The sequence below is a fragment of the Indicator indicator genome, chromosome 36 (assembly GCF_027791375.1).
Source record: "Indicator indicator isolate 239-I01 chromosome 36, UM_Iind_1.1, whole genome shotgun sequence".
Taxonomy (NCBI): domain Eukaryota; kingdom Metazoa; phylum Chordata; class Aves; order Piciformes; family Indicatoridae; genus Indicator; species Indicator indicator.
In genome coordinates this window covers 1,587,845-1,656,738 of record NC_072045.1, presented here as the reverse complement: position 1 = coordinate 1,656,738, position 68,894 = coordinate 1,587,845, and the positions used below count along the sequence as shown (strand labels likewise).

The 68,894-nt window shown below is 57.6% G+C and overlaps 3 protein-coding genes across 3 annotated transcripts; 1 reads left to right on the top strand and 2 right to left on the bottom strand.

The window, feature by feature from the left end:
• Window positions 1-12,843: 12,843 nt before the first annotated feature.
• On the top strand, window positions 12,844-51,027 carry NFIC (nuclear factor I C). The gene is made up of 11 exons (XM_054396205.1): window positions 12,844-12,931; window positions 29,906-30,437; window positions 40,952-41,023; window positions 41,546-41,620; window positions 41,770-41,893; window positions 42,071-42,195; window positions 44,994-45,122; window positions 45,239-45,423; window positions 47,240-47,399; window positions 48,875-48,960; window positions 50,925-51,027. The coding sequence occupies exons 1-11, from the start codon at window positions 12,902-12,904 to the stop codon at window positions 50,940-50,942; spliced, it is 1,536 nt and encodes a 511-aa protein (XP_054252180.1). The 5' UTR covers window positions 12,844-12,901; the 3' UTR covers window positions 50,943-51,027.
• A 12,047-nt stretch (window positions 51,028-63,074) lies between these two features.
• Window positions 63,075-65,602, bottom strand: DOHH (deoxyhypusine hydroxylase). The gene is made up of 4 exons (XM_054396280.1): window positions 65,329-65,602; window positions 64,917-64,993; window positions 64,457-64,694; window positions 63,075-63,542 (listed from the first exon to the last, which is right to left on the bottom strand). Exons 1-4 carry the CDS (start codon window positions 65,600-65,602, stop codon window positions 63,226-63,228), a joined length of 906 nt encoding a protein of 301 aa, XP_054252255.1. The 3' UTR covers window positions 63,075-63,225.
• Window positions 65,603-67,417: 1,815 nt separating this feature from the next.
• Window positions 67,418-68,632, bottom strand: LOC128978236 (uncharacterized). The gene has a single exon (XM_054396046.1). The coding sequence runs from the start codon at window positions 68,630-68,632 to the stop codon at window positions 67,418-67,420; it is 1,215 nt and encodes a 404-aa protein (XP_054252021.1).
• Window positions 68,633-68,894: the final 262 nt, after the last annotated feature.

Here is a 68,894-nt window from a genome sequence, read left to right as displayed (position 1 = left end):
CTGATGATGAGGCGGCACCTTCACACCTGCAGGGCCAGGGACAATGAGCCCCCAGGCTGCCTACTGGCAGCTCCCAGGAAGCTCAGCCACGCCGTGACTGCCTGCAGCACTCTCCCAACATCACTGAAGCCGTCACCAGTGTAAAAATAGCATCTCAGCAGAGTACAGCCATGCTCCCTAAAAGCCATGTGGTTCGAATTAGAGGATTAATTGGAAATGCTTATTTTGATTTGCAAAGTGATTGGATTTTTCCAGGGCAGTTTGAAAGGAAAAAAGTCTGAATTTAATTATCACTATTCCAAAAAGCACCATGGGACAGAGTGTTTGAGGCCATCTCGTGTTTGTTTCACTCTCCTCTCCAAAATGCAGGCAGGCCATGGGGGACTGGCAGGGATGCATCAGGGATGCATCAGGGGTGCCTTACTGTCCCTTGCACTCGTTGTCAAGCCAGTCCCCAGCTCCCAGCAGAGGACAAGACACTGGGGTTGTGCAGCGCGCCAGCCACAGCTGGCATCAAGGCAGTGAGCCCCAGGGGCACCTGCCTGCAACATGCAGCACCCTGCCTACTGGTGCAGCTCAGGCAGAACAAGAGCCCAGGGGGAACGGTGTCAGTGCAGGCCAGGCCCGGTTCTGGAAGGGTTTTCTTTCAACAAGTTGCTTTGCTTTTACCAAAAAGGATTTTGAGCAATGGCCTTTTTCTCTTTTTTTTTTTCTTTTTTTCTTTTTTTTTTTTTTCCTCAGGGAAAACATAAGTTCCAATTACATTTTTCTGGGTTTCCATTGAAAAATAAAAAGCAAATGCTCTTGCTCTTGTTCTTTGCACACTGGCAAAATGTGGAAAAATGTCTAGGAACATTTTTGTCCAAATGAAAACAGTTTCAGCTCTTTTTTGAGAACTCTTTTTTTCCTGAAAAGAAACCACAGTTGCCATCCCAGTTATTCTAGTCAGACTGGTTTCAAGACAGACTTCTCAGTTCAGAGCTGTAACTGGGTTTATGGTGCCACAGGGCAGGCAGCCTGGGCCTCCCCAGCAGCCCCAAGCCAGTGCTGCCATGGCACTTTCCACCATCTGTAGAAAGATGGGGCAGGAGCAGGGTGAGATCTGCCTGCAGCCAGTATGGCCCTGCACTGGTGCATTGGCAGGCCTGGGGTGCACCAGGCTGGAGACACCTGGCCCCATGGCCAGAGATGTTCCATACAAAAGGCCGGGGCTAGAGAGTACTCCCCAGGACTTTGGGAATGTGACCTGAGCCCCACATTTATGGGCCAATTTGGGATGCTGTTGGATGTGGGAGCAGCACAGGCTGAGGACTCCTTGTCAGCTTTTTTTCATGTTGACAGGATTTTGGGATGAGAAATTGCTGCCCCTGCTCTATGTTTTGCACTCAGTTTGATTTCCCTCTGCATTTGTGCCCTGCACACAGGAAGTGGCAGCCAAGGGCCAAGGGTCTGGTACACTGGGGACTCTTCTGCAAGCACAGCAGGAGCTGAGCCCACATAGAGGGTTGGAATTTCAGAATGCAGCTTCACATGGTGCCTGGCCACAGCAAAGCACCTGCAGAAGCCTACCCTTGGCTAAAGAAACCCTGAATTCAAGGTGCCTCCATCTCTCCACCTTTTATTTAGAGGCTCTTTCTGCTTCCATGCTTCTCAGTCAGGTCTGGACCTCGGAGCCAGGGCAGGATGGACGGGACACACAGATGCAGAATGGCCCCGTGGTGAGGAGGCTATGCCTGTGGGAGCTGTTGGCTCTGCAAGCACCAAAGTCCTACCACGCTATAGGAAGGGGAATACAAAACTGAATGTTAAATGTAATCACTGGGATGAGATTTGGCTCCACTTCTCCACCCATGACACTGCTTTCTCCCTCCAGTCTGCCCTGTGCACATAGCCAGGGTGCCCAGGCAGTGTGGTATGCCAGCACTGGCATTTTGGTGAGCAGCTTCAAGTCTTGTCTTGGTTCCATGCTGCAGTTTGTCAGGGGCTAGGCACCTTCCCCATTGCCCTGCTGATGCTTGACCTCAGTGATGTCCCTGTAATTGTTCTTGCCCATGCAGCCTCCCATGGACGATGTACTGAGCTGGGAGTGGGGTGCAGGACCCTACGTCTCTGCTGTGGCAACAGCACTCACCCCAAAAGGCATAAAAACATTGGTTTAAAAAGATTCAGGATCCAGTAGGAAAATCCTCCTCTGCAGGTTTGATCCACTCCTACTACCATCAATGGCTAAAAGCCAGCAACAGAGCTATGCCTCAGTTTCCCCACTCATTGAACACAGGGGGAAGTGGTTATTCTTATGCAGCTCCACAAGAATGGGACAGCAGGGACAGATTCCACCTTTGATCTCAGCTCAGGAAGGGCTCACAGAACCCCTTCATAACCCCAAAACAGCTGGAGGCTTGGTCCCTACCCCAAGGCAGTACTTGGGAAGCAGCAGCCAAGAGGCTTGGGCCCCACTCCTGCAGAAGGGAGCTGGGAACTACCAGAGAGGGAGAAGAAACTGCCCCAGCACTGGCAGGTGGCAGGAGGATGTCTGCTGCAGTCACATGGAGTATGCCACATATTGACACACTGGAGCAAGCCAGCTTTGGTGACAAACATGGTGCCACTTTGGTAAACATGGCCCCTCTGAAGAGATGCATCTGTGACCGCTACAGGAAGAGATCCAATTAAAACAAAATGGGGGGGAGGGGAAGGGGGAAGGGGAAAAAAAAGGAAAGGAGGAGCAAAAACAATGCCAAAAACCTTAGCCAAGCAATTGCATTTAAAAAAAAAAAATCCCCCTCACTTTGCTGCAAAGAGGCTTGGGAGAAATGCTGGGAGTCAAATGCCCCTTTTCCGTGTTTCCTCTGAAAAAAAAAAAAGAAGCAACAACCATCAGCCTGAAGCAAGGATACAAAGTCCACTTGTCACCCACCAGTTGCACCCTCCCTGCCTGCGGCGGCAGCTGGGTGCTCGCATGCGGCTGCTGCCGCACAATGGTGCCTGTTGTTGCTGGAGCTGGGAGCTGGCTGCATTTCAAGGCCAGGCAGAGCATGTGCAGGCATCACTGCTATTAACTCTCCAGGCCCTTCCCCGAGCCCCTAGTCCACGAAATGGATGGAGTCAGCCACAGAACCTCCCTTCCCTGGTGCAATGTGGTTGGGGAAACTGAGGCATGGGTGCCTTTGCAAGCTTTTAAGGGGATGGAGTCTTCCTTCTGCAGCCTGTGAACATGTCACCCCCAGTCCTTCTTCCTGCAATAATGTTGGGTTTACAAGCCAAGCCAGGCCAGGACTGTGAAATGTTGTGCCCACATGTGTCCTTCCCAGGTCTACCTGAAGTCCCCACCTGCACGGAGGTGATTGGCGCCCAGCACCACGCACTAATGCCATGTGGCCAAACAGCACCCACCAGCTGCTGGGATGCTGCTGAAGCATGGTGGGACTTCCTCTGATGATTCCATGCCTGCAAGGACTGCCACAGCAGCCAACCCAGGCAGTCAGCACCCATGTGTCCATTGGGTGCCACCACATGCCTTGGAGAGCCTCTGGCAGGTAGTACAACATCCCTCAGCACCTGCTCCATGTGCCTGTGCTGGCTGGCTCCTAGGATGCCAGCCGGCCTCAGGTTGGGACACTGGTGAAGCTGCTGGGTGTCCTCTGCCACCGCCCCAGTCCCCTTCTCACCACCCTGGGATTCTGCAGAGGGGATGATCTCAGCATAGTACCACAGCCAGCTAGGGCAGTGGTCTCCTGTCTGCCAGCACCGCTTGATGCCCTGTGCCAAACACTTTGGGCAACATGCCCCCCACTGAGCCCCAAGGCTGGCAAGCATGGGTGCTGCCACCCTCGCGCCTGGCGAGCACAGCCCGAGTGCCAGCAACTCACAACTGCAACCACAAAAGCCATTTTTTCCTCCCTGCTCAGCCAAGCTGCGCAGTCACACTAATAAAAAAATTAAAAAAAAAAAAAGGACACGGAAAATTCTATAATATCCCTTTCCAGCTTCTTGGATTTGGCTTTTGCTAATTTGAAGCAGACCCTGGAGGGGGGCAGGGAGAGTCAAATCAAACCAGAATCATGCACCAAAAAAAACCCAAGCCAGCAACCCCAACACTTGAATGCAGCAGGAGGTGGGAGGGGAAAGTAGTTTAATGTGTACTTAAAAACAAACGAGCAGTGGTATCATTTTTAATTAGGAAGCTATTTTCAAAGCCCTTATTACTTACAGTACGCTCAGAATCCAAGTAATTTTCCTCTCTCGTAAAATCGTGGCAAAGGAAGGGGGGAAGCAAACCCTTTGTGCGGCCGGAGAGCTTTGCGAGGCAAATACTCAACCAATTTGTCTGCAGTAATTGGTTTAGCTATAGATGAAGGCTGGCAACTGATCCTGTGAGTTACTACACTTTTCCTGGAGCAGGGTCTCTACCTGCTTTGACTTTTGTGTGCCTCTGGTTTACGTCGCCTTCTGGAAAACTAATACAATTCTCTGGAATGCTCTCCAAACTCTCTTCTTACAAATTCCAGCCCAGTTTTCTCCTCTAGCAAACCAAAAGCTTCCTACTGCAGCTAATGCCTTACCCAAAGGGCTGCCAGAGGTGCCAGGACCTGCTCTGGGCCCCTACTGTAGAATCGTGGACATAAGGGCTGTGCCAGCACAGTGAACCTCCATACCTGTCCCTGAAATCAGAACTGGGTGAATGTGATTTTCCTTCACTACTGCCATTTGGCCACTGGTATTGCTTGCAGACCCAATCCCCAGCACCACCTGCACAGAGAGAGTGGGATCTCAGGGCTGTGGCACAGCCTCACTGCTGTGGCAAGCAGCAAGGTGGAAGTGCCGGAGCAGAAGGCAGGAGCAGGTAGCTCGCTCACTACCTCCCCACACTTCTATTTGCTTTGGCAACTGATTTAAATTCCCCCATGATTCCCTGCTTCAGGCTCCAAAATGCCACCACCAGCCACTTTTTTCCTCCCCATGCCTTGGCAGCTCTCAGGGACTAAAACTCAGTGGGCAGGGATGCCAGCTGTGTACCAGGACATGGAGCTTCAACATGCTTATGTCACACACTGCCAGCCACTTTCACTTTCTGCTCCCCAATGCCAGTCTGAGGCTTCTCTGCTTCTCCACCCTTCGCCCCAGAAAAGGCGTATTTGGGGTGATTTTTGTCTTCCCCGCCCACCCTTGAGTGTTGTCCCTGTTGCCACCAGGGTGTTTTGGAGGCCCTGATGGGTGCAGCACAGCAGCAGCCAGCCATGCTGTGCTGCTGCAGAGCCACAACGAGGAAGCCATAAGGGTCATGGCACGCAGCTGCTCCCATTCCCAAAGCTGAGCCTTCTGCTGCTGCTGGGGTCAAGGGGTGCCTGTGGCAGTTTTGCAGCTCTGCCAAGGGGTGCATGGATGATGGCAGCAGCCCCTGTCTGCCAGGTTCATCTGCAGTGAGGGTTAAAGATGTAAATCTAGATGCACTCACTCCAAGCAAAGAAAGAGGGCTGCATTGCTCCCAACTCCTCACTCCAGAAATTTCCCTAAATGCCACAGCACTAACATATCAGGCCTAGGAGAGTGGCTGCACTTTGTTTATTTCCTTTTTGTGAAAATAATAATAATAATAATAATAATAATAATAATAATAATAATAATAATAATAATAATAATCAGGTGAGGAAACATTTCCTGGTTGCATTTGGGGTTTGGGGTTTGTTTTTTGAGGTTTGGTTGTTGGGGTGGTTTTTTTTGTTGTTTGTTTGGTTTGTTTTTTTTTTTTCCCTAATGAGCGAAATTTGGCATTTGCAGAGTTTCCAGCACCTCCATCCACACCTCTGCAAAAATCCCAACAGGGCTCTGCCCACCTAAGCCCCTGGATCGGGTTGGGCAGCAGCCCCATGGCTGGACTTGAAGCTGTTTGGCAGCAGCAAAGCTGGCATACACAGGGCAAAGGCAGGAAAAACTCTTTCTTTCGATGTAAGGAAACAAATTTTAGGGGCAATTCAGGGAATACTGGCCCCAGTGAGGTGGAGCTTCCCAGTTCAGAGCAGCATCGAAGCAGGCGAAAGGGTCGCAAAGCGTTGCAGAGGAGGTATCGCACCAGCCACAGCTTTTCGGGGGCTATTTTCCAACAAATCCAAGAGGAAGAGGTGATGCTTGAGCTGATGGAAAAAATACAGAGGAGGGAAAGATTTGGAGATTTACATTTTTTTTTATATTTAATCTGTCGACAAGAAAAAAAAAAAAAAAGAAAGAAAAAAAGCCAGAGCAAAAATCCTAAATCCCCTTGAAATTCTTGCAGAATAATTAACTGAAATCTGCTAGCAATTTTTAAACTGAAATCCCCCCCTTTGTCAGCAACAATTTCACCAGTTAAAAACTTGCTTTATATATAAAAAGAAAAAAAATATTTCACTGCATGTTTTGGCTTTGAATTGAGCTGGGCCAGACCTCTGCCTGTTTAGGACCCAGGCCAAGAGCCATATGCAGGAATAAAGTAAATAAACTCTGGTCAAAACCAGAACATTCTCCTTAAAAGTTACTTTAAAAGCAAAAGAAAAGCAGCAACAAAACCATCTGAACATGGGTTGGTTATTTCCCTTCTTTCCCTCTTTCCAGTGAGGGATGCGGCTTGGCAGTGCTGGCAACACCCAGCACTGAAGGCAGCAGAATGGGACCTTTGAAAACACCCTGCAAAAAATGCTAGAAATGAAGGCAAGAAAAAGACTGAAGCTGAGGGATACTTCCCCTGGCAATGGCAGAGGTTTACCCCGCCCTGTGCTGCTCCACAGGTTATCTGCACCCCACCTTGGCTGAGCCAAACAGTTGGCATTGAGGCATTTTAGCAGCCCAAAGCAACTACAAAATGCCCTTTAGAAATAAAATCCAGTTTTGAGGAGGGGACAAACACAGCTGTCTTAGCCACTGGGACCTCAGGTGGTGGCCATCTGGCACTTGCTGGGCAGGGGTTCTCGCCCGTGAGCACCTAGTAGGGTAAGGGGCGTGAGGCAGTGGGGAACAGCCTGAGCCTGCTGGCACGGGATTTCACTGGCTTCTTGCAGCAGTGAACTTCAGGGGAGAGGGAAGCAAATTTCCACTTGTTCCCAGCACTGATTTTATGGATGGGTGGTCAGAAGCCTGCAAATGGGCTGGGATATAAACCTAAGGAATGAAACGAAGGGCCTGATCCAGTTGTTCCATCTCCGTGCCAAAATAGAAGTAACACAGCTTCAACCCTTGTGAAAATCCACTAGGAGAAACAAAACTGGACCCCAAATCCTCCTGCTTCTTTGTGGTTTTTTTTTTTTCTCTTTACTTTGTTGTTGTTTTAGTAAGGCAGCAAGGATGGGTTTGGATTTCCATCCCCCTCCTCAGAATGTTGTTTACAGGCAGCCTGGGAACAAAATCAAACAAATGAGGGAAAAAAAAAAAAAAAGAGAATTATTGTAATTTTAGTGTTTTTCTGCCTGGGGTTTACAGTAGGAATTGAGACTGAGGCTGGGGTGGCTGCGGGGTCTATCAGTGGCTTCCCAGCCCTGCACCCCACAGCCTGCACCCCTGGGCAGTGAATCCCCCACCGGGAGCAGGGTTGCCAGGACCAGAGCTGTGGTGAGCTGAGACCTTTCCACTCTGCCCCAGCCCCATAGCAACAGGGTACAGGTGCCACTTGTACTGAGATCACTGCCACCCTGGGCCATTGCTATTGTAGTTCACACAGGATCAGTTCTTGGACTCCTCACAGAGATCAGACAAATAGTATAAATTCAGAGAGACGCCTATGTGTGCTTGTAGGCCACTGCCAAACCGTGGTGGTGCCTCAGAGATGAGGCCAGCAGCCCTTCAACCTTGGCTTTGAATCATCCAGAAAACATTTTAACAGCATTACAAAAACAAGGCAGGCAGAGCCCCCTTGCCCACATTCCCACATCCCAGGCCCTCACAGAAGTGGAAATAAAACCCCAGGTGAACTTCTTTTCCCTCTGTCATCAATCCATCAGCCCCCTTTTTTCTCCTTGCCCACCAAGCACTGGCCTCAGCAGCTTGGCACTGCCAACCTGGCAGAGCTGGGCAATCTCCCACAGCACTGAAACTGAAACCAAACATCCACGGCCTCCCCAAAACACAAGGGGAGTCAGGGAAGCCAAGGAATCACCACAGCAAAATAAAAGTGCTGGCGAGAGGGAGGGGAGCTGCCAAGCAGGCACCGATAGCAGCCCCTATGAGCAGTTAAAAATTGGCAAATTCTTCTCTTGGCTTATTTTTGTGCTGCCTCTCATCTGGCATCAGGCAGAAAATGAAAACTCTGTCGTGTGTGCAAAGTTAGCACTGAGTTTGCATTCCTCAAGGCTTCTGGAGCTGGGGTGAGGCAAGAGAATGCTCATTTCAGCCAGGAGCCTTCTTCACAGCCTTCAAACACGGAAGTGGCCTTTACAGGGGGGAGGCAGACAGTGATTTAAAAACAAAACAAAACGGTAAGAAGAATTAGGGGGGTGGTGTTGTTTAATAGAAAGCTGGAACAAAAGTAGCTGGCATTTCCATCATGCCGATGGCCATACTTCAGCGTCTTCACAAACAACTTGCACAGTAGCAAAATGTGCCCTGTGAATGCAGAAATTATGGCGTGTAACGTCCAGGGCCTTGGTATGTGCACGGTGGGTTTAGATGGCAAAGGGGATCCAGGGATGGATAAAATAAACCTCTGGTCTTTACGAAATCCCTGTTAAAATTGAGCTGATCCCTTGTAAAAATGATCAGGGCTCACTGAGTCCTCTCAAAACAAAAAAATAATTCTAAAGAGGGAGAAAATGCTGAAATAAAAACCAGAGCAATGGCAGCATAACTTGTTTTAATTTTAATTAAATATAGATAGTAAATTATTTAGCATATTACTTATCACACTGAAATCATTTGAGCACAAGACAGATGGAGATTATGTTCCTGTTTGTTCAAGACTATGGAGCGTGCATAAAAATAAAGCCATGCAGTGCACACTTCAGCCCTTAATAAACTAAAGGGGGGGGGAATCTAGTTTTTGTTGCCTTCCTGCACAAAAAAATGGTTAAAGAAATAAAAACTCAAAGGATTAGTCGATAACAAGGGTTAAAAATACAAGTCCAAACACAATGGGGGTCTGTGGAAATAGACCCAAAACGCTACTCCCCAACCACACCCGGCTCCTGCCCGCTACCAACTTTCTGCTCCCAGGGAAGGAAGGCGAACCACAGCCCCCACCCGTCCCGATGCTGGAGCCGGCTGCCGAGCGGCCTGGGCCAGTGAGAAACCCGCGGAGGGCAAACGGGGCATCTGGAAGGAAGGATGGCGGGGCTGAGGGTGGCACAAGAGAAATTAAGGGACAGAAACGAGGTAGCCTGGAGGGGCTGGGGGAGCAGGGCCGGAGGATGTTGGGGGAGGTTGGAGTCGGGGTGGGGGATGACCGTGATGTGCGGATCCCTGTCCAGGGGGCAGGGTTGGGGGTATCTGCTGGGTCTGAGGGTGCCAGGGAAATGTCTGCGGAACAGGGGTGAGGGTGTCCGTGGGGACAGAGGTGTGCGGCACGTGGGAAGGGGGGCGCCCGTGGGCCGGAGATGGCTGTGAGCAGTGGGGCTGGGGGCACGCGAGGCCGCGGGTGTGTGGGGCCCCGGGTGACCGGCCCGCCCGGTATAGGGGCGGGCGGCTGGGCCCGGCGCTGCCCGCGGCTCCTCCCCGCTCTGCGGTAGCTCCGCACCGGGGCCGCGCCCCCCCTTCTTCATCCCAATCCCCCCCACCCCCTGCGCTCCCGCGCCGGGCACGACCCGAGGGCGGCCCCGCACTTCCCTCCTTAGCGAGCCGACCCCGGGGGGGCCGCGCCGCAGCCCCCGCCACCTACCAGCACCAGCCGGGGGTCGCGGTCGCGCTGCAGAGTGAGCGGGGCCGGAGCCTTCCTCCTCCCCGCCCCCGCACCGAGAGCATCCCCTCCGCAGCGCCGCCGGTGCCCCGGGCGAGAGGAGGAGGCAGAGGCGGAGGCGGCAGCGATGGGGCCGGGGCGCTGCGGTCTGCGAGGAGGAGCCGTAGCCGGCCGGAGTTGGGCTTCGCTGCGGGGGGGCGGGGGCGATGCCAGCTTTGCTCTTCCATAGGCGCAGCCCGGCCCTCCGCTGACCCTCTCCCCGGGGTTTTTTTTTTTTCTTACAAAATATTTTTTTTCACCCCCTTGCTTTGCAAAAATAACCATCGCCCCGCCGCCCCCCACCTCCCCTTATCCGCGTCACCCCCGCGGTGCATGAGGCCAGGCCAGGCCCCGTTCTCCCGCCGCTTCCCGCCGCCGCCCCGGAACTCGCCGCCGGCGGCCGCGAGCCCCTGGCTTCGGCCCCGCGGGGGGGAGCGCGGCCCGGCCTGCCTCCCGGTACGCGGAGGCCGGAGCATGGGCCCCGGCAGGGAGATCGAGCAGGAGAGAACGTAAGCGCTTGCCGTGGACACTTTGACGTTGCCTGTGGCCTTTGGGAGAGCTTTTATTATTTTATTATTATTATTATTATTATTATTATTATTATTATTATTATTATTATTATTATTCGGCGTTTTAATTTTTTAATTATTTTTGAGGGCAACGATTTTTTCCTCCTCCGTCGGCTCGGTGGAAAGCACGTTTTAGAACAAAATACAAAAAAATCCCACCCTCTTTGCTTTCCTTTCCGCAGCAACTTGGAAGCCCGTTAATTGCACTTGGCTATGGTAGGTCCCATGACACTTTCATTTTCCCTTCTACTTTCCTCCTCTCCCCACCCCCGCGTACGTGTGTTCGCGTGTGCACCCACCGGAGCCGGGGAGGGGGCGGCGGGGCCGGGCGATGCCACCACCAGAGTTGAAACAGGATGCCCGTGGGGAGTGTAGGGGCGGCGGGAGGGAGGGTGCGGGCTAGGCAGAGGGAAGTTGCCGCTGTCTCTCCTCCCCTGCTTCCCCCGCGCGGTGTAAGGGAGGGCGGGAAGGTCGCGGCGCGGGGGGGGAAAGGGGGGGGGGGCGCTCCGCAGCCCACGGAGGGCTGGATAGAGCTGAAAATGGCCGCTAAAAAAGGGGCGGAGAGGTTGCGAGCCGCACCGACTTGAACTTGGAAGTGACGCCCCGGAGGGTCGCGTTCAAGTCCGCAGCGCCGTGCATGGGGCCACCCTGTGGAGGTGGAGGATGGGGGGGAAAAAAAAAAAAAGACCAAAAAAAAGCGCCCGTCCTCTGTGTAAGCATAACCCCTCGTCCCGCCGTGCTGGGCTTCTGCCCCCTCGCTTTCTGCCAGGCCACAGGGCGAACCGGAGTCCTGCGCCCCCAGCTCCCCCGGAGCAGCGGCGGCGGAAAATGCGGGGATGGCGGGCGGTGGAGAGAGGGCCCGGCCGGCAAAGTTTGCGGGGATCCGCACTGGTGCCGCCACATGTCACGGAGCGGGGCTGCGTCCGGGGCAGGTTTAATGCAGAGGAAGGTGGGGATTAAAGCCCCAACTCCCCGACCGGAGATCGTCCTCCAGGGGCAGGCAGAAGTTGAGAGTGAAAACCAGTTGTGCGGGGAGGGGGTTTGCGGGACGGGGGGGAAAACGCTGTTGGAGAGAGCGAGGCTTGGCTGGAGTCGCGTTCTCGCAACTCCCGGAGCAGCCCCCGGCGGTCGGCGGGGTCTCTACTGCGCTTCAGGACGTGCCAGGGAGAATTAAACCCCCTCAGTGTCTGGGGGTCAGCGAGAGGCTCCGGGATCTGCAGCCTCGGCGGCTGCCGTTCACCGTGCTGCGTGACCAGGACTCGCTTCCACGATTAGGAACGGGGATTCCCTTTGTTTTTCTGTAAGTGGCTCTTGGCCTCGCCAATTAGGTTTCATTAGAGCCTGCAGAATGGGTCGGTGGCGTCTGCAGCGAGCACTTGCGTTTTGGAGTTTGCCGGGCGCGGGGCTCCGCTCGCTTCGTGCGCTCGGGCTGGGGCGGACGCGGAGCTGCCCGGGCGCTCCCCCCGCCGACCCCGGGGCCGAGAGTCGAGGAGCTGATGGGCGTTAAAGCAGGCCGGGGAGCGATCAGCGTCGCTCCGCGGGCTTAGCGAGGATGCGTCGGGGCGGTCTCTCTAGCACCGAGGCTCGGAGAGCGGGGGGGGGGGGGGCACCCGCTGCCCGTGCCAGGCCAGCGTCTCCCGGGGCTGGTTGCGTATGAATCTGCAGACACCTTTTTTTTGTCTCCTTTAGCTGTATCGGTTCCGTTTATTAAAAAATAAAAACTTCTTAAAAACGCAAAACAGCCTAAAAAGGGCGAGCCCGCGGGGGGAGGCGGCCCGTCTCTCTCTCCCTCCCTCCCTCGCTCGTCTCTGCCCCGCAGCGCCTCGGCCTTGGAACCAAAGGGGGTTCCTACATCTTTAAATGGGATGTAATATTTTGGGATGGGCTTTTTTCATAACGTCACTTCATTCCTCGCCTTTTTTTTTTTTCCTTTTTTTTTTTTTTCATTCTCTCATTCTTTCTTCCCTCCCTCCCTCCGCTGCCCGTGGCTCGGATGGAGCCGCTTCCCCTCTAACTTCCCCGGTTCTGCCCGCAGGCTGGGTGCGGGCCCCCCCACACCTCCCCTCGGGCAAAGATGATCCTTTTGTCTCTTTAAAACGCGGGCCCTCCCTCCTACCACACAAACAACAACAACAACAACAAAAAAAGCGCTTTATTTTCCAAGGGGGGAATAGTTACGCGCTTTTTCTGCCTTTTTTTTTTTTCTGTTTTTTTTTTGAGGGGGTGGAAGTTGGACCCTTTTTATTTCCTCCTCGGCCCCCCCCCGCGGGGACGCCCGCCTCTGCCCGTCCCCCCCCCCCGCCCCCGGGCCCCGCACAGCCGCTCCAAAGGAGAGAGAGAGAAAAAACGCCCGGACTGCTCCAGCCTCCGAAATGACTCAGTAACTTTTACGCCTCGAGTCTCAGCCCTGCAATTAGCCACTTTCCCAGCACGGCTCGGGATGTATTCGTCTCCTCTCTGCCTGACCCAGGTAACCAGACCCCTCGCGGGCCCCCCCACTTTTTCCTCTTTCACCGCAACGGACTTTTACAGTTGTAATGCAACAAAAAAAAAAAAAGCAAAAGTAAAAGAGCACCCCCCCCCCCCCGGCCACCCCCGATAAAAAAAAAATATTCGTAGCAGGGAGAGGGGCTGCTCAGAGGAGTCGGGTTTACCTCTTGCTTCCCCACACACCTTTTTTGGGTGGCTTTTTGGTGTTTCTGGTGTTTTGGGGCGGTTCTGCGTCCGCTTTCGCTCGGGGTGCGGGAGGGGAAGGTTCCTTGTGGTTTGGGTTTTGTGTTTGCTCTGTGCCCGGGGGTGGGTGGTGCGGGGAGGCTGCTGGCTTTGGGGCTGCAGCAAAACGCGGTGAGGTGCAAGGGGGGTCCGCAGTTGGCTCAGGGAGGCTGGGGAGGTTGGCACTGCGAGTTCGGCCTTGGCCACACCACCTTTCACATAGTGTGAAACTTCTTCCTGACTTCCCCAGCTGTCCCCCCCTTCACCCCTGAGCCTGGCAGCACATGGTGGGGTAAAAGGAGGTGAGGGTGGGCAGCATCGGCTTTTTCTTCAAAATCCTCCAAGTTTGGGACTATTTGCAACCAGCTGTGCCATGCCACGCTGGCGGACGAAGATGGTGGGAGGTCATGCATGGCAGGATGGGGAGCACCCCCTCAGTCTGCAAGGTGAGGTGCTACGCTGGCCCTTGTCTGTGTGTAGGGGGGTCAAGAGGCAGCCCTGAGCCATGTGCCTGAGGACGCTGGTGTCACTCCAGGCCATGCCAGTGTGGCACGCGGTGGGGTGGCTGTGCCAGGGCCCATGGCACAGGCAAGGGGGGCATCCCCACAGTCACCCCTAGACAGCTGGTACAGTTATGGCCGGGAGGCTTTCAGGAACACTCCCCCTGCCCGCACCACTGCCGCTACGGCTCTGCCTTTGCTCTGTCCTTATTGATCACTGATATTTATTTAATTATTGAGCAGGCAGCTTTCCCCCCTCCACCCCAGCTTGTAACCTCTTCTCTGCTGGCAGCTGCTGCCTGCTCCAAATCCAGCCTGTGCCGCACCCAGCAAGGGCTCAGCTCTGGTGGGGGGAGTGCTGCTGATGGACCCCTGTGCCCACAGCAGGGACTCTCCTTCCAGACCCTTCCCTTGAGCCTGAGCTGCAGGCAGGGTCTGGCTCCACCTCAGAGGCTTGGAATCAGCTGTCCTGTTGGGGTCCCCTCGGCAGCAGCATGGCACCTGCATTGTACTGGAGGGCAGCACAGGGCCTGGCCTTGTCTCGGGCTCTGCCTGAATGTGGTGTAGCCATGTGAGGCTGTTGGTGGCACAGGCGCAGGCATGGACACTGAACTGTGCACAGGCATCAAGCACAGATGGGCAGCACTGGGGCTGTTCAGAGACCCTGGGTATGGTGCTCCCATCATGTTGTTCACTTGGTACGAGTCACACCTCAATCTGCCTTTTTTTCTTTTGTTTATTTTCCCTCTATCTTAATATTTTCTGGGGTTTTTTTCTCTTTTTTTTTCCTTTTCTTCTTATTTTCGTGTTCTTTTTCTTTTCTTCTTCTTTTCTTCTTCCTTTCTTCTTTTCTCCTTCTTTTCTTCTTTTTTCCTTTCTTCCCTTCTTTCTTCTCCTTCCTTTTTTTTTCTTCTTTTCTTCCTTCTTCCTTCTTCCTTCTTTCTTTTCTTTGTTCTTTTTTCCCCTCTCCCTCTCCCTCTTCTTCTCCCTCTCCTTTTTTCTTTTCATTTTTTCCTTCCTTTTACTTTTTTCCTTTCCTATTCTCTTCTTACTTTCATTTCCCTGCTCTCTCATTCCAACTGCATCCTGTCTGGAGGTCCCACCACCTCCCCACCATCTCAATATCCAGCCGGCACTGGATTGGCAGAACCTGCTGCTGCTCTTTAACAGTGCTTGGTCTGATGTGGGAAGCTGTGTGGTCACTGGTTGGCCAGGCCAGGGCTGGCAAGAGCCGTTCTTCTCACAAACCCGAGCTGTTCCCAGTGCTATGCCCAGGCACCAGGCAGGAGCTGGATTTTATTCCATGGATCTCAGCCTCCACTCCGCCACCTTCATGCGGGGAAGGCTCCAGTTCCTCTTCTTTGCCCTGGCTTAGCCTCAGCTGCAACCCAGCCTGACTGGGATGGGATGAGACACTGTCTGCACCCACGGGATCCAGCCCCGCTGTGCTCCCCCCACCGCCAGCTCGGTCGTTCCCATCCAACCCGCGCAGCAGGGAGGCTTGCTCAGCCTGGTTGCCGCGGATGGTGATGTGGATACATTGGAACGTGCGCGGGAGCCGCCCTGCGCTGCCTTCACATCTCCCCACTGCCATCCCCTTGAGTCCAGCACAGCCACTGGGATCCCAGCTACTGCTGGGAAGCCACCTTTCCCAGCCAGAGCTGGTCCAAGCTGGGCCTTGGCAGCCCAGCAGCACCAAAATAGCCCTGGCAAAGGCATCTGTAACTTGCTCCGAGCTGGGCCCTCAGCCGAGCCTCTTGTCAAGCAAGGAGGGTCATTTTTTGCCCTCCTCAGCTCTCTGTCCCTGCCAGGGGACTTTCAGTCCCCCAGCTCACCTGTGTGCACTTTCAGGGACAAACTGGGAAATGAAGAGGGAGCTGCATGGATTAGCAGGGAAGTGACACTGGCGCTGTTGCCATGCCTGAGGCTTCACCCTGCCCATGGGGAACCATGGGGAGCTCCATCTGGCAGGACTCCGGAATAACCCTAGCACTAAGCACCCACACTGGCCCCTCGTGTGTGTCCCTTGCTACATTCTGGAGCCGTAGCAGTTATCCCTGACTCCTGGATCTGCAGTAAGGTGGGCAGGAGCAGATTTGGGATGCTCCCAGAAGGAAGATGGGCAAATTTTATGACTGGTGATGCTCCTGCAAACCTCTGACTGGTCTCTGGCACTCCTGAGACCTTCACCCAGGTACTCATAGGTGGAGAGCAAAGTGAGATGGGAGCCAGCCTCAAAGGCAGCTGGGAGCAGTGGGAGCCAGGCATCCTGCTGGGGCCTGGCCAGGGACCCTCTTCTGGGCCCCTTGGGTCTGCTGGGGCCCAGGAGAGGGTCTCCGGCAGGACCCTGGCAGGATGCCCGGCTCCCAGTGCTGTGCTCAAATGCATCCTTGGAGACTGGTTTCAGTGCAGAGGCAACATGCCCACATCGCATGCCCAAGAGCCAGCATGAACCTCTGCAAGTGCCATGACCATTGGCACCCAATTGTGGGGGCATCAAGGAGCAGCCCAGCCAAGCTGGCCTGGCATAAACCTCTGTACTAGCAAATGTCGTCATCACCCAGGGAAAGAGGCTGCAGTGCCTGAGGGATAGAGCCCTGCTGCAAGGGGCATTGTGGACACGTGGCCTGGTCACAGGCACTGTCTTCTGGGTGCTGAGGGGGATCTCAGCCTCTCCCCAGCCACCATTGGTTGACTGCACATCAGCCGGCTGCCACGGCTGACTCAGGCATGTGGCCATAGCAGGGAGCTCCCTGCTGGGCACATCTCACTGGGGCATCCTTTGGCAAATCTCCTCCCCAAAAGCACTGCAGCTTTCCAGTGAGAGAGGGGAGTGCTGGTGCTTACCCCCTTCACCAGTAGCTCTGGCAAACTGGTTTCCAGCTGGAAGCTCAGATCGCCTGCCAAAGGATGGGAGAAGCAGGCCAGGCACGGCGGGGGGAGAGAGGGAAGGTTGCAACACACTTTCAATTCTCCCATCTGCTTGGTATTGTTTGGGAAAAACAATGAGGCTGTTCTTTAAATGAAACCTTCGGGAGAGCCTCGCATTCCCCACGAGCCGCCTGCCATGCCGTGCCCGCCTGCCCCGTCTAGCCCTGCCCAGCTGCTCACACCGGCAGCACTGTTGAGGATCCTGTTGCTTCTGCCTGATCTGATCTTAAATCCTCACCTGGAAGAAATAGATTCCAGTTTAAGTGCAGTGTATGACACCATCTTGGAGAGCTGGGGTGGGCATGTGGAGCAGTGGGCAGGATAAGGCCTGCTGCACAAGAAACAGCATTGGCCAGGTGGCTGTTGCTCGCACTGTGCCACTCTCCACCACATCACCTTGAACTTGGCAAGAACCTCACACAATAAATCATCCTCTCTCCTGCAAGCATGCTGAGGCACCCACCAATAATTCACCTTCCTGGGCAGCTCTGCCCTTGCCTGTGCTTTCTTCCCTGCTCACAATTCCTTCCCTGCCTGCGTTCTGCTCCGTAGCAGGGCAGGGAGTGAATCCACTGTGTGCCTGGTGCTGCAGGCATGCGCATGCTTTTGCAGCTTACAGAACAAAGCCCAGGCACCAGGATCCAGCTCACTGCCCAGCTATCCCAAAGCAAACAGGGAATCGCTCCCTGAGCCCAGGAGGGCTGAGGACAGGTGCTGGGAACCATGGTCTAAGTCTTTTACCTGGCGTTTTTTTCCCCTCTTGCAGGGGTAGCAGTGGTGGCCGTGTGGCAGGACATGAATGGGGCAGTGGCAGAGCAGCAAGGCTCAGCACGATGCCAGGGCCAGATGAGCAGAAAAAGGCAGCTCCCTCGGGTGCCCTGGGCAGCACCAGCATGAAAGGCTTGACAGCCCTGAGGGGAGATTTATGCTGGCCCAGGGCTGCACACAGCGGGTAAGGCTGGACATGGGTTTTGCACCCAGGGCATCCCCTGCTTCCCTGGGGCTGGCCAAGGATAGCCCTGAGGACAGGAGCAGCTTGTGCTGCCTGCTTGCCAGCTTTCCTTGCCCACATAGACATTCCCTGTGTCTGGCTCCTGGACATTTTCCTACAGCCTGAGAGGTGCCCATTGTTCCCCCTCATCACTCCTGGCATGGCTGCAGCTGTCCTAAGCGCAAACCGAGCCCTGGATTGCAGTGATGGAGATTGTGTGGTGGTGATGGGGAGTGTCCCTGGGATCCCTTGCTGGAGGAGAATAAAGGAGGCTGGAAGGGAAGTTAAAAATCCCTTGTGAATCTGAGTTGTTGCCTGTCACCCATGGCTGTGCTATGGCTCTTCCTGCAAGAGGATGGCAGTGCTGGCGCTGAGCACTGCTGAGGGGGCCAGGTGCTCACAGGAGGGTGTCTGTGCGGCTCCTGTGCCTGCTAGTCCCTGCACCCAATGCAGAGGTGCAAGCAGGGCCTCAGATGGCAGGGATGTGATCTGCTCGTTAGGGACTCCCAGAGTGGGGATTTCTCTAGTGGCATCTTAGGGTGTGCTGGGCAGATTGGGGCAGAGCAGTGAAGGTGATGAGGAACAGCCAGGGCATTGGTGGGTGCTCAAGCCCTGATGAGTTGGGCTAATACTGCATGGCGTTACCAGTGATGTCCCCATGGCATGGCTGGTGGCTACTGGTGGATCTGAGCGTGAGGGGCACAGCTTCAGGGGGGTCAGAGGTGGCCGGTACCAAACACTTGTAAGTTTTGGGTACCAAAGTACCTTTAGAGGCTTTGGGTATACCAAACGGGCGCTGCAAGAGCCTGAGCTTAGCTTTCCTCGCAGCCCTGCCTGACTGGGCACCCTGAGGTAGTGTCATCCTTGGAGAAGGGATGCATATTCCTGGATTGTGCCAGCTGCCAAGTGGGGATGCAGAGTCCTCACAGGTGTTGTGGGGCTGGCTTACACGCAGGTGGGCATCTGGGCTTGTCATATTAGCCCTGGGCAGGTGTCCCCCACGGCCATGCCACACTGTGCCAGCTTGGCTGGGACCCAGCACCCTGCACCAGCTGCCAAGGCACAATGCTTCCCAAGTCCTGGAGAAGAGTGGGAAAGGATTCTGCAGCTCAGGTGCGGCAGTGCTGACACGCTGGGGGATTTGCCGGCCAGCCCCTGCCAAGGATTGATTTCTCAGTTAACTTGCTGCTGCTGTAGCAGTGCATTCAGCATCCCTTCCCTGGCCAGCAGCCAGCTCTAATGAGCATTTTGGGCAAAATCCCCAGGTCTGGGCCTTCATCTGCCCATTGTGAGCGTTGCCCTCCCAGCAGTGCTCAAGTGCTGCTGCTCAAGACAGGGCAGCACTGCCTGGCATGGGAGTATCAGGATCCAGTCCCCCTGCTGACCCCTTTCCCTGGGAGTTTGGGTTCGTGACCAGGTGGACATTTTAAAATATTGGTGTTTTATCTTGTTCTCTATGAAGGTTTTTGCTCTCCTTGCAAAGGGCCCCTGCATTCCCTTCACAGGGAAATGGTATTTGACCGGCTGCTGTCCAAAACAAACCCCCAAAGTGTTTCTGATCACAAAAACCCAAGAAATATTTTTGCTTTCATAGGAAAAAAAAAAAGCCCAGAGAGAAATGTTGATTTTCCACCCAGACGTTTCCCCTTTCCCTCAACCAGCCCCAAAACAAGAGGTGCCACTGCTCCCTCCTCACCCCAGGATGCCATCCTGAAGGCACAGTCCTACTGGGGATGCAATGGATGCTACCCAGGACCCAGGACTTATCTGGGCACCAGTAGCAAGGGTGATGACAATGCCAAGCTCTGCCAGCACAGCTCATGTCCCACTCTGCCACCCGCTCCCACCTTGCAGCAGGCTACCAGGGAAGCTGCAGAGTGCCAGTGCACTGCCAGCTGTCCCTGGGGAGCCACCTGTCATGCTGTTTGCTGCAAAGCTCACCAGTGCCCGCCTGCCAGCCCACCTCACCCTGAGAGAATGGGTGATGGAGATGTTCCATACTGTGATTGCTTGGTGGGACCTGTGATGTGCCAGATCATGCTCACCCCTACTCCCATGCCTTGGCTTGTGCCTGGTGATTGAAGAAAGTGAGACAGGGTGGGCTGTAACATGCTCCCCCCCCCCCCCCCCCTCCACTGTACTGCAGAATCTGCTTTAGTAACCTGGGTGCCAGGGCAGGCGAGTGGCACGGCGTGAAAACTGATGAGGTGGTGCTGGCAAAAAGTGCAGAGTGAAGGGTTTGGGATGGAAATGGCAGCGCGTGAGAGAGGGAGCGAGCAGGAGCATGCGCCTGCAGCCTGCACCTGCCTGCCAGCCAGTGCATGGGTGCTGCGCAGGGCACACATGGATGCTGTGTAGGGCACAGGGACTTTGCAGGGACACATGGGCACCACACAGGGCATACATGGGCACACGTATGGCCCGGGAGCCTGGTGCTGCACACACTCGAAGGGCAGGGTGCCCGGCAGGTGTGAGGGCAGTGGGATGGAGTGAGCAGAGGTAGTGTGAGGTGCCATTTCGGGGGCGTACAGGCAGGACAAGGGTTTGCCACGGGCAGCATGTCCGCAGGAGCTGGGGCTCTTCCTGTGGCACAGCGTGGCCCTGGCCATGTCTGGCTGCAGGAGCCGCTCCTGTCCCCCGGCAGATCAAAGCCGCGGGTGGGGAGGGAACAGGGCCTGTGCGAGCAGCACCCCTGGCCGCATGCCACCCCCTGGCTCACGCTGCTCCCCTGCGAGTTTGTTAAACAAATTTCTCTAATTGCACAAGCCAAGGAGTTTAGTGGAGAAAAGAGCTGGGAAATTCCCCTCCTGTGGGTCCCCCCTTTTCCTCTTGCCCCTGGGGCAGTTGGTGGAGAGCAACCTCCCTGTACTCCCCCAGGTCTGCATTAGGCTGCGACCCCAACACCTGTGGGGCACAGCTGTGGGGTGTCCTCAGGTCACCCCTGCTCACACACAGACATCCCCCACTCGACCTTCTTGGAGGCAGGTCACCCACGTTCCCTCTCATCCAGCCCCTAGGGGGCTGACAGGGGTCAGTTAACACAGGGACACCCAGCACTGGCCTCAGCCCTTGCCAGCTGCTGCTCTGCCTTGCTTCGCTGAACCCCCCCACTATGGAAACAGTCTTTATGAAGTGCCCATGGGCAGCCTCTGACACTGAATCCCCTCAGATTAGTGAATGTTTGGGATGAAAGCCTCAGCAAGGTAGCAGCTTTCTGACAGCTGAGGGCTGTGGTGACAGTCCTGCCAAGAAGGGAGGACACACGAACGGGTGCCTGCCCCAGCGCTCACTGAGGGCATGGCTATAGATAGCTTGTGAGGGCTCAGGGCTGAGTGCAGGATCTCTGCATGCCCTTGCCAGCTCCACTGAGAGCCCCACCGGCACACACTGCCTTGGTAGAGGTCCTACCAAGGCTCTGGGGGTTGCTGGCTGGGAGGAGGTTGATTGAGCCAGCCACTGGCCATTGCCAGGTGACAAACTGGTGCTGCAGGATGTGACCCTGCACCTGCAGGGACATGCTGCTGGCATGCTCAGCCCCACTGAGCATCACCTGTCACCACCATCCCCTCTCCATCCTCAGTGGCAAGTGTGCAGCTCCATGGCCAAGATAGCAAATGGGGGGCAGCTTTGGCTGCTGTTTCCCACCAGGTTTCCTTCCTCAGTTACTCCTAAGCAAAAGCCAGCCTGGGTACCCCACTGTCTCCGGGCACCTATGTGTCCAAAGCTGCTGGGTTAGGGGTCATGGGGCCAGGGTTTGGCCCCTGCAAGCACACAGTCTTAGGGCAGCTCAACTCCCTTGAGAGGCAGGTGCCTGCCTAGGGTGGCCCTGCCAGCCCTGTGGGAGCCTGGATCTCCAGGGTGACTGGGGAAGGCATTATGATGAGAGCACTAAAAATAGCATGGAACTGGGATCTTAATGGGACTTTGTGGGAAACCTGGAAACATTTTCTCATCCCCATAAATGAGTCCAGATGCATTAGTGATGACTGCATTGCATCCTGAGTTACTGCCCTGGGGAGCTGGGGTGCTCTCGCCAGCCTCCTTGCCTTGTGGTGAATTGCTTGGAGAGAGGAGTCGCCAGCAGTAGCATCAGGAGCCAAGCTGTGGCCTTGCTGTGTCTGGTGTGAGGATGGGGACAGGAGCTAGCCAGCCAGAGCTTGCCTAGAATGACCCTAGTGAGGACCCTGCCCTCTCAGCTGGTCCTTTTTCCAGGGGTTTTTGATCCCTGCAACCATGGCAGCATCTGTGGGCACCTGCAACTCCACATGCAGCAGGGAGTTTGAGAGCATGTGTGGGCTGTTAGCATCACTGCAGCCCCCAACTTTGGGGCTTTCCAAAGCCCTCAAGGGACTGGAGCAGGTAGTAGGCAAGGGCTGAGGTCATGCGAGAACTCCAGTCCCAGGGCCAGTCGTGCTGGCACCCTAGTGCACCCTGTCATGGCGTCGAGCTGTCAAGATCCAGCCTGGTCTCCTGCTCTGCCGTGGAGCTGGTGGCTGGAGTATTGGCTCCCAGAGTGCCTGGCCCTGCTTGGGGACCTTGGACTCCCCCAGGGGATGGCTCAGGGCCAGCCTGGGCAAGTAGCCCAGGGTGGGTAGCTGGTGGACTCCTGCCTCATAGGCAGGTTGGCATAGCCATCTCCACAGTATGGCAGTGTCACTTAGCAGTTACAGCGACAGCCCAGGAGGCAAGGATGGTCCTGCCCTGGACCTCAGTTTGCCTCCAGGTGGGGGACAGCACCCAGCACAGGAGAGAGGCATGTTCCCTGCCTCAGAAGCCCTGGCTTCTGACTCATCACACAAGGGACAAGGGGAATTGCCATAGCCACCAGCCTCCGCACCAGGCACCAGTGGAGCCCAGCATCCCAAACAGAGTCCCTTTGTGCAGGCCAGCCCCAGCTCCTGCCACTTGGGAGGCATCCAAAACCCTCCTGAAATAGGACCCATCCAGGAGGGTTCTTCTGAGCTGGTTGAAAGCAGATGAACCTCCCCCTGCTGCCACTGGTCCTTCAGTGCTGAGGGTGCCGGATCTGGCTGTGGTCAAGCAGTGCTGGTCCTTTGGGGATGCCCTTGTCTCCATTTACCTGTCACTGCCCCGTGCCTCGGTATCCCCTTCCTCATGTGAAGGGTCTTGGCAAGGTGTCCCCAAACACCAGGAAGCCTGTGAGGTGCCAGAGCAGAGGCTGAAGTGCTGGCATGTCCATGGGGTGGCAAAGATGGATGTGGCTGCGGTGGGGTGGGGACATGAACTCTTCACCCCCAAGGCTCCAGGAGCAGCTGATCCTCCTGCAAGGTCACCAACTCCTCGGCAAAAGGCTGGGGCTGTATTTAACCAGTGACTTGCTCCAACCCACCAGGGACTGGATTTGTAGCAGGGTGAGCACTGTGGGCCCACTGCACCACTCTGCATCACAGCATGCAGAGATGATGCCACCTGTGCTTCCCCAGTAGGCACTCCTGGCAGGGAGTTGGGGACCCCTCTACACCCCCAGACCATTACACTGTATGATTGAGGGGGGAAATTAGTCTGTTTTAGAAAAGCCAGGATGGACCAGGCAGGGCTGAAAATATGTTGGGAGAGGAATCTCCTATGCCAGGGGCTAAAGCCAAGCTTAGAGCCCTGGGCTTGATCCAAGGAAGCTGGGGAGTCCCTGCCTGGGCCCAGCTTGCACAGTGCTGCGTGGGATGCTGAGCTGAGGTTGCGTGCTGCCTTCTTTCACACAGTGCTGCCTGCCCTGAGCTACCTCCTGCCTCAGGTTTCCTCTGTGATTCTGGAGGTGCAAGCTGCCACCGTAACCTGTATCCCAGCATCTTGCAGGCTGGGCATCCGGGGTGGGTGAAGTGCTGGGTGTTGGGCAGTGTGCCAGCCCTGCCACCACTGTAGTTACATTCCCCACTGTGTGCTGGGAGCGGGGCCATGGAGAGTGGGCCACCCCCAGAGCCCTGTACTGACAGAGGGCTGGGCGGAGGAGCTGGTAGTGCTGGGGACTGTTGGCAAAGCCTTTTTCAATTTTTAATCCATAAAATATTTCCCTTCCTTGGATCCCCAGAGGGATTTCAGCTGGGGAACCACGTGGCTGATGGCCATGGGATGATTTCTAGGGTGAGGGACGTCTGCTTGGCTGCGGGTTGGGTCCTCTATATGCTCCCTCTATGCTGCTCACAGGGCTCTTCCCAGATCTCAACAGCCATTGTTGCATCCTGCAGGCTGGCCTGGCCAGTGCTGTGCTTCAGTTTCTCCATCTTCGGGCAGGCAGTGCTGCATGCTGGGGGCGGATGGGGTCACCCACACAGAAACAGCTGAGCCATTGGCTCCCATACACTGAGGGGAACAGGTGGAGACTGCACCTGGGAAACTGAGGCACTGGGGGATCCAAGTGAGTCTGCAGAAAGGCAGTGAGTGGCACTGGGCACTCTCACTGCCAGGTCTCCCTCCCCGACACCATTCTGGCTTTTCCCCCACCACTGCTGGCAATAGGGTGATTGGGGACAATCCACAAGACATCCTTACCCCTCCTGTGCACCCTGGACCCGCTGCTGCCTGGGTTGGGCTGTGTTTAGCAAAGCCACAGACCAGCAAGGCCAATTGTTGCTGGAAGTGCTGGCACATGCAGGCAGACCAGAAATGGGTGATGGGCACAGGGCTGGGGAAAGTGTGCCACTGGGAGAGCCCTCCCCAGCTTCAGCTCACCTGAGCCACGCCCAGTGGCTGGCTGTCAGTGGTGGTGCCTGGGCAGGGTGGGCTGTGCTGGCTGGCACAGACCCAAGCAGTGTTGGCACCTGAGCCCGGAGCTGCACAGAGCGCTGCTTCTCTTCCTGCTGTTTTCCAAAGCAACTGGCAGTTTGCTGCCTGCTGCAGCCTCCCATGACCTGCAGTGGCAGCCTCAGCACTCCCCACACCCCCGCTTGCAGCCACACCACCTGCGAGGGCGAGTGTGGGCATCACCTCCTGTCCCGGCATGTAGGCACATGCAGGTGGACACCAGCTTGATGGAGAGTGTTCATGGCACCCATGGTGCAGTAGAGCTCTGACTGCTCCAGGATGGCTCAAAGGACCCAGTGGGACAGTTTTGAGCTGCACTGGGCATGGGGAGACCAGGACAGCTTGGTGACAGGTCTGGGGCCACCATGGTGCCAGGCAGAGAGTTGAGCACAAGGTGCTGTATTTGCTCATCCACCACCTCCTGGTCTGATCCTGAGTGGGGCTGAGCATTAAGGCAGCAAATGAAACATGGAAGCCTCTTTCTAGCCTTGCATCTATCCTGTCTCTCTGTTGGGAGCAATAGAGTGCTTCAGTGCACAGCATCCAGAGCAGAGCATGCTGTCAGTACAATCCAGCCCATAAGCAGCCTTGGGCTGTGCATGGAGGTTGGCTGGAGGATGCTGTTGGCTCTAGGAATAAAAAAAGTCAGGGGTCTGGGGAGAGGAGCTGAAAGGAGGTAGCACCATGTCCTTTCACTTCTGCCCTCACTGTCAGCGACAGCCAGGCTGCTGTAGGCATTGGAGCTCTCTGCCCCAGCACAGGCTTCAAGAGGAGTTTTGCAGGGGTGAGGTTCAGCCATCCCCACCCCAACTCAGCTGCCTCTGATGGGAGCTGTGTGGGGTTATGGCCCTGACTGCCTGGTTTGCCCCACCAGTGGCTCTGGTGCGAGGCCAGGTGTCACATGCAAGCCCAGCACAGCTTCTGCCATCCCCAGCTGCTTTCCCAGGAGCTCCAGCTGCCACTTTGCTCCCTCCCTCCCACTGTCCTGTGCCCAGCATGCCTCAGTTTCCTTCCCTCCAGCATGGCAGTGCCACTCTGCAGGGCCAGGGAAGCCTCATGAGGCTTTTTTGAGCAGGCTGGGAAGCCTGGCTGTGCCATGCTGGCAAGCAGCAAAAATTGTGAATAAGCTCTTTTTAATAAATACTTTATGATGAGTCCAAATAGATTTCCTTCTCTGAAGCAATTATTGTAAAATGGGCTTTAATACAATGCAGGGCTGGCCCTGGGAAGGGCTGGGTGCTTTTCAGGGCCTAAGTGCCTCTTTCCATCCCCTGTAATGAGCACTTCCCAGTCATTTGCATCTGTCTCAGCAACAGGTCTCATTACCAGGTTAACTTATTAGCAAGAACCACTTCAGCAAACAGTTAAGCAGCAGCTACCAGAGGCTTTGCTGGAGCCACATGAGCAATTTGCCCATGCTGAGGGCACCTGTAGGCTCTGGCAAGGGGAAATCAATGCTGAGGCAAAAAGCAAGTCCCCTCTGTACCCCTTTCACGTACCAGGATTTTGGGATTTTCAGGATTATTTGAGCCTCTCTAGCTGCATCCCCCCGGCTGCTGTGCCAAGACTTCCTGAGGCCCGGTGCCAAACTTGCCAGCCCCTGCCCAGACTCGCTTGGCTGGGGGAGTGGGAGCTGGCAGGAGCGGCAGCTATGGGAGCCGGCAGCGGTTGGGAGGTGTGCGGCTGCTTGGCAGGGAGCCTGAGCATCCTCTTGTCAAATAAACCCTGTGTGGTCCCCACAGGGCCAGCAAGGCTGCCCCAAGTCTCTCCCTGCCCACGGCAGGGCTGGCATCCCTCTGCTCTGTGGGGCCAGGGCCATGCTGGTGGGGAGCAAAACCCCTTGCAAAATATCTGACCCTTCCCATCCCCTCCCCCCATTCTTCTCCCAAGTCCCCTCCCCCCACACCCCAACCCCCTCCTGGGAAAACTGCTCGGGAATTTCCTGAGGAAACATTTTTTCACTGGAAAATTCAGGCTGATTGGCCAAGCCCAACCTGTTTGGACAAGGCACTCAAGTGGAGGAAGCTCATAGGCCTGGCCAGCACATGGTGCAGTGCCCAGCCACTATCCATTCTTGCTGCTGTGTCCTTGTGTGGCACAGATACGCCACCCTCCCCAGAGTGGAAAGACACCCATGGCAGCTGAGCAGCCAGGGTACAGAGCCCCCACACCAGCTAAGCCAGTGAGGACAGGCACAAGCGTGGCAAGAGGCAACACCTTGGCTGCGTGCCCACCAGCTCCCTGGCACTGCTGAAACCCAGGCTGCCAGAGGAGTTAATTCTGGCATGGAGTGCCTGGCTGCACACAGAGCATCATTCCTTCCCCTCCCTGCTACATGGCAGGACTGACACCTGGACAGAGCCAGGCTTGACCCATGCTTCAGTTACCCCTCATAGCATCTGGCACAGAAAGTCAGTGCTTCATCAGTCTGGATCGAAGGGGGGAACAAGGCCAGGCCTGGCAGCACCCTGACGCAGGCGTGATCCTTCCTGGGTCTTGGGGCTTTACAAGCCTGGGCTGGATGAGGCCCAAGCACAGGCTCTGCTGCCAGATTCCCATCCGGAAATGCCCCGGGTGCAGCCTTGTCTAGGGTATTGCAGCATGTCTCTGCTTTCCAGCCCTGCAAAGGAAAAACAGCAGGAGAAGCACTTAACCAGCCCTGTGCCAGTACTCTGTGCTGCCAGATGTGGGGGGGGGGGCAGCAGGGATTGGGGACGGAAAGTGCCCCCTGCCTTTAATTTCTGAAGCAGAGCTGGGCACAAAGCTAGCTGCTGTTAGCTGGAGTGGTGTGCCCCACTGAGGGGCTCACTGGCTGCATGGTGCCAGTCATGTGACAGAGATGCAGGGACACAGGGAAGGTCCCCAAGTCCTGTGCTTGTTCCCTTAGCACCCAGCTATATCCATCTTATTTGTCCCACCATCTGGTTCTGGTGTCCCCCAGCCACCCTTGCCTGGCCCCACTAAAGCAGCTTAACTGTGCTCAGCATCTTGGCGCAGCATAAGCTAGGCGGGAGGGAAAGTTGGCAAGGGGCTGATTGGCTTTCAGTGCAGCTCCCATCCTGCTGTAATCCTGGGGAGCGGGGTGGCCCACAATAGCTTCAAAGGCACTGAGCACCACAGGACCTTTTGCACACAGTAGGTTTTTGGGGGGGGTCCCAGACATGGGTTCAAGTGGGACCTGAATGTCCTTGGCAGTGTGATAAGGGAGAGAAATCCGGCACCAGTTCCCAGCTCCAGAGAAACTGGGCACTGCAGCTGTCGCTGCTGTGGCTGGGCACTGAGCATGCCCTAGACCTCACAGCCAGGCTGCCCCACTGGGAAAACCTGGTTCTAGGCCAACTCTTTTGTAGTGGTGCCTCCACCACCCAGCAGGACAGCAGGGACAGGGACAGTAGTGTGGTGTCCCCCTTTCCCAGCCCTGTGGCCAGCCCTGCCTGGGAAGGGTGGCGGGGCCAGAGGATGGCATCAATTTGTAGATCTCTCTATCACCGGCCACCAAGGAAGATCATCCATCCGCTGCCCTCACCAAGTATTCATTTTGGAGCTTGCTGCTGCTTTTTTCAGCTCCTGTCTTACTTTTCTTTGACCTTCCTTCCCGATTTAAGACACATGCCTGGCCCTTGCCCAGCTGTACTGAATTAGTAGCTGCTGCTCTGGAGGGAAGCAGACCCTGTGGGTGTGCAGGGCTGCAGCCACCCTGAGAGCAGCTGACGGTGATGGGTCCCCCAGACGGGGATGGGTTTCCTGGCAGGAAGATTGCCCTGGCATGGTTAGGTCCCATGGATGGGATGGGTTCCTTAGCAAGGGTGGGTCCCTTGTCTCTTGTTGGGCATGGGAGGACGCTTGTGAAATCACCAGTTTGGTGAAGCTGGGTCCTGACAGGGGTGGGGAGGTCTGTGTCAGGGGGATGAGTCCGTGCTGGCAAATAAAAAATTCTGTGCCTGGGGGACTTTTGCAGAGTTACTGGGGCTGTGCTGGTGGTTGGTGCTGGCTGTTGCTGACATCTGTGCCAGGTTCAGGGGATGGTGAGGTCTGTGCCAAGATGTCTGTGGCTGATCACAGTGCAATCTGTGTAAGGGACACTGAGCCAGGGCACACCAGAGGCTGTGCCAAGAGACCTATTCTGGCTGTTAGCAGAGTTTGTGCCAGGAGAGCAGGTTTAGGGTTTCACAGAGGCTTGTGTAGGGGCTGACTTCAGGTTAATGGGGTCTGTGTTGGACTTGGGGCCAACTTGAACTTAGTAGAGTCCTTAAGGGGCCAGTCCAAGCTCAGAGCCTGTCTCGGGGGACACTGTTTCATCCAAGTAGGGTCACTTCGGGACACAGCTACTTCAGCTGGGGAGTGGCATCACTGCCCTGGGATGTGGGACTAGCCACCTTTATTGGAGCCACTCACCCCACCTCACTGCCGGGTCTCAGTCCTCCCCTGGCGCCTGCCCATGGCCACCTCGAGTGTCTCTCTCTAGAGCAGCTCTTGCCCTTGGCACCCTCCTCAGGGGAGGGTGACCCAAACCTAGGCACAATCCTGTGAACTGAGGCTGCAGCACAGTGGTGGCAACTGCCACCAGCCAACTGCCAGGCTGCCTTGCAGCAGGACTCAAGTGCCGAACTGGGCTCCTTCCTCCACATCATCATCTCTTCTGAGGGACTCTAGGGCAGTATTTGGCTTGGGATGCTTGGACTTTTCCCTGCCATTTTTCGAGCCGTGCTGCTCCCTGATGGGAGATATCCTGAGTTAGGAGTTATCCCTATCCTGAGTTAGGATAGGTCCTAACACCTCTCCATCCTGGCTTGTGTTTCCCCCTGCCAGTCCAGGAAGCACTGATTTTTCCAAACTGGGAAACAATAAAAAATGGGCTGTGGGAAGGAGGGGCTGGGAAAGGGGGATGCATTTTCCTTGTTTTCTTTTGGGGCTGGACTGGTTCAGCAGCACTCCCCAAGTGGAGGCAGAGCACGCCTTGTGCACCAGGCCGGGTGCCAGCAGCTGCACTGGCCACAACTGGACAAAACTGGGGGAGTTTACTGCTGATAGAGAGGGAGTAGAGAGGTCCAAGGCACCTGCAGCCCATGTGGGAGCACCTGGTATGCTGGGAATGTGGGGGACCCATCCTTTGGGTGTTGCAGTCTGGCGGTGCCTGGCACCCGCACAGTGGCTCTGGCGAGTATGATCTCAGGTGGGATTCCTGCACCTCTCAGGAGCGGATCCCAGCACATGTGGGTAGGAAAGAGAGAGGGTCCAGGTGCTGCCAAGGAGCCTGCCTCATGCCAATGCCTGCCTCTGCAGAACCGCTTTTTGGGTATGCCCCAGCCACCCCTAGAAGGTTTTGGGCCTGGGATAACTGCAGGCGGTGGCACTTATGGGAGGCTGCTAGGACAGGACCCTGCAGTGCAGGAAGGGGTTCCTCATCCCTTGCAGGCAGACACCTCTGCCACAGCTCTTCCTCCTTGGTTGTCTTGGGATGTGACCCAATGGGGAAGTCCCCAGCCATCCTGGGGTTGGCTCAGAGGGGAGGCTCAGCCAGGAGTAACTGCCTGTCCCTCTGCTCCCACAGGATGAGTTCCACCCCTTCATTGAGGCACTGCTCCCCCACGTCCGGGCCTTTGCCTACACCTGGTTCAACCTGCAGGCCCGCAAGCGCAAGTACTTCAAAAAGCATGAGAAGAGGATGACAAAGGATGAGGAGAGGGCAGTCAAGGACGAGCTGCTGAGTGAGAAGCCAGAGGTGAAGCAGAAATGGGCCTCGCGCCTCCTGGCCAAGCTGCGCAAGGACATCCGGCCTGAGTGCCGCGAGGACTTCGTGCTCTCCATCACGGGCAAGAAGCCCTCCTGCTGCGTCCTGTCCAATCCCGACCAGAAGGGCAAGATGCGCCGCATCGACTGCCTGCGGCAGGCTGACAAGGTGTGGCGGCTGGACCTGGTCATGGTCATCCTCTTCAAAGGGATCCCGCTGGAAAGCACCGACGGCGAGCGCCTGGTCAAATCAGGCCAGTGCACCAATCCCATCCTCTGCGTCCAGCCCCACCACATCAGTGTCTCCGTGAAGGAGCTGGACCTCTACCTGGCTTACTTTGTTCGGGAGAGAGGTGAGTGCAGGTCTGCCTGTGGGGCAGAGCTGGGATGCATCTCCGCTGCTGAGGGATGGGGGAGGTGAGGGTGGCTCCAGCTTTCCTGTCCCCTCGATGTCCATCCCATTCCAAAACTGCTCCAAATTGCTGCCCAAGTGAGTGTCCACCACCCTACTCATGTGGCCTCTCTCCTGCAGCTGGATTCTGGCTGCCTTGGGAGGCATGTGTCAAGGGAGAGGAGGGGGCAAGTGGTCCTTGAAGATGCTTCTGGCTCTGTGCATTCCCAGGGAGGGGACCTGGGCAGAGGTTAACCCCACATCTTGTGCTGCCCTGACTGTGGTATGGGAAGGGAAGGGGCAGCCTGTTGCTGGTGTGTCTCCCAAGGGCTGGAGCTGGCAGCTGTCTAGCAGTGCTAGTTTGCCATGGGCTGTAGTCCTGACCCTTCACCCTGCAGGTGACCAAGGCAGGGACAAGAGCAGCCGAGGCTGACTGGGGAGGGATTAGCAATAACACCAGAAGAGGGAAACCCCAGCAGCCCCTGCTGCACATTGAGGGGATGCTGCTCCCCTGCCATTCACTTGCCCAGACATCCCCCGGAGCCCCCGGGAGAACTGGACTGATTTCACTCCAGGGAGAAGGGAGGGGCAGAGCTGTTCATGATCAAAGGGGGAAACAAGCCATGGGCAGGGCAGGACAGGCAGCAGCTTCCAGTCTCAGAGGATTAGGTCCCTGAACTGTCCTTGCTGCTCTCTCACAACCATTTCCCTGTGTAGTTGGCAAGGGGAAGCTCAAGTGGTAGCTCAAGTCAGATCTTATTTTATTTGGGCAGGTTTGCCATTCCTCACTGGTGGCATGCTGGCACATACACATTCGTGGCAGCTGGGGTCCATCACAGACCCCAACATTGCTCAGCACCTCTGGGCTGGTGAGGAGCCTGTAGAGATGCTTTGTGATCCCTGCAGGTGAGAGCAGGTCTTGGTTTCAGAGGGATGATGCAGAGCCAAGGGGGTCTGTGACATGCAGCCCCAGGGAGTGGTTGTGGAGCTCACAGGCATGGACAAGCCAGACTGCCCAGGTGTGTGGGAACCAGGACATCAGTCCTCTCCTGGGAGAAACTCTCTGCTCACCCCCACAGCACTGGGTGATGCCCTTAGCTGTGCCCCCTGGATGTATAAACTCGGTCCCCTTGACACTGCAGCAAGGGGAGCGTAGGGATGATGGCATCTTGCCCAACTCTGGCCAGGGCCCAAGGATGGAGAGTGACACCATGGAAGGAACCACAGTGCCAGCAATCCTAACAAAAGGGGTGCCAATGCCATGAATCACAGTGGGCATGGCATGGGGAGCCAGAAACAGCTCTGTCTCTGCCTGGGCAGTGGTGGGATGCACAGGATATTATTGGAGAAACTGAGGCAGGGGGGGCACACAGCCCACAGGCTCCCCAGGGAGCTGCATGTCCCATGGGAGATTCTACCAAGCCCTCATGGCTGTGTGGAAAGCAGGGCACATCCTCAGACAGTGAACAGCTTGGGTCGGCTTCTGTCCCAAAGCCCAGGTGAGATCCCAAGCAGGTGGAGGGCATGGGATATCAGCAGGGGAGGTGGGTACGGCTATGTGGTTGCACACAGCTTGTGTGAATGCATGGTGCTGCTCCCCCTCTCAGAGGCAGGATAGGGCCTGGTTCTGCTGTTTCCCAGCAGTGCACTGGGAACAGTGGGTGCTGTGCTGAGGACAGGATGGCTCTGTGCACTGGCTGGTATGGGGGTTGGTTACCTTGTGCAGAATGGGGCAGCAGCTGCTGGGCAGAGTGTGAGGGTGTTGTGTACTGGGCTGAGACGTGGCTATGCTGGGGTGAACAGGGATGTGACATGAGGCTTAACTTAGCTGCCACATGCCATCTCATACTGGTTGGGAGGGTGGTGCTGCATACTGGGCTGGACTAGGGGCACCCTGCACTGGAGGTAGAGTGTCATGTTAGTGTGGAGGGTATCCTGTACAGGGCTGCACTGGATTGGGATGGCAGGGACCAGGATGCCCAAGGCAGTAGTGATGGGGTCACTGCTCTCTAGCAGGAGGTGTCCCTGCCCATGGCAGGGGCGTTGGAACTGGATGTTTGAACTTTAAGGTCTCTTCCAACCCACACCATTCTAGGAGTCTATGATACATAGCTTGGCATGCCCTGATGGGGTGTTTATGCCAGCAGGTCCCCTGGCCGTGCCACAACCAGCGGTTGTCCCAGAGGAAGTGGCTGCCACTCTGTCACCTCCCCACCCCCACCCCTGCTGGTGACCTTGACCCCCGCGTCTGGGACCTCAGCAGCTGCAGTCACCTGACTGTCTAATTGGGAACACAGCGGCTGTAAATACTCCCTGATAAGGCCTGGCAGCCACTCACTTTCCCTGTTAAGGTCGCTCTTTGCCCTGGTTAAGGGGGACCAGGACAGCCAGCGGCACCATCTGTAAAGGCCATGGGACCCCTTGGACTGCTGCTGGGTGCTGCAGTGGGGTGGGTGCTCAGCGTTCCCCCAGCCCATGGCAGGCACTTTCTGTGGGGCTGTCGCTAGCAAGGAGTTATCAGGCCTGCCACATCAGTGGGGAAAGTGAGGCAAGGAGGAATGCCAGGGTGGCCACTACACCAGCGGGATCCTGTGCTACGTGGCCAAGCCACGCAACAGCACCACTCTGGGGTGTGCTGGGTGTCCCCACGGCCTTGCTTACTTGTTGCCCAGCATGCTGCCTGCTCCTTCGCCCCAGGCGTTGCCCCTTTGCAGATCTCACCCTGCAGCATCCCCACCTCGCAGCATCCCCACCCCGAAGGGCTCGGGGTGAGCAGGAGGAGGCTGGGAAAGGTCAGGTCTGCCTGGGGCGCTCCCGGCTGGGCAGCGCCGCCTGCCCGCGGCCCGCAGCGTTCAGGCCGCAGCACGTGGGCTGCCTCTCGGCCGCCTACGCCCGGCCGTTTCTGCTGCTGTCAGCACAATTCCCCAGCGCTGCTCTGGCAACGCCGGGGAGGGGAGGCGGTGGTGGAGCCCCCAGCTCTGCTCTCCCCACCCAGCGGCGGGAGCACCTCGGCGGGGGGAGCTGCCTCCTGCCCACGCCAACCCCACTCTGAACTGGTACCTAGGGCCAGCTCCACCTCCTACGGCGTTCTTGCCCCCATCCTTCTGCCTGGCAGACCCTCACGGCTTTCCGGGCACACTGGGAGAAACTGAGGCATGAGCGGTGCTAGGCTGGGGGAAGTACCCGTCCCAGCCGCACTGGCCCTAGGCGGGTTGCCACGGGGTGCAGATCAGTGCCGGCCGCCTGGGTCTGCTCCCCAGTGCTCAGCAATACAGCAGTTTCCCCCAGTGCACCCTGAGCTGCAGCCGCGGCCCCTGGCACCCCTGTGAGCAGAGCAGACTGCGGCTGGGTGCAGGGTGGCAGCAAGGCTGGGTAAGGGCTGGGGCAAGGGTGGCTGGCAGACTGGGAGTGCTCGGTGTAAGTGGGGCCTGGGTGCTCGCGGCTGGATGCTCGGTGGGAGCAGGGCTGGGCTGAGCACACCGCAGTGGGGGAGGGGACGGCGCTGCAGCCCAGAGCTGGGTGTGCAGCTGGGGGGGGGGGACGAGGGAGGGCTGGGAGGGGGGAGCTCGGAGGTCGCTGGTGAAAGTCAAAAGCATTGCAGTAAAATGGTAATCAATCTCCCCAGTCGATGGTGCCAGGATCTTCGAAGCATTACAGAGAGATTCCTCCCAGCAGCAATAGTGAGAGGGGGAGCGGGGTAGGGGGGGGAGCGGGACAGGGGGTGCCCCAATCCCTGTATCCTCACCTCAGTACTCTCCAGCTCCGTGGGTCCCCCACCCTGTGCTCCCACCCTTCTGCTTGCATCCCTGCATCACATTTCTGGACCCCCATCCTGGCATCCATGTCCTAGCATCCCCATTCCAACACCCTCAATCCCTGGACCCCCCTCCTGTTACCCCCCCCCATGTCTCATACCTGCATCCCCATCATGGTGTCTCCCCATCCCTGAACCCCATCCACATCTTAGCCAGGCTCCACAAGCTGGGGAAAGGCAGCGTCAGTGCTGGTCCCTCACACCCTTTGGGGTGTTCTGGGGCTGACGGTGATGCCACAGCCAACATGCTCATCAGGGTGGCAGGGGCAAAGCTCTACCCTACGATGAGCTTCCCCTGGTAGGGCCTGGTGGGTGAGCCCAGCGCTGCTTCCCCCAGGGCCATGCAGGGTGGGAGCAGATGAGTGCCCAGGGAAAGGAGGCAACAAGAGCCACGGTGACATCCTGCTCCTGCCACACCGCCATGCTGCTGTGTGCAGTTGGCTACCCCACTGCCAGCAGATACCACCTAAGGGGACACAGGGACCTGTACACAGCACCAGCATCTGTGTCTCCCACTGCCTGGCAGACCCTTATCTCACAACCTTGCTGCTGGCTGTGAGGTGTGAGGCAGATGGCACCAATCTGCTGGGGAGTCTGTGCCAAGGCTCTTGTCCTGAGCACGCTGCTGGCTGTGCCAGGCTGGCTGTGCCAAATGGCTGCATGGTGCCTCCAGATGGAGGAGCAAGCATTTCCCCAGGCAGCACTGCTCTGCCAGCCCCCGCACAAATATTTATGAGCAGGATTGTGAGGAGAGTGATGGGGTACACAATATTGGGGATGTGCTGTTCACAGAGCTGGGCAGGTGAGCTGGAGCACCCACCCAGCACAGATAAACACCTGCAAACCCCCCTCCCGCTCCAGGTGTCTCTCTGCTCCCAGCCAAACCACCAGTGAGGCTGGGGCTGAGGGGAGCAAGACAGAGAGGAGAGACCCACCTGGGAGAGGGCAGGAGACACTGGCGAGGGGCTGGATTCCTGCCCCTAAGAGCTGTGTGCTGCAGAAGTGGGGTGAAAGAGGGGTCACCGGGGTGTGGTGAACCCAGCCATCCCAGTGCCCTGTGGTATCACTGCCCAGGGGACCCATGGTCCCTGTTCCCAGCCCCACCATAAGCCTGGCAGTGGCAACAGCAAGGGCGGTGTTGGCATGCTGGAGCTGTCTGGATCGATGTGCCGGTGACCTTGAGGAGGTCAGGGCTTCCCCAGCACTCCCGCAGTGCGCCGAGGTGGCGGTGCCTGGAGCCAGCCAGCTTCCCTACCATGCCTCACCAGCAGAGTGAGTTGCCCCATGCTCAGCCCCACAGCCTCAGCCAGCAGTGCCTGTTATGGACCTGGCACAGGGTGCCACAACCTGTGGTACACAGACTGGGAGGCGTGGGCCTGGAGTGCCATTCAGCACTCAATGAATAAAAGATGAGTTCTGTCTCGCAAGCACCTGCCATTCCCCGCCTTGCCATCACTGTACCCCCACACTGGCAAGCACCGAGCCTTCCCCCGGGGCTGCAGTTGCCATCCTGGCCAAGTGCCCAGCTCTTTGCTGCGCTGGCAAGGGACAGCTGGGGCAGCAGATGCTCATGGCGCTCCCTCCCACCGTTGATGGTGGAAAGGGAGGGAGAGGAGAACACATGCCACCAAACCACAGGCATGCCACTGTGCCACAAAGCCAGGTTTGCACCACCAGCTGGGGTCTGAGGTCCCCTGCCATGCTGGCCCCCATACTGGTGTCCCAGCCAGCCCTGGGGAGGGCTAACCTGGCCCCTCCAGTCCTGTGTGGCTTTTGACCTTATCCCTGATGTGGGAGATTCCCACAATGCACTAGGAGCCATGCCTGTGGTCAGTGTGGGGATGAGATGGGGATTGGGAGCCATGAGGGTGTCTGTGTGACTTTACTGGGCTGTGCCATAGCCAGGGGCTGTGCCCTGCTGCAGAACCATGCCATGTGCTGTGCCATGGGGCTGGGGTTGGTGGGGCAGTGAGATGATGGCAGTCCCTAGCAGCTGCCCAGGACCAGGACCACTGGCAAGACAGGCAGGAGCCTACCAGGGAACCATTCAAGAGAAGATCCTCTGGCTGCACCTGCAGAGCTGTGTGTCCCCACACGCGCCTCAATTCCCTTCTTCCTTTCCACCTTCCTTTCTTCCCTACTGGCTTCCTTCTGGTTTCCCTTACTTCCCTCCCTTTCAGCTCTTTCCCTTTTCCCATATTTTTATTTTGTTCTTTCTTTTTTTCCTCTTATCTTTCTCCACTTTCTTTCCCTTTCCCATTCCCTTTCCTGCTCCCTTTCCCTTCCTCCCTCCCTTTCCTTTCTTCCTCCCTTCTTCTCTTTTTCTCCCATCCTTCTCTCCTCTGTTCCATCTCTTCGCAGCAGCTGCCCCCCACAGAGCCCCCAGTCTCCTCAATCCAAAGCACAGGGGCTCTATGCCAGCATCTCATGGGGAGGGGGGACAGAGGGGGCTCAGCCATCCCTTTGTCCGTCCCCACTCGCCTGTCCCTTTGTCCTTTGCCATCTGTCCCCGCTTGCCTTCACGGGCGCCAGCAGCCCTGGATGAGGCCCAGGCCTGGCAGGGCTGAGCGAAGGGGCAGCCAGGCCGCCCTCCTGGAAGGGTTCCCCCCAGCCGCTGCCGGCTCCCCGCGCCGGCCGGGGTCAGCCGAGGACAGGCCCCGCTCGCAGGCTCCCGCCAACGTGCGCGCGCCTCCGCCGGCTCCCGCCCAGGCCAGCTGGGCTGCGGCCCGCGGCCCGCGAACGTGGCAGCGGGGAGCGGCCCCCCCGCGCCACCTCAGGGCTTGCCTCCGGCCGGCACCTCCCCCGCGTTTTGCTCTGCTGAGGGAGGAGAAACCGCCACCCCCCCGCGGCGTTCTCGGGCGGGCTGAGACCCAGCGAACTTGTCTCATGTCCTTCCACCACCGCAGCCCTCCCGGCACGGCGTCGGGGGCGAAAGGGGGAGCGGAGCGTTAGCGAGAAGGCGGTGGAGGGATGCGGTGCCCCGGGTGCGCCGGCTGGGCTGGCTGAGCCGGGATTTACCCGGGACACACGGCGCTTCTCGGGGTGTTACATAAAGGAGGTTACACAAGCGGGTCTGTTCCGGGTTTTATGTAAGGGCCACCCAAGCCTGCCCAGCAGTAGGACAGGCACAGCCACTCAGAGCAGTGGGGCCACTGTGGGGTGAGGGGCGCTGGGGGTCTGGCAGGGAGAGGGCCCCAAGTCATGCCCCATTGCAGGCACAGCCAACGCTAGCCTTTGGAGTCGGGCTGCTGCCCCACAGCACTCAAGTTTCTTCAGGTCTCCAGGTGTCCCTATCCTGAGACAGCTGTTCACTCTCGACCCTGGTCATGCATGCTGGGTAGGAGAGCCAGCCGTTGGCACTCAGGGGTGTTGTGCATTGCTCCTGGGTAGGTGCTGGGACTGCACCACCACTGAGGAAGAATCAGGGGAGGAATTCCCCAGAGGACTTAGTCCTGCCCTGAGGGAAACTGAGGTACAGGGCAGGAGCCTTCAGGCAGCAGTGCTGATCCCTCTCCCATCTCTTGCACTGCCACTAGCAGAACTGAGGGAGGATTCCTGCTGCCCTTGCAGAGGTGCTTGGACCATGCACACTGGTGCCAATGGCTCCACCAGCCCCCAGCATCCTCCAGGCTCTGCGCCTGCGCCCCATTGCACTGCCAGTAACACCGTGCCCTGTTACCGGCAGTGCTCAGGCACAGAGCCAGGACTCTCCCACAGTCCCACCAGTGCCAGGGGCACCCAGCCTGCAGGGACACCCCCCAGCCCCTTCCAGGGCTGCCCTTGCTGCCCAGTGGTCCTTCCCACATGCCAAGGCTGTGGGCTGGGAGTCACTATGGGGTCTTTGGCACCCTGCCAGCCAGTGGGGCCAGAGTGCTGGGGATCCATAATTCAATGTGTGGCATCAGTCCAGGCTGCCAGCACGGCTGGGAGCCCAGGCAGCCCTTGTCCCTTCTGGGCACACGCTTTGCTATTTTTAAAAGTGATCGGATCGACCTGTTTGGGCACTGAGCACCCTCCCCCTCTATGCCAGGGGGGATTCTGGTACTGAATCTCCTCTCCCCTGGACTCCCCATAGTGTGGCAACAGCTATCCCCCTACCCCCCTACCCCCCTACCCCTCAGGGTGTGTGAAGAGTGCGGGATGCCCTCCATCAGCAAGGCTGGTGTACCTGGAGGGACTCCCCAGGCTTCTTTTGTCATCCCTGTGTGGCTAAGCAACTTGCTGGGTGCTGGATTTGATTTCCCCAAAACGTCCCTTATGGGGAGCAAGGTCATGACGGGAGCCTGGCAATCCCTTCGCCATTTCAGTGTGAGCCAGCCACAGGCAGCCATCACATGGTGGTGAGAACAGCATTTGGCCCAGCTGCACCGTGCCGCAGCAGGAGGCAGCCAGAAATGTGCTGGCGAGCTTGCTTGGCCCAGCCATGAGGATCATCGACAGCTGGAGGGGTACCAAGCCCATGGCCCCCTGCCTTCTGTCAGTGGGGACCTGAGGGTGCTTGGAGGGGATAGTGCACTGCCAACCCTTGAAGCTTGAGAAAGTCCCCAGTGCTCCATGGGATGCCATATCTAGGACTGGAATGCTTGGGTTGGAGAGAGGCCCCCTGGGAACAAGGACAGGTAGGATGGCATTGATTGTGCTGAGTCAGAGTGATGTAGAGGCATAGGGACACAGGCACCCAAGAGGACAAGGGCTGCCCAAGGTGAGCAGGTGGCCCTACCTGGTGCCCTAGGGGAACAGGGTCCAAGGTGAGGCAGATTTGTGAGGAGCAAAGGACTGCACCAGATGTTCCAGGGGAGCAAAGTTCCATGTGGAGAATCTGAGAGTGAGGAAAAGTCCATTTGGGTCATCTTGGGGCAAGCAGGCTGTGCAGGGTGTGTTAGGGCAAGCACTTATGGAAGGTCCTGTGGGCCAAACCAAGGCTCATGTGGGACAATTTGACGCTGCAGGATGAGGGCATGGCCCAGGGGGACTACCCAGTGGCCAAGCACCCCTAGGAGTGGGCAGCAAGGAGCCCCAGGGTGTCAGCAGGGAGTGGGGCATGGGGAGCCAGGCTAGCCTCAGGGCTGTGACCACGAGACGCCGCCCCATGCCTTGGCTGGGCTCCATCACTCGCTAACCACTTCCAGCGCCGCTGCAAGATTTGTTGTTTTAAGAGGTGAGGAGGGGCCATGTCTGGCCACGCGGTGCCCACAGGCACAGGGGGTCCCTTCTGCTGCTTGCCCCCTTCCTCAGTTTGCATGTGCCATGCTCACTCCTACTGCCCACTCCAACACCCTTGGGAATCCAGCTGCTCTCAAAGTGAAGGAAAAAGAGGGAAAAAATGAAAAATGGAGTGAAGGGAGGGGAAAAAGCCCTGCGCTCGTTGCTGGGGGAATTTCTGCTCCCTAAAATGGCTGCCTGTAGGAAGCTCTGTGCAGGCAAGGGCATGGGCAAGCGCACAGGCACGGGGCTGGCTGGCAGCGGAATGTGGTGTTGGGGCAAGATGCCACAGGGCCACCAGCATGAAAAGACTGCCAGGCCAGTGTGCATGGAATGAGTGGGGTGAAACCCTGGCAGCTGGGGAGGGAGACAAAATGGCTGCGCTTGGCATCAGCCTGGAGTGGCCCCAGGGATGGCGCAGGCGGTATGTGGGGGTGTCAGGGCTGGGGGCAGCACGGCTGTGCTGCCTGCATGGCTCGGCCTGTCTGTCCAAAAATAACGGCTGCCAGAGCCCTGTGTGTACAAGGGACTGGAGGGGAGCACAGCAGGGAGTGAGGAAAAAGGAGGAGAGAAAAAGGAAAGAAAGGGAAAAGCCCTGAGGTGTGGCCGGTGGTCTGGTTGTGGTGGCCGCTGCCTTTGCACAGTGGGGGTTGGATTGTCGCAGATATCTTCTGGCATCAGCCAACTGTGAAATGCCAAAGGCAGGGTTGGGAAAAGCAAGAGGAAGGACAAGGCAGAGGGGGAATATATAGCAAGAGTTTTGGAAATGCTTTGAGAGCAGCCAGGTGAGGGGCACATGGCCAAGCCTGTAGCAAGGAGGGAGGATGCTCCCAAGAGCAGCTTGGGCCCTGGAGCAGGGGGCATGGTGCCGTGCCATGCCATGCTGTTCTAGAGCATTCCAGAATTGCTGAGCTCAGCATCTGAGCTGGGTTATTTTCAGCTAAGATGGAGTGGGGATGTCACGGCCTTTGAGCAGGTGCTGCCATGAGACCCTGCTGCCCTCTGTGGGGCTTGGGGGAGGAAGGTTGAGGTACCATGGGGTGGGCAAGGGTGATGCCTGGCCTTGGTAACAATGCCAAGTGGGGCAGTTGGAGGGAGAAGAGGAGGCAGAGAGGCAAGAGCACATCCAGGTGACCATCACCCTGCCTCAAGGTGGGGTAAGTGTCATGGATTTCCCTCCTGCAGGGAGCATTCTGCATGCCAGAATGGAGGTGTCCCTGTGCCAGTTGCCAGTGGGAAGGCCACAAGGGAAGGATGTTCAGTGGCTCTTCCCAGTGGATGGAGATGCACTGGCTTGGTCTTGACCCTCCTGCAGGGTAGCAGGCACTGGCCCAACCATGCCTCAATTTTCTCTCAGGCAGCAGAGCAGCAGGGGAGACTTCCAAAGCAGCGAGCCAGCAGGGCTCCCCCAGCTTGTACTGGTGCAGAGCGGCTCAGCATGGGGGGTTTGTCTCTTGCAGATGCAGAGCAGAGCAGCAGCCCTCGGACAGGCATCAGCTCAGACCAGGAAGACAGCAAACCCATCACGCTGGGTGAGTGGGCAGGCAGGGCTTGGGCAAGGAGTCAAGGGATACCCAGACCTGTCCCCGGGGTCCCTATGGTGGAGGCAGCACCCCTTGACAGCCAGTAATGCCCCCTGCTCTCACAGCTCCAGTGCCCTCCAGCTCCAGGCAGCCACTGCCTAGCACCTGCAATGAGCTGGGCATGGCCTCAGTCTCATCCCACAACTGGCAGAGTTCCACTGGAGCCATGTACCTTGGGAGCAGCAGCTGCCATGGGGGTCCCACGATTAGGGGTGCAGCTCCCAGCCCTGCCAGTGCTTTGAGCTGTGTGGAAACTCAGGCTCAGAGCAATCCCAGAGTGTCCTTGCCAGAGGGGACTGGTCGAGGTGGTCACTTGCTGGAGGAGGAAATGAAATGAAGCTGGCTGAGGAGGGGAGATATTATGGGGGATTTGGGGATGTCGAGGTGCCCTCAAGCATCACCATAAGACAGTGTGGGGCAGGAAGGGTGGTCCTGTCCCTGCCCCAACAGTTCCTTCTCTCTCCTGTACAGATTCAACAGACTTCCAGGAAAGCTTCATCACCTCGGGGGTGTTCAGTGTCACTGAGCTCATCCAGGTGTCCCGAAGTGAGTGCCACATGATGCCCCCCCACCCTCTTAGCTGCATGGTCATAGCAGCATGCAGACTCATCCCCCATCCCAGCTGCAGGCTGGGGCTCCCCTCCCAGCTGGGTGGTTGTCAATGCTGGGCCCGCTGATTCCCTCTCTCCTTGCAGCACCGGTGGTGACAGGCACGGGGCCAAACTTCTCCCTGGGGGAGCTGCAGGGCCACCTGGCCTATGACCTGAACCCCTCCAGCACTGGCATGAGGAGGACACTGCCCAGCACCTCCTCCAGCGGGTAGGTGCTACCAGGGTCTTGCTGGAGCAATGCCAGGGCAATGCTGGGATGATTCTGGGGGCCATGCCAGGACCAGCCTGAACATTACTACAGGCCACTGGCAGCTGGCTGTGGAGGGGGTGAGAGGCAGCAGAGATCCTGCTGGGGGCTGGTGCTGATACCTTCCCTGCCCACTAGGAGCAAACGGCACAAGTCGGGGTCCATGGAGGATGACATTGACACCAGCCCTGGGGGCGAGTACTACACCTCCTCCAATTCTCCCACCAGCAGCAGCCGCAACTGGACGGAAGACATGGAAGGGGGTAGGTGCCTCCCTGTTGCTGTAGTGTCCCTGGTTCCCTACAGGCACCTGTGCCAGGCTGTGGTGTGACAGCCTGGGCACATTGTGCTGCAGTGCTGCAGTCAGGCCCTCACGTCAAAGCAGGAGCTGCCTGTGGGTGACATGGTGGTGCTGTAGGACGCCTTTGCTTGGGCACAGGCTTTCTGTAGGTGCCTCTGTGTTGCTGCAGGACCCTCCCCATACAGGTACAGGCTGTCTCTAGAGGTGCTCTCTATATGGCCCACCCAGCACCCCAGCTCAAACTGCTCTCTCCCAGATCCACAGCACCCACTTGCTTTCTTGCTTGGTGGTTTTTTTTTTTTCTTTTCCTGTCTAGACAGCTCAAATTAACTGTTCATTAAGAAGAAGGGGGGCTGGGCTAATTAAAGTGATGCTGCAGGGCTGGCATGCAAGCTCATATACTCCAGGGCGAAGGAGCCACTATCTTTCTCCCTCCTTGGCTCCTTCTCCCTCCTGCCTCCCTGCACCCCCAACAGTGGGACAGGATCCATACCAACACCCCCCAGCCCTGCCAGAGCCTGAGGGGTGCTTGGCTATGGCACTGAAGGCACCGATCCTGTCAGAAGGAGGCTTGGGCAAAGCAAGTCCTGCCCCAGGATGGTGCCCCACATGTTCCAAGGACTGTGCCCCATCCTGCTCCACCTCAGGCCCCATAAGATCATCACCACAGGGAGCAGCTGGGAGAGCAGGAGGGCTCCAAGTGGAGACCTAACCTCCTACCTGAAGTATTGTACAGATTGGGGCAGGTGTAGTGGGAGTCAGGCAGGGACATCCCTGTCACCTACTAGCGGCCTGATCCTGATCCAGGACAGGGACAGAATGGGGCAGCAGCGGGTGCTCAGCCACAGGTGGCAGCAGTTACGGCAATCCCGTACGGGATGTTCTGGGAAATCCTCCTAACCCCCGGCTGAGAAGGGGCTAAACCCATTATGGACCTAGACCGAGCGGTCAGAGCTAAGGCCGCGGGGGGGGGGGGCGGGATTAGCGTGCCCAACACCCCCTCCTGCTCAGCCCTGCCCCCAGGCGTGGCCCTCGGGAACCCCGGGTGTGCAGCACTGTGCTGGGGCTGCAGCCTCCTGCGGGGGTCAGCCCTGGAGCCTGCACTCGGCAGGATGTGGTCCCCAGCCCCACAATGTCATGGAAGGTGGGTACCCAGTGGGGGCAGCAGGGTCATTGGAGGCACCTATGTGGGTACCCAGTTTTGCAGCTGGAGTGGGCAGATGCATAGGCTCAGAGTATGCAGGGGTATGCACACACTGGAGCCCACAGCTGTGTATGCACACAGCTGTGCATACCTCTGCATGCACACACAACTGCGCACATGGATGCAAGATACATGCAGGCAGGTGTGTGTGCACACAATCAAATGACAGGATCATTAAAGTTAGAAAAGTCCTCAAAGATCGAGTCCAACCATCAACCCAACACCACCATGGCCATTACACCATGTCCTGAAGTTCCCTGTCTCTACATTCTTTTCAACACCTCCAGTGATGGGGACTCCACCACCTCCTTGGGCGGCATATTCCAACCCATGACCACTCTTGCAGGAAAGAAATTTTTCCTACTATCCAACCTAACCGTCCCCTGGCACAATTTCAGGCCATTTCCTCTCATCCTGTTGCTAGTTAATTGGGAGAAGAGACCAACCCTCACCTAACTCTGGCCTCCTTTCAGACAGTTGTAGTGGTCTAGGCTGAGGTCTCCCCTCAGCCTCCTCCAGACTAAACAATCCCAGTTCCCTCAGCAGCCCTGTTCTCCAGCCTCTTCACCAACTTCATTGCCCTTCTCCAGACCTCCTCCAACACCTCACAGAATCACAGAATGTTAGGGTTGGAGGGAATCTTGAAAGATCATCCAGTCCAACCCCCCTGCCAGAGCAGGATCACCCAGGGCAGATAACACAGGAACACATCCAGGTGGGTTTTGACTATCTCCAGAGGAGACTCTACAACCTCTCTGGGTAGCCTGCTCCTGGGCTCTGTCACCCTCACAGTGACAAGGTTTTCCCTTCTGCTCCCGTGGCACTCCTCTGCTCCAGCTTGCCCCCAGTGCCTCTTGTCGTGTCCTTGGACACATCCCTGAGCAGAGCCTGGCTCCATCCTCCCCACATTGCCCTGCACATCTTTAACAACAGCAATGAGGGCAGCTCTCAGCCTCCTCTGCTCCAAGCTACAGAGCCCCAGCCCCAGCTCCCTCAGCCTGGCCTCAAAGGGAAAGGCTTCTTGGAGTGAGGGCCCCAAAATGGAACCCAGTACTCAAGGTGTGACCTCACCAGTGACCAATCACTTCCCTGCTCCTGCTGGCCACACCATTCCTGATCCAGGCCAGGTTGCTGTTGGCCTTCTTAGCCACCTGGGCACACCTGGCTCATGTTTAGCTGCTGTTAACCTGCAGGCAGTTTCCAGCCTCTCTACTCCATGCCTGGAGTTGTTGTGACCCCAGTGCAGGACCCAACACTTGGCCTTGTTAAACCTCATCCCACTGACCTCAGTCCATGCATCCAGCCTGGCCAAATCCCTCTGCAGACTAGATCAACACTGCCACGCAATTTAGTGTCATCTGCAGACACTGAAGGTGCATTAAGTTGCCTCACCCTTGTACTGATATTAAGCAAGACTGGCCTCGGTGCTGAGCCCTGGGTTGTGCAGATGCAGAGCTGCAGGGGGTGCCCACATGTGTGCCCTCTCCTGTACATGCACAGGCTCTGGGGTTCTGCAGCAGCTGCTGGGCTCTAACACTGCACTCCCCTTTCTCCAGGTATCTCCCCCACTGTGAAGAAGACTGAGATGGACAAGTCCCCCTTCAACAGCCCATCCCCCCAGGACTCCTCTCCCCGGCTGAGCAGTTTCACACAGCACCACCGTCCTGTCATCGCAGTGCACAGCGGTGAGTGTCCTGGCAGGGAAACCAAGGCACAGAGCAAGTGGATGAGCAGGTGGGGGACTGTGCCGGTGGCCAGCTCACAGTGACACCAGGGGAACCCCTTCTGTTTTTGCCTGCAGGTATCACTCGAAGCCCTCACCCGTCGTCTGCTCTGCATTTCCCCACCACCTCCATCCTCCCCCAGACAGCCTCCACTTATTTCCCCCACACGGCCATTCGGTACCCGCCTCATCTCAACCCGCAGGACCCGCTGAAAGATCTCGTCTCTCTGGCCTGCGACCCGTCCAACCAGCAGCCCGGACCGGTAAGGACCCAGCCCCACCCTTGCATCCCATCACCGACCTCGCTGTGGAGTGCCAGGGGCTGCTGTTGGCTGGGTTGCCAGAGGGACGTCCCCTGGATCGTCTGCTGCCACTGCCATTCACCGCCACCACCGCCACACGTCAGGGGCCAGGGTGCTCTGGTGGCACCCTGGTGCCAGCACCCAGACCGGTAGAGTGTTCCTGCCACTTCATCTGGGGCTGAGTGGCTCCAGCTGGTGCCTTATTTCGTTTCGGGAGCGCCACTGTGCCTGGTTGGTGTTGGCATCTTATTTCTCCAGCAATGGAGGTGCTGTCCCCTGGCTCAGCACAGGACACTGTCTCTTAGGGAAGACAGGGTGGCAGGGTGCCAGGGCTGGGGCTCTCTGGTGGGAGCAGGGCATGCAGCAGGGGATGTGTGACCATCGTGAAAGAGCCACCATCCACCAGCATGCCCAAGAGAGCAATGTGCCCTGCGTACCCTTGTCTGTCCATGCAGCTGGCTGGTGACCCATCATCCCTGCCACTGCTTCACGCTTCGTGTCCCTCAGCATCTCCATGGCTGTGGCAGGACCGCACTATGCTGCCATGTGATCTTCCTTGCCCCATCACTCAGCACCCCACCCAGCAGCCCATGCACCTGGCACCATGTGTACCCACCACCTCATGCACCCAGGACTTCACACACCCAGGACCTCACACACCCAGGACCTCACACACCCAGCACCCCACACACCCAGCAGCTCACACACCCAGCACCCCACACACCCAGCACCCCATGCACCCAGCATCTCAGGCACCTACCACCACATGCACCCAGCACCCCATGCACCCAGCACCTCACACACCCAGCACCCACACACCCAGCACCCCACACACCCAGCAGCCCATGCACCCAGCACCTCAGGCACCTAGCACCACATGCACCCAGCACCCCATGCACCCAGCACCTCACGCACCCAGCACCCCACACACCCAGCACCTCACACACCCAGCACCCCACACACCCAGCACCCCATGCACCCAGCACCTCAGGCACCTAGCACCACATGCACCCAGCACCCCATGCACCCATCACCTCACACACCCAGCACCCCACACACCCAGCACCCCGTGCACCCAGCAGCCTGTGTACCCAGCACCCCATGCACCCAGCAGCTCACACACCCAGCACCCCATGCACCCAGCACCCCATGCATCCAGCACCTCACACACCCAGCACCTCACACACCCAGCACCCCACATACCCAGTACCACATGCACCCAGCATCTCCTGCACCTAGCAGCTCACACACCCAGCAGCTCACACACCCAGCACCCCATGCACCCAGCACCCCACAACCTGCACACCTGGTGACTCAGTGAGGCTGGATGCCAGTGTGAGGACGCTCTTCAGCCATGCAGCAACTGCCAGGCTGGCAGACACTGGATTTGGAGCAGCTTCCCACTGGATCAGGCACAGGGAGCTGGTGGTACAGAAGTCTCTGAAGGCCAGCACTGCACTACCACTGCCCCTTCCCAGCACGTGACAGCTTCAAAGGCCTCCTGCTACCATGGAGAGGAGGGCACAGCGCCTGTACTCTGGCATGCGCCGCCATGGCCCCTGACTCCCCAACCCCCCAAGCCCCGCCGTGATTTCCCTGTTGCCAGCGCCGACCATTGAGGGCTGCTCTGAGACCCAACAAACTCATGTCATTGGTGAGGGATGCTCCATGCCTGTGCCAGATGGCACTGGGAGCTCACCAGGCCGGCTTTGCCGGTGCTGCACGTGCTTCCTAATGGCTTGTGCTGTTTGTTTTTCTGTCTGTGTTGTGTCCCCAGTTAAATGGAAGTGGTCAAGTGAAAGTGCCCAGCCACTACCTGCCCACGCAGATGCTGGCGCCGCCACCTCCCCCCGGCATGCCCCGCTTGGCCGTCTCTCCTGACACCAAATCCACCACGACAACTACCGAGGGAGGGACGACCTCACCGACATCACCCAGTAAGCACCCCGCGGCACCCACCCTCTCCCCGGCCCGGCTGGCCCGCTCCTCTTGCAGCCCCCCTAGAATCCCCCCCCAGAGCTGCTGGGGGTGTTGGTGGAGGTGGCCTCCCCACAGCCGGGGAGAGGATGGCAGCTGGCACGCAATGAGTTTGCTGGGTCTCAGGCAGGTCTGAGCTGGCAGGGTTTGGGCAGGCAGCTGTTGTGTCCTTCAAAGCTGGAGGGTCCTGTGCTGGTCCCAGGGACCAACCAACCCCTGCATCCTGTTGAGACAGCCAGGGGAGCAGGAGTGGAGCCATGGCAGGGCTCCCCCATGCCAGTGTCCTGCCCAAACCCTGCCAGCATAGACACGTCTTTCAGGGGAGGTTGTTTGCCTCTCTGTGCCTCAGTTTCCCACTGCCCAGCAGTGGTGGTGCTGCCGGTGGTGTGTGGAGAAGCCAATGTGGGCGTTGTGCTGGGGCCGGGGGCAGTGTGCTTGGCTGTGCCGCATGGGGCTGATTTCTTCTCACCTCAGAGATCCTTGGCACTGGGCACCCCAGTCTGGTCAAGGGCTGTGAAGTGAGACAGGTGCAAGGACTGCAAGCTCTGTCCCCCAGAGCCCTTGGCGGCAGGTGCCTGGGGATCCTTCATTAGCATCACTGGTTGATGAGCTCATCCCCCTCTGCTCAACTTCAGGGGGTTTTGGGGCCTTGGCGAGGAGGATTTTGGAGTGCTGAGACAGAGGCTGCAGAGGGGAGACACTGGCATTTCGCCCAGGCTGGCATCGGGGCATGTGGCACTGTGGTGGGATGCTGTGCCATTGCTGCACTCTGTGAGATGGTTGTCCCTGTCCTTGTCCCCCTCTACTCACTGGACATCTGGTACCCTGAGAGGCTGCCATGTCCCCACAGGGGACAGGCCATTGCTGGGTGCTGCTAGTGGTTTATGTGATGTGAAGAAGTCAAAGCCTGGCTGATCTGGAGGGGAGAGCTCAGAGTGGCATCACCTGGCTGGTGATGGGGCTGCAGCCACAAGGAAGGACTCAGCAGTACGAGTCCCCCATCCCTGGACTCAGGGAAGGACACATGCAGGGGACACTGGCTGTCCCCAAGAGGTGCAGAGGCCAGGTGGCTACAAGTCCCAGTGCTGGGCCCCAGCTGGAGAATGGATGTGGCAGCAGGGTGCTGTGGCTGAGTGGAGGTGGTGGCTCCCATCACATCTGACCTGTGGCAGCTTGGGAAGTGTCAGAGCCAGCAAGGAAGGGCAGCACCCATCTGTCCCTGCACCCCATGGCACTTCGCTCTCCTCAGCCTGCCCTAGCAGTCCACAGGCACAGGTGGCACCGCAGTGTCCCCAACCTCACTTGTTCAGCCAGGGCTCTGGGTGCCCGGGACGCTTGTCCCAGCAGCACCAGGGAGCAGGCCGGGCTTGGCCCTGGGGGAGGCAGTGGCAGTGCCTGCGGCAGCCCTGTTAATGAGCTCTCGTTTGTTCCCCAGCCTACTCTGCACCAGGCACGCCCCCTGCGAACCGTTCCTTCGTGGGATTAGGACCAAGGGATCCTGGGAGTATCTATCAGGCACAGGTGAGAGTGGGGATGGTGCTGGGGGGACCCTCCTGCCCTCATCCAGGGCACCACCACCGTGGCATTGCCGTGGGTATCATCACTGTGGGCATGGCTGTTGCAAGCATCACTGTTGTGGGTATCACCACCATGACATTGCTGACATGGCCATCCTTGCCATGGCATTGCTGCTGTGGTATTTTCTTCATGGGTATGGCCACTGTGGCCATTGCTGTGGTGGGCTTCACCACTGTGGCATCATTGCCATAGGCACTACCACTATGGCCCATGGCCATTGCAAGCATTGCCATTATGGGCACTGCTGCTGTGACATTGCTGATGTAAGCATCCCCATCGTGGCGTTGCTGCCATGACATTTCTGCAGGGGTCCTGCTACTGTGGGCATTGACGCTGTGGACATTGCCACTATGGGCATGACCACTATGGCATTGCTGCCCTGGCATTGCCACTGCAGGCATTCCTGTTGTGGCCATCACTGCCTTGACATTGCTGCTGTGGGCGTGACATCTTGGCATCACCACTCTGGTCGTTATCACCGTGGGCATTGCTGCCATGGCATCCCCACCAAGAGTGTCTCCACCCGACACCCTGTGCTGGGACCTCGGGCACTGCTGGTGGCTTGGGGCCACTAATGGTCCCGCAGGGCAGAGTGGAGTCACTGCTGTGCCTGTGGCTGGCACCTTCCCCTCCTCTCCCCAGGCTCCAGCTGTTCCCTCATGGCACTGTGGCACAGCCAGACTGCCCAGGTGCCCACAACATCCTGTAACAAGGGCACTGGGGTCTCCAGGTGGGCACAAGCACAGTGTTCTCATCCAACTGTGCCTGCCAACCACTCCAGCTGCAGCAAGAGGCAGCTTGCGCCTTTCCAGGGCCTTCTCATTAGTCCTGGGGAATTTTGAACCAGTTGTTCATGAGCCGGTGCCAGTGCTGCAGGCAGTGCCATGAGGCTAGGGCAGGAGCTCCAGCACCCTGCCTCACTTGTGGTATGAGTTGGCTGCTGTCAGTGGTCCCAACAGGGGCATCTTTGGGAGGCAGATGAAACCAGTGCTGGGGCAATAGGATGCGTATGTGGATGCATTGTGCCAGCGGCACCTTGGGTTGCTGCACCCACTGGGTGTGACTACTAAATACACTGAGCTGTGTCGTGAGGACAGGGACTGTGTGCTGCGACACTTCAGGGTGCTATGCCATAGCAGGGGGCAAACACCAGGCAGCCAGCTCTGAGTACAGCCCTCTGCCTTGCCTTTGTTTCCCCAGTCGTGGGCAGAGTGCGGTGGAGTGTGCACCTCAAGGTCTTTGGATCCCTAAAGAGGAGACATTGGGCAGCACTGGGGCAACCTAGGGGATCAGGGTGCCAGGGTCTCTGTACCCCCCAACACCCCAATGGGCACTCACAGTCTCAAGTTCCCTGTGAGTCTGCCTAGTCACACTCCAGGAGCCTCCCCAAGGATGTTATGCATGGGGACACTGAAGGATGGAGTAAAGGAAGCGGTGCCTGTGTCCGCGGGAGGGCAGCTAAGACCTGCTGCTCTTGGGTCATGTGTGGCCGGGCCAGGAAGGGTTAAGGGAAGCAACAGCACTGAGCTGTCTCCTTGCCAACAGAAACCAGACATGAGGTAATGGGGGGACGAACTTGAACTTAGGGCTTCACAGGGGAGACAGTGGGAGAGAGACAAGGGGCCACCCCATGGGGTCCCCAGCTCTGCTACCCACCACCCATCCCCAAGTGGAACCGTTCCCTGAGGAGCATCACAGTCACCATGGAGGTAGAGAGGAAACAGCCACAAAGGGGAACATGGGTGGCACAGACAAACTCGGTGCAGGGCACTGACAAACTCAGTGCAGGAATGGAGTGCCAGCCCCATGCAGGGCAACAAGGCGAGCCAAGCAGGGTGACAGGATGGGGACAGCTGACTCGGAGGGCACAGGGCACTAATACCACTCTCTCTTTTCTCTCCCGGCAGTCCTGGTACCTGGGATAACCGCCGCTGTGCCACCCCTTCGCTTCCCTTCTCCTCTGCTATAGGCACCCCCAGAGGAACATCCCTGTCCTCGAGCACCAGGCCCAGCCTTGCGGTGACGACAGAGAGTGAAGACTCATGACGATGATGACAACAAGCAAAACCCACAGCCAAAGGAATGAGCGAGGGAAAGGAAGATGGAAAAGGGTCAAACTTTTCAAAAAAGGAAAAAAAAATGCAAACAAAACAACAACCATCCCAGGAGGACCTTCCCCCCACCCTGGTGATGCACCAGAAAACAAAGCAGCAGGAAAAAAAAAAAAAAAGAAAAAAAAACAGTTCTTTGCCCTGTCAACTGGCACCATGCCGAGACCTGGCACAACTCGTGCCAGTGATGCTCCCAGGAGTGGCAGCAGGGCTGAGACATCAGAGCCCTGCCAGCCACTTGCCGGAGGGTCAGATATACAAACAGGTCTTGACTCTCATTCTTTATGTGAGTAGAACAAACCCTTCCTGTTACCTCTCTGTGGCCCCATGCAGACTCTTGGCGGGGGGGGCCCTGGGGCTGGGGGTGGGTGCAGTGGAATTAGGGGGGACACCTCCGCCACAGATTTCCAATTGATACGGCTGCATGTGCACTGCTGGGGCAGTGGCAGGCTCCATGCTGTGAAGACACCTTGGGGATGGGCAGTGCCATGCTGCAGTGGCACTGTGGGGTGGTGATGAGGTGATGCAGCAATGCAGTGACATGGCGATGTGGTGACATAGTGGCACAGTGCCTGGCTCAGCTTGGCATAAGCAGATGCAACATGAGGAGGGGTCTTGTGGCCACAAAGGGTCTGTAGGCACAGCTGGAGATGGTGGCAGCAGTGGCGGGGACCAGTTCCTGTGGGGACACAGCATGGGGGTGCTCCCACCATGGCCCCAGCAGGACCCAGGCTGCCACTGATGGGCAGGGGCACCATCTGCCATCTCTCTGCAATGCCTTCCGCATCCCTCCATGTGCATCACCCAGCCTGTGTGTCCTTGTGTCCCCCTGCATGTCTGTGGGGCATGTGTCTGCGTGTCTGAGCTATGCATTCCTGTGGACAGGTCGCAGGTGGCTGGGGAGCAGTGCGCTCGTGTTGCACATTTTGTAGGAAATGCACTTTTAAGAGGGAATTGTCATTAAAAAAAAAAAAGAAGAAAAAAAATCACAAAAAGAGAGAAGAAGGAAGAGGAGGAGGAGCCCCTGGCACTGGCTTGCTGGGACGTCTGGTTTGGTGGGTTTTGGGTTTGGGTGTTTGTTTTTTTTAATACAAAAAGATGGAGAAAAGGAGCCCAAGCGAGGGCAGAGCCAGACCCATGGAGCCCCTCATCCATGTCAAGTGCCTGAACTGTGGCGGGGAAGGGCCTCACGACCCCTGGAGGAGCCCCTGGCTGAAGGAAGCACCCAGTGTCCCACATGATGGCAGTGTGGCCAGGAAGGGGAAGCAGGGACATGGCAGTGCCTTAGATCAGAGGGATCCATGCAGCAGCCAAGGCAAGGAGGAGGAGGAGGAGGATGAAGGCACTCCAGCATCTGCAGTGTGATGGTGGCAGCCACAAAGGAGGTCTTAGGTGTGTCCCCAAAGGTACCCCAGGGAGCCCAATGCTGCAAGGGAACACTTTACCAGTGATGACAGACAGCAGCCACCGTGGGATGTCCTGAAGCAGTGGATGTCACCAAGGCCACCGCTGCCACCACATGGCCCCCAGAACTGTCCCATGGACCACCAACCTTACAGCCTCATCCCAGCAAGTCCCCACTACCCCACCACTTTGGGATGGCACACCAAGGCTGGATCCTGCCCGCCCATGGCATGACACCAGAGAAAGGGCTGACACAGAACATCCTGGGAGATTAAAAAATAAAAGAATGAAAAAGGACAAGAAAAGGAGAAAATCCACCAAAACAAAACAAAAAACCACCACCAAAAGCGCTTGGCAGAGAGGGAAACTTGGGGTGTTTTTTGAAGATCTGAGAAAAGAAACACATGAAAAAAATAAAAGAAAAATACAAAAAAAAAGGAAAAAAAATTAAAGATAAACTGCATGGTGCTTCAACAGGATCTGGTGACCTGGCTCACCCCAGCCACAGATGGCTGATGCTGTGCATGGCAGACTGTATTAACCGGCTCTACCTTCCCCCCTTCAGCAAAAGAGAAGAAAAAAAAAAGGAAAAAAAAACCAACAACGACAAAATCTGTATTAAAAAAAAAAGTAAAAAAAAAAAAAAAAGACAAAAAATAAGAAAAAAAAAAAAGAAAAAAACCCATGTTTTCCTAATTTGCACGAAATTTTATACCACATGATGTGCCTTGCCTTCGAAGACTAAAGTATTACCGGACCCGATATCAGTGCGAGGGAGTCGCTGCATGCCCGGGGCTCCCGGGGGAGCGGGGGCGGCTGCCCCCCCCTCGCCTCCTGCATGGCTTCTTCTTGGCCGGAAAAGTCCCTTTGCTCTCTGTTATAATTTTTTTTTTTCCCAACCAATTTTTCGCGTCGGAAAAGTCTTCCAGTTGGTAATATCGATGCATCCTCTGCGCCAACACACCAGAATATGCAATATCCGCTCGGCTGCGCCGGCGAGGGGGGGGTCCGGCTGGGGGGGTCCGGCCACCCCTTTGCTTTACCTCTTTTTTTTCTTTTCTCTCTTTTTTTCCCCTTCCCTCTTGGGAGTTTTGTTAGTTTGTTGTTTGGGTTTTTTATGCTTATAGCAACCAAAGGCAGTGAGGCGGGAGGCAGTAGGGACCTCCCTGGGTCAGAGCCCCCCCCTTAATGCTGAGAGAACCTGGTCGTCCAGGCGTGGCAGGGTGGAGGAGGACACGGTCCAGGTCTCTGCGGGGAGGACCAGGGATGGAGACTTCCTTGGCTGTGCCCTCACAGGGGTCACAGCATCCTGCACACCCCTGGGGACACTACTCTCCCCCCCTTTTTTAATGGGTTTTCTCTTGGGCGCAGGGCAGGAAGGGCTGAGCCCAGCTGCTCCCGTGACATTAATGGACCCGTCTGAATGTAGCTGTGCCCATCCCCTACGCTGGTGTCGGGTTGGGGAGGGGTCGCAGCACCCCTCCCTCTCAATCCCCATCGGGTTCATCTTCGGGGGTCCGGCTGGCACAGCGGGGAATAGGGAAAGTCCCGACAGGAGGATTCCCTCTCGCCGACTCTGCTTATTCCGTGCTGTGCCAACCGCCAAAGCAGGTCACAACACCCCCAGAAAATCCAGAATTTGCCTTAAAAAACAAGCATCCCGCCGGCCGGAGAGAGAGGTGACCCTCCCCAGCCCCCCGTAGGGCTGAGACCTAACACGGGTCGTGACACCGATGGGCGGGTGGCACTGTGTGTCGCTGCTGCTTTGTAACGAAGAAACGTCATTACTAACGTTTGATTTTTTTTTTTTTTTTGGTGTCCAAAAGTACTAGCGGGGGGCTATAGGGTGAAGGGGGTCGTGTCTCGCTGGAGTCTCGCCCACCGCTGTGATTTGCTGGGGCTACCAGAGGGCAGAGAACATCTTGGAAGACTCTTGATGCACAGTGCAGGGCTGATTTCTGCAAGGACAATGCAACGGAGGGAGCGGGAGCGGAGCGTCTAGTGTGGGGGAAATGAGTTTTAAAAATAGAATTTAAACAAAGAGAAAATTGAAAAGTTTTTAAAGATAGAAAAGAATCGGCTGAAAGCGGGAAAAAAAGGAAAAAACAACATTGCAAAAGGCATTTCTGAGCAGAGTGACAGCCAGCGGAGGGGGAGCGGGGGACACCCAAGGCAGTCCACCGCGGCCAACTCCCGGCGAGTCTGGGGCCCAGAGGGAGGCGAGGGGCGCTGGCGCCCCTCGGGCCTAGGCTTCCCACCCTCGAGTAATCCTCGCCCCCCCCCCCCCCCCCCCCCCCCGGTTGCACCGAGCAGGGTTCCTCTCCCACCCTCTCTTTTGCCGCCTTCACCCCGGAATCCGCAGCGTATCTGGCAGCCTCCCCAAACCCCGCCTTCTGCAAGAAAAGCACCTTAAAAATGTTAAAAACAAGGCAAAAAATCATCAACTCGACATCCCCCAGTCCTGAGTTCGGCAGCGGGGGGGGGGGGGGTCGACTTGGCGGCTTCCCGTTCGGGGTGCCACTCCCGCCGTCTTTGCACTGCTCCCCCCGACACTCACCACCCCGGGGCCGCATCCCCCCGACTCTGCCCAAAGGGAATATGCAAACTGCCCCCGGATCCCTCCATGGGAGCACTGGCTGTGCGGGGACAAGGGGGACGACCACTGAATTTTAATTTTATTATTTTTTTAAATCGTTTTCCATTATTCTTTTAATCCTCTCGCGGCCTCTGGGCTCAGTGGTCACAGTCGGGGTGGGCGCAAGGCGGCGGAAGACCCCATCAGTGGGATGCTACGGAGCAAAACTCTGGCCGGATTGGGATGGGGGCGGAGGGGAAGTCTTCTCGACAATCACCACGCCCGGGGCTCCCGCGGGGCTTTCATGCACTACAGTCTCTCCTAGAGGGTTTTTTAGTTGGGATCGTCGGCTTAAAGATTAATTAAAAGCAGTCCTTGTGACGTATAAATAAAGAAAAAAATAACCTGCATATATATATATATGTATATATATATATATATATCTCCACATATATATATATATGGGGCTGCAGGGGCACGGCTCCCTGCTGGCCAACACACAATTAAGGTACTTTAAAGTGCAAAGGAATATATATATAAAAAACCATATAGATATATATATATATATATATAGATATATATATATATATATATATGTCTTGTTGGGTGGTGTTTTGTTTCTTGTTTCTTTTTTTTTTTTTTTCGCTTTGTTGTTTTTTTGTTGTGTTTTGTTTTGTACAACGACTTTGGAATCGCTGCTTTTCTGTCCCCCGGCCTCCCGCCGCTGGCTGAGGCGGACAGCACCAATGGGTGCCCCCCCGAAGCTGTCCCTGAGGGTGCCACCCCTGCAGCAGTGCTCGTGGGTGCCCCACGGGATGCCCACGGGCAGCCGGGAGCGGAAGAGGGGGACAGGGAGCTACCGACCCCCGGGCAAAGAGCGGCAAAAGGGGAGAAATTGCCCCAAAAAGGCGCTGAGGCGGCAGCCGGCAGGACCACGACTCACCCATACCAAAAATCCCGCCGCAGTGCCTCCGCGCCACCGGCTGCCCTCGGCCGCCTTTTCGGGGGGTCCCCGCCGGCGGGGGGGTGCCCCTTCCCGCAGTTATATTTTACTATTAGCCGGATTTTGCTTCTCGCTTGCCGCAGCCGTTACACACCCGCCGAGCGCACCAGGGCCGCGGGCCGGGGCCGGGACCCTCTCCAACCCCCCTCAGCTGTGCCCCAACCTCCCCAGTCCCTGCATGCCCCCGCTCCCCTCCCTGGTGCTTCACGATATTGATTATACCCATTGTACGCAGCCATTACCGATAGCCGCCGCTCCTGCCTACATACCAGTTACTGACCCTGACTACGGATTTGGGGGGTTGAGTTTTTGTTTTGTTGTTTGGGGCTTGGTTTTTGTTTATTGATTTCTTTGGGGGGGGGGGGTGTTGCTGTGGGTTGGGGGTTTTTTTGTTGTTTTTGGTTTTGTTTCGTTTTTCGTTTGTTTTGTTCCTTTTGTTTTAGGGCTTTGTTTTGGTTGGGGGGTTTTGGGTGGTTTGGGTTTTTTTTCTTTTTTCCCCTCCCTCCCCTATGCAAAAAAAGAGAAAAAGAGACAAAAAAAACCACAAAAAAACCCACAAAAACCCTGACACACAAAAAAAATATGAAAAGAAAAAGAAAATATTAAAAAAATGTATAAAAATTAAACAAGCTATGCTTCAACTTCAGCCTGCCTCTGCCCTTCTTTCCTTTGCGGCGCTCAGGAGGGAACTGGGTGTTCCAGCTAGGGAGGGGGCACTGAGGTGTACCGGAGCAGAGCTGTGCTGGGCAGTGGTTGCCCATCACCCTGGATGCTCTTCACCCAGGTGTGGAGGATGGCAGAGCCAGGAGCAACAGCACCCCGAGGTATTTCACAGCCCCGCTGGATGGCCGGGAGGTGGGGCCGCGGCAGGTGAGAAGGGGGGGACACGCAAGAACGGGAACACAGGTGGGTGCAGACGCGGGCTTATATGGGGACACAGTGCAGCTGCAACCTCCTCTAGATAAGACCTTGGCCAGGTGACATCACTACTACAGGACATGGCTGGCCAAAGCTGTATATTACTCCCGCAGTCTCCATGTCCCCATCTCGAAGCGCTGCTCATGACAGTCGTGGATGCCGAGGCCAAACTCTACCCCCGCCAAAGCTACCTCGGCCCTCCATGACACCCACTGCCGGCCCCCAAAGCCCCCGAGGTGCGGGGCGGGACGACCGGGTCCGGCCATATCGGGGGACAGAGGATACCAGCTCTCAGTCACTGCGGCCCGGCAGCTTGTCACCTGCCAGCAACCCGCCGTTGTCCCCTGCCCGACTACACCCAGGGGTGCTCCCGCACCCAGCGCTCTCGGGGGGCAGCCAGACAGCAACGTGGGCGCCACCCTGGCGCGGAGCCAAGTAGAGGCCGCTACGCAGCCCCGCCCCCGGCACGGTGACACCAAACGCTGCAGGCCGGGTCAGGCTGGGGACTTTTACTGGGGTACAGCCGCGGGCAACCGCTGCCCACCCCGGGTGGGGCCGCCTACAGGCCCAGGGCCCGGGAGTGCGGGGGGGAGGGGGGGGCCGCTCCGCTTCCCCTCCTCCACTCCTCCCGCCCCGCGGCCGCCCTGCGGCCGCCCTGCGGCTGCTACGCAAAACACGGCGCGGATCCGCGCCCCGCGGAGGGGGCAGCAGGCGTGGTGCCCATGGCCAAGCCCCGAGGGAACTAGGCGCGGCCGCTTCAGAAGGCCGTGACCTTGCTCCGGTCCTCGCTGCTCTCCTCGGCTGCCGGTTTGGCATGGCTGGCCCACTTCAGCCTGCCGGAAGGTGGTGTCAATGAGCAGGGCATCCCAGCCCAGTCCCCTGGCACATCACCGCCACTTTCAGCCATGCCAAGGGCACAGTGAACCACGCATGGCACCACCATCATATAGCCATCCCCATCGGGGAACCGAGGGCCAGTGCCAGCCCCGAAACACCCCTAGCCGTCGTACCTGTCGCTGCCTTGGTTCTCCTGAAGGCCGCTCTGCTTCCTGTTGGGGCAGAGAGGGTCTGAGCCCTGCCCCTGGATGGCCATGGCCCCACCCCACAGCACCCTGCTGCCAGCTCTGGGTCCAGCAAGACCCTGCCATTCCTTGGCTGGCACCCCTGTGCCAAGGCAGGTGCCCTGCCACAGCAGCCCACCTGGACATCCTGATCCGCCAGAGCCGGTTGACGAGTAGGAGGACAAAGACGATGAAGAGGAAGACAACAACGGCTGAGAGGCCAACCAGCCAGGGCTGCAGCTCCTTGGGGCCGGTGCCTGCACGGCAGGGCACATGGACAGGGAAGGAGATAGGGATGGGAACAAGGAGGGAGGTGAGGGCAGCTTCAAGGGAACTCCAACTTGCAGGGGACAGAACCCCTATCTCATGGTGCAGGGTCCTGACTGTGCCGAGCCTGGCACTGGGGATGCTGGGGATACCAGGGAACGTTGGCAAGTGCTCACTGTCACTTCCGCAAGCATACCGTTGGTGCTGAGGAAGCCACTCTCAACACAGCCAACCTGTCCCTGGGGATGCTTGGCATGGTGGGGAGCACTGGGGACAGCAGGCAGGTGCACCCAAATCTTTCTGCTCTGCCCTCAGAATGGTTGCTGCCAGCACATTGGGACAGGCTGGCCCTACTGGGAAGAGCTCCCAGGAGCTGCTCTGATGCCCAATGGCAGGCACAGCCACCCCTCCCCACAGGGAAGTCCAGGGCACAAGGATTTGGGGGGACTGCAGGGCACCTACCAGCCTGTCCCTGGGTAGTTGCGGCGAGGATGAGCAGGACCAGGAGTAAGAGTGGCTGCATTGCCCTTGGCATTTTCAAACAGGCTGGCTGAGGGCTGAGGCACGTCTGGATCCTGCAACCTGAGGTGGGCTCCTCTCCCACACCACTGCTGGGGCTAAAAACAGGTGCTGTGCTCTAGACCTGAGGCCAACAGGTGGCTTTTATTGGGTTCAAGAGGACAAGTGCCACTAAGAGTCAACGCAATGAGGCTCCAGTAATTCTTGGGAAGTGGCACCTCTCCAGCTCTGCTACTGAGACCCTGCGACACCCAGTGGCCACCACCTCGTGGGCTACGGCAGCAGCCCTGTGCTCAGGGGCCCACGCCTAAGGCACTTGAGTAAATGATGAGGGATGGAGGGACAGACGGATGGATTGATGGGTGGATGGGTGGGCAGATGTGTGGAGGAGTGCCCAGTCAGTCTACTGATCCATCCCAGTCTCTTCCCTCTGCTCGTGGGGAATCACACTCCCATCCCCACTGGCAATGCTGGGGCATATCTAGCCCCACAGCTGAAGCCCCTGCCCTACCACATCATAGCCTCTCTGTGGGCATGTGGCCACATTTCCCTGTGCACGTGTGTGCATATTGGTGTCTGTGCCCACACCCAGGGTGTGTCCCTGTGCCAACGGTTTGCACCCTTGTGCACCCACCTTTACATACCCACATATTTGTCCACATGTGGACACCTGCACATGCCTGGGGGCTGGGACAGCTCCACTGAGGGATGCTGTTGTCCCCAGGTGAAGGTTGGGGTGTCCCAGCCCTGCCATCTCCCCATGCCCACACCTGGCTAAAGGGCACATGAAGGGGGCTGGGGCAGGCTGTTTTATTTGAGGCAGCAGTATCAGCCTCATGATAAGCATGTGGGGCTGTGTCAGGGATGGTGAAGCCACGTGCCAGCACCAGGCAGTATCACCCCTGAACCAGAGTCTGAAGTCCATGCTGTGACCCAATGGCTGGGTATGGCTCCTGGGTCCCAGTGGCAGTGATGTGGTGCCCTGGCCCTAGAGCCTCCCCTCATTAGAGTCTGTGAAGGATATGTGTGGGGTGGTGGTGAGCTGTGCCAGTGGGATGTTCATGCCTGGCAGGGTGTCAGTTCCTTCACCTTCTGGCCTCCTCTCTGTGAGTACCCTGTCCTCCTCCAGCCATTCCACCTCCACTGTGATCCCCTCAACCATCACCACCTTCTCCTCCGTCTTGGGCCCAAATGCCCAGTCTAAGGGGGCAGAGACAAAATAGTCAGTGGCACATCCACACCATGACATGGGTTTGAGGGACTCCCCTAGTCCCCACCCAGCCCCAGATCTCCATCCAGCTCTGTGCAGCACTCACCAGCAAAGTCGTGCACCAGGTCCTTGATGAGGTGCCCCACAATGGCATATGCCACCACCAGCACCAGGGTGGCTGCCATCACGCCATCACCAGGTAAAGGACATAGCGGGGCAGGCAGATGCTGTCCAGGGCCGGGGGCTTGTAGTCCACGTACAGCACCCCACCCTCCTCGGGGGGAGACTGCAGCAAGTGCCGTGACCCCCATGCCCCCCCAGTGCTGGAGAGTAGGGTGCCCTCTGCAAAGGCCATTTCCAGCTCCCCACACACCCAAGCCTGAGCCACCAATGCCTCTGCTGCACAGGAATCTCCAGAGGAGAAGTGGTATCACGGTCTGCAAGGCTCCTTGGTGCCAGCAACTCATGGGGACAGTGAGGTTCCCATGACCAGTGGTTGCCCTGTGTGCAGTGGAGAGCTGCTCACCTGATGCCTTCCAAAGGACAGAGCATCTGTGGGAAGCAGTTTAGCCCTTGCTAATCCAGGCACAGTCCCAGTGGGCTTGGCCTGGGGGTTGACCAACAGGTTCCAGCATGGCTCAGGCTCCCCAGAATCTGCCCTTCTGCAGCACTGCAGGTACCTCCATCCCCCCAGGAGCAGGGAATGATCCACAGCTGAAGAACCCCCAAAGGCAGGGATGGAGAGGGACACCTCAAAGCTTCCCCCCTCCTCCTCATAGCTTGGTTAAATCCCTCAGCCAGCCCTCAATCCCTCAAGCAGATGGTGTGAAATCCCAGCAGCTGCACCCTTCCCCACAGGACACAGCACCCTCTGAGCTGGGAACTGGTGAGCAGAAGGGATGGCTGCTGCTGCAGCCTCGCACGGGGGGGGGGGGGGTGTCCCACAAGGCTCCCTTAGCTGCAGAGTCCAGCGACAGTGAAGCAGCCCACAGCAAGGGGCTGTCACCTTCCCAGGGCTTCATAATGGCCACCCCCCAGTGCCCAGTGTCACTCTGCAGTGATGGGGAGCAGCCTCAGAGGGGTGATGGGTCCAGGCACCCCATGAAAGCAGCTCACTCTGCACCAGGAGCGTGCTCAGCTTGGCCCAGACCAGCAGCAGCCTTGGCCAGGGAAGACCATTTGGTGCCAAGTCAGATCTTAATGCCCAGGCCCTCCTCCACCCTCAGCACACATCCTGGCTCTACTGCATCCAGGTTGCCCCTGGCAAGATCTGGGCCACAAAAATGCTCATTTTGTTCCAATTTCAGCTTAAAAGGCCTTTGGGGTAGCAGAGGTAAATGCTGGTACAGAGAGATTTGAAACAACTTTGTGTGGTCTGAGTCACCTGTGAAATGCCAGAGAACATCAGAGAGCAAGGGCTGGAACAGCCGGGGTGATAAGCAGGGACAAACGGACTGGCAAACACTGGGGAACAGTGCTGGCAGTGTGCCCGAGCCGTGCACCAGGGAAGTCCTGGTGTGGATTTGTGAGCTGCCTTCCGTGACAATGCCAGGGGGAAATGGCACGACCCACTGCTCTGCCCCTCCCCACAGAGCACAAAGATGGGTGCAGAGGCACTCCAAAGCTTGGCGGTGCCAGATGGGTCCTGCTCATCACCTGGGGTCTGTGAAGGATGAGGGAAGGAGGAAGAGGGGCAAGAAGCCTGGTAACAGCTGCTGACTCCAAAATGGTGTGAAAACATCAGGTCTTTGTCTCCAGTGCTGAGCTCAGTGGCCCTCACTGTCCACATCACACAGAAACCCACCCACAGCCATCAGGCATGCATGTCTGATTGCCAGTAAACTGCACAGGTGACCAAAATTAGTCATGTCTCCAGTTAAAACCCCTCCCACGGGGTCCTGAACTGGGCCAGATGAGCCAACTGCCACAGTGACCTTAGGGACTAAGGGAACTAAGGGGACTAAGGGCCTGGGAACAGCTCCTAAGGAGACTTTTGGTTAGGAGAAAAGCCCCTACAGCAGGATGCCTGCAGCATAGCAGGACCTCACTGGCCCCTCTGTGGGGCAGCATTGTGGGAGCTCCTGATGCACTAAGATGGGGGGGTTTACCCCACACCATTAGAGACCCCACCCTGTGCTCTCTCTTTCCATTACAGTGGGGCTTGATCTTAAAGGTCTTTTCCAATCTAAATTATTGTGTTCTATGATTCCATTATGGCAGCCCCAGGGCTCCCCACCAGGGCCAAACCCTGCAGCACTGGGTGCATTCCCAAGGCAAGGGCTAAAACTCAGCTCAACTCACGTGAGAGCTCCCCCCAAAAATACTACTCCAAGCCAGCTCCTCTGTGCCCACACTGGGCTGCCCACAGGGTTTGGGTGCTGGCTGATGGCAGCAGACAGCAGCCTTAGCCCTCCCAGTTTTGGTTAGATAGAGGGGAAAGTCTGAGCAGGCTTCTGCCTCACCCTCTAAGCCCTAATAGCGGCACCGTTCCCTGCAGGAAGAAAAAGTGCAGCCAAATCTTCCAAATTTTGTCATGAAACAGCCCCCATCCCAGGGCAAAGCTGCTACAAGCACAGCCCTGGCCTGCCCCAACAGGAGAGACCAAGTCCAGAGCAGCTCCTCCACTGCAGAGGCAAGAAGGGATCTGCCTCAGTCCAGCACCAAGGGCAATTTTGAAGCATTGCACTGGTACAACCCTACAAGAGCAAGCACCCAAAGCCTGCCCTGCCCCCCCAGCAATGCTCCAGCAGAGAGAGCAGAGCTGTTTCACAACGAGCTGCCACAGCAGCACAAGCCCAGAGCAGCCCCAAGACCTACACAGACGCAACAGGCTCCGACGTGCAGAGCAGAGCCCACCCGGTTCAAGCCGCAAGCCAGGCTGTGGGCAGGCAGTGCTGATCCTGGCAGGGAACAAGGGCAGATCCAGGAAACTGGGGGGTGGGGTGTGGAAGTAGCAGCTCAGTCTATATTTGGAAGAAGGTTGCTTTAATTGTTCCAGAGAGCAAATCCACCTCCACTGCAGTAAAGACAGGTATCCACATTGACAGAGGCCACCAGAACGGGAGCTGGGGTGGGAGGCAGTGTGCTCAAACTGTACCCCCCGTGACAGGGCTCTGGCAGCAGCCTGCAACTTGCAGAGCTCAGGCGGTGGCCTGCAGCTTGCAGAGCACATCGGCGTACTGGAACTGGGCACTGTTCTCATACTCATACATGTCCAGGGCCACCTCGCAGCTCTCCCGCACCACCCGCTCCTCATCGCTGGCGAAGGCGCGCAGGGTCTCCAGGCAGGCCGGGCGGGCGATGGCGCCCAGCGCCTCGGCGCATTCGTGCCGCACCATGGTGCTCTCGGAGCGGCTGCGCAGCGCCGCCGTCAGCTGCGGGATGCAGGCCTCATCCTGCATCTGGCCCAGCACGTAGCCGATCTCGTGCCGGAAGAGGGCGCTACCGCAGCGCAGCCCTGCGGGGAGAAGGCGAGAGGGAGTCGCCGCTGCTTCTGAAGCGCGCCCTCGGCTGCAGCCCCCAGCCGCGAGCCGTGGAGAAGCCATGGGGTAGGCTGGCCCATGGGTTATTGCTGGCAGTCACTACCCCAGAACCACAGCGGCTTTTGGGGAAGGGGACAAAATACCTACAGGAAGGGCTGTCCCACTCTGACCATGCACAGCTGGGGCAGAATCTGCACCACACACCCTCCTGGCAGAGCTGACAGCACTGCTCTAGAGAGCCCATGCTGCCCACAGGCCCTAACCCACCAGTGTGATGTGCCTGGGGCACACTGGTAGCACAGCCACAGCCTCAAGCCCTCCCACGTTATTGAACAGCAGTAGCAAGAGCTCACTGATCCCTGCATACCGTCAGCTCTCCCCAGGTGGCTGAAGAGCCTAGTCTGTTTCCCTTCGGCTGTGGGGTAGGTACAAACGGTTCCTGGGCTGTAGTCTGCCCCTTCTCCACTCAGGAAAAATTACATCCCATCTCCAGAGCTGTTCCAAAACTCCAGCATGAGCCTGACAGTCTGTGACTTTCCAGGATGGGTGACAGGACCCTGAAACCCTGGGGCCAGCTCCCACCAGGAGACACCAGGTCAGACTGCTTGATCGCAAGCTAACAATACAGTCTGTGCCCTGTCCCACCAAGACCCACAGTGAAATGGGGCCTGGAAGACAGTGAGGGAGCTGTGAACCACCTGAGGGCACAGAGAGCTTTGCAATGTGGCTCTTGCAAACAAGCAGGGGAACAGCAGCTCTGTAAATGAACCCATGAAGAGTCCAAGAAGAGCCCCACAGCTCTGGCACTCCTGGATTTGGGATGGGCTAATCCTGGATTAACCTGTACAGATTTAGAGGAGGCTGCAAGCAGCCCCACGCTGCTCCTTACCATCTGCCAGAGCCAGCACAGCAGCCTGGCCCCCCAGGTTTCGCAGGGCAAACATGGCTCGGTAGCGGTCAAAGAGAGGGCATGACTCATCTAGGAGGGTTTGGCGGAGTTTGGCAACGTCTGTCTCCTCAGAAGGGGGAGCAGGATCCACGGAGAGATAGGGGCTGGTGCTCAGCTCCTGCTTGTTTTCCTGAAGCCACTCCAGCCTCCTCACTGCCAGATGACATGTTTCTGCCACCTGTGGGGACCAGAACACAGTTCTGGCTTTGGGATAGCACCATATGGCCCTGGGAGGGTACCCAGGGCTTCCTGAGAAAAACTGGGTGCCAGAATACAGCAGGAAGCAACTCACAGTGTCCCCACCCACAGCTACAGGCTACCCAGGAGAGACCTGCCTCATCCTCCCTGGACCAGCAGCACTGCACCCCAGAGGAAATAACCCACCCCGCAAGAGCCTCACCTCAACCACGGGATCCCCTGAATAGCGTTTGAGGATATCCAGCACATCAGGATTGCCAATAGCACCCAGGGCTTCACCTAAAGGAAGGATGTATCACGATATTACTGAGGTGTGTATATGAGGAGAACCCTGTTGTGTTCTATGGCAAAGCCTCACTCCGAAGTGGGAAAACAGGCCTGACTGATCCTAAATGAGCCAGCCTGGCCAGCAGAAAGGGGAAGGCTCAACCAACCAGTCCAGCCAGTGGATGTGGTGAGGTGGTTACATGCACCAAGTTTTTCCAAACCATGACACCCACGCTGGATCACGCCATCACAAGCTGTCTGGTATGAGGTGGGAGAAGCACCCACAAGTCCTGCTTACAGGCTGGACCCTGCCCCTGCACCCAGAGCTGCAGGAGCTGCCATCATACCTGCCTCGTGCCTGACCATGGGCTCCTGGCTGGTGTCCTCCAACACTCGGATGAGCACAGGGATGGCTGCCTCGTCCCGCATCTGGCCAAGGCAGTAGGCCAGCTCGTGCTTGAGCAGCGCCGAGCCGTCCCCGAAGGCTCGGCTGATCCAATCCACGGCCGCACGGCCGCCCAGGTTGCGCAGCGTGAAAAGGGCCCGGAATCGGGCAGGCAGGGGCTGGGCCGCGTCCACCAGCGTCCGGCCGATGACCTCAACCTCCTCCTCTGTCACCATGGCGCCGCGGCAGGCAGAGAGGGCAGAATCAGGCCGCATGCAGGTGTCCGGCGGGGCTCCCACCGGTCACATTCCTGCGGAGAGGAAGAAAATGAGGGGGTACATTGGACGGAGCCTCCGCGGTCAGGGGAGGCCGCCGGGGAGGACAGAGAAAGCGGCAGCCCGGGCAAAGGGGGTGCTCCGGAAGAGCAGGTGAGCCTTGGCCCTGTGCCGGTGGACCGAGCAGAATCGGACCCCAGCGCCGACCCTGAGCTCACGGGATCCCCAGGAGAGACGGACACACCACCACACCGCCCTCTGTGACAGTGCCCGTTTGGCTTCGCTGAGCCGGAGCCACGGGGAGTGGAGGGCACGGCGCGAGCCGAGACCAGGGCCTGGTGCCGGTCCCACACTCACCGCGCGCCGCCATGCCGCTACTCACGTGACCGAGCGGCTTCCGCCGCACTTCCGGGGAGGGCGGGGCCGCCCCGAGCCCGCCCACAGCGCGGCGCCGCTTACCCGCCCGTCGAGCGGCAGCGGAACGGTGCCCGTGGCGGCGCGTGGGCGGTGTCGGAGTGCGGGGTCAGCGCTACCCACCCCGGTCCTAGTGCTACCCTCCCTAGCGCTGAACCCGGATCCTCAGTTCTGCCCCCCAGTCCTCAGCGCTCCCCCAGTATCCCCGCGGCCGTTCAAGGCAGCGTCAGGAGTGCTGGAAGCAAGGGGTGTGAGAGGTCTCGCTCCGCCGTGGGGAGCCTTCTTCCCCAGAGTTCTGCTGCCCGTAGCCCGGTTCCTCTGGAGGATGCCCCGCCACCACGTGATACATTTGCGGACACCAGCGGCGGCTGGAGCCGATGGCCATCCACACTCGCTCCAGGGCCGGGGTCCTGCCTCTGGTGCTCCAGCTGCAGGCATCAAGTTCCGGCCCCGCGAGAAGGGTCGCACAGCGGTACGAGTCTCTGCTCTTCTCCCGCCTACCACCTTCCAGTAGGGCGCTGACGGAGAAGCCTTCGCGGCCCACAAGATGGTCCTGCCCTGGCCCTGCGGAGGCAGCATGTCATCAGGCTCCAGCCTGCGGCAGGAAGGCTGTGGTAGAGCAGACCACAGCCACACGATTTCTAGGCCGATACAACGGCTAGATCTGCACGTTTCTACCCACACTGCAGCTGGGCTGGGAGCACAGCTCAGAGGTCCTAGGCAAGAGCTGTCCAGTGGAATGGGGAGAAGGACCTTGGGGACCAAGCCACAAACTCTTACAGCAAACCCCTCCAGAGAGATGTGAGGAGAGGTGCCTGACTGGGACAGCTCAGCTCACTCTCCTGCTCCTCCCCTGAGCAGCAGCACAGTGGGAATTTGTGGATGCAATTTCCTTCCAGGCCCCTGGCAAGTCAGTGCTCTGCCTCTTTCCTTCCTTTCCCCTTCCAAGTGTGTTTACACAGCAAGTTTCATACCTTCAAAGGGAGGTTGCCTTTTTATTTCAAGCCTCCTGCTGTTTTTGGCCTGACAGATATATGCTTCTAGGAAAGGAAAACCCAGACAGCCCTCACTCAGCCTCAATCCTTGCTTTACTCATGTGACACACAACACAGCACTAGACTGATCAATTCCAAGAAGAGATCAAGGGCACAAAATACATTCCACTGCCTAAATCCACCATGGCAAAAACAGTGTAAGTGTGGATGCAGCCACCCTCCTCCCTGCTCCAGAAAGAGATGGTGCAGCCAGCAGCCTTCAGCAGAGAAGAGAGGCTGAACAGCCCAAGACTCATGGGCCTATGTTTGCCAGAGTCCATGGGAAGCCTGTGAACAAGGAACTGCAGGGCTGCTTCTCCCTCTGGCCTCAGCCCTCCCCACAGCTCTCGAAGTACTGGCACATCAGCTCGCGCACCTGCTCGGCCTGGCCATCCTCCATGGCAGCAGGCGCGGGCTGGCAGGGCTTGGGCAGCTCCGTCGGCTCAGTACCCTCCAGCCACTCCTCATTGAATGGGTTGTCATGGGCTTCACAGATGTTGTGCAGGATGCAGCAGGCAAGGACAAGGGTGGGCAGCAGCTCTAGGCTGCAGTCATCACACTTCAGGAGGATCTGCCAGCGTGCCTTTAGGCGCAGGAAGGCGTTCTCGATCACACTGTGTGCCCGCTTCAGGCGGTAGTTGAACTGCAGCTGCCGCTGGGTGAGGGTCTCATCCTCCTGGTAAGGCTTGAGGATCCAGTCTTGCAAGGGGTAGGTGGCATCACCCAGCAGCACATACTTCTGTGCCTTCCCCATGAAGTGCTTGGGAGGATTGGGACACAGCCGTCCCTCCTTGGCCAGCACCCACAGGCTGGAGCTCTCCAGGACTGCGCTGTTCTCCATGCTGCCAGGGAAGGCAGTGGAGACATCCCAGAACTGGCCCAGCCCATCTACGGTAGCCTGTGTCAGGATGGAGTGCCAGCCCTGCCCATTGCAGTAGTCAGCACTGAGGCGCAGTGGGGGGTGGATGGGAATGTGAAGGCTGTCCAGGGCACCAATGCAGTGCGGGAATCCCCAGCGGGTGCAGAAGATGCGCACCATGTTCTCCAGCTCCTTCTCGTTGGGCAGCCGGAGGTAGAGGGGTTTCAGCAGCAGGACGATGGTGTAACTCACTTCCCGGACACACATCTGCACTGTGGAGGGCCCTATGCCAAAGAGTGGGCTGAGGGTCTGGTACTCCACGTTGCTGGCCAAGTGCCACAGGGCCACGGCCACCCTCTTTTCCAGGGGCAGGCTGGGGTGAAAGTGGGAACTGTGCGCAGCCAGCCCAGGCTGCAGCTGGTTGCAGACATAGAAGAAGGTCTCCTTGGACATCCGGAACTTCTCCAGCCAGTCCTGGGGCCCAAATTCCTTCAGGACCACCTGCTCCCACCAGTCTGCACTCCTGATGCTAGGCCAAGCACGGGGATAGAAGTAGCAGCTGCTTCTCCTCCGGCGAGCAATCAGAAGCTGCAGCGTGGTGGAGAGATAAACGGGGTGTGAGACAATGCCTCCCCAGTCCCCACCCTGCACTTCGCTGGGACCACCCCCACCTCTGAAGACCATCCCGCTCAAGTGACCTGCTCAGGACAAAGAGGATGCCCGGTGCTACACAGACAGCAGTCCCAACTGGCACCAACCACTGGGTGAAATATTCCTGCTCCTGTGAAACCCCACTGCAAACCCTGAAGGCAAGAGTCATGACCCTGGACAAGATGCTCACACACTGCAGATGAAGAGCCTTCTGGGAAAGTGCCCTTTGGAGTGGCCACAATCTCTGTTTTTAACAAGCTCACTTGCTTTCCTGCAACTGAGTCAGCTGTGGGCT

Bases quoted from the DNA above. Each gene is read 5' to 3' on its own strand.
- NFIC (XM_054396205.1), top strand. From the start codon at position 12,902: ATGTATTCGTCTCCTCTCTGCCTGACCCAG. The intron at 30,438-40,951 runs GTGAGTGCAGGT...TGTCTCTTGCAG, and splicing joins TTACTTTGTTCGGGAGAGAG to ATGCAGAGCAGAGCAGCAGC. The intron at 47,400-48,874 runs GTAAGCACCCCG...TTTGTTCCCCAG, and splicing joins GACCTCACCGACATCACCCA to CCTACTCTGCACCAGGCACG.
- DOHH (XM_054396280.1), bottom strand. From the start codon at position 65,602: ATGGTGACAGAGGAGGAGGTTGAGGTCATCGGCCGGACGCTGGTGGAC. The intron at 64,994-65,328 runs GTATGATGGCAG...TCCTTCCTTTAG, and splicing joins CATGGTCAGGCACGAGGCAG to GTGAAGCCCTGGGTGCTATT. The intron at 64,695-64,916 runs GTGAGGCTCTTG...TGGTCCCCACAG, and splicing joins CAGGGGATCCCGTGGTTGAG to GTGGCAGAAACATGTCATCT.
- LOC128978236 (XM_054396046.1), bottom strand. From the start codon at position 68,632: ATGGTCTTCAGAGGTGGGGGTGGTCCCAGCGAAGTGCAGGGTGGGGAC.